The 72,089-nt window shown below is 39.8% G+C and overlaps 1 protein-coding gene across 1 annotated transcript; it reads left to right on the top strand.

Moving 5' to 3' along the window:
- The first annotated feature begins 21,359 nt into the window (after positions 1-21,359).
- LOC117709556 (arylacetamide deacetylase-like 4) lies at positions 21,360-43,349 on the top strand. The gene is made up of 4 exons (XM_034503996.2): positions 21,360-21,649; positions 39,598-39,814; positions 40,457-40,520; positions 42,568-43,349. Exons 1-4 carry the CDS (start codon positions 21,482-21,484, stop codon positions 43,340-43,342), a joined length of 1,224 nt encoding a protein of 407 aa, XP_034359887.1. The 5' UTR covers positions 21,360-21,481; the 3' UTR covers positions 43,343-43,349.
- The last annotated feature ends 28,740 nt before the right edge of the window (positions 43,350-72,089 follow it).

Below are 72,089 nucleotides of genomic sequence, written 5' to 3' on the forward strand. Positions count from 1 at the left end.
AAGAAGTTTGCACTCCTCTTCACTTTCATATGTCATATGCTAGTCATTTAAACAGCTCATGGATGCTCATTGTTGAGGCCTGCCTCCCACCCTTGCATAGGTGTAGCCATTTTGTTCCATGCCTGCCAGCTATTTTACATTGCTGCTGAAATATGCCTGCCAGTCATTGACACAGAAAAATAACTTGGCTCAGAGCAGGGTCATGCTGAACACCTTGTTACGTTTTGTATGTTCTGAAGTTTGTTAATCTTAAGAAATTGAATAATCATAAGCTCTACTTAGGAGTAATCAAAATAAAGGTCAGTTAGAACTGTTCTGTCTAGCTAGCCAAAATATCTTGAGTCAGAGCCAACCACTGGGCAGCATTTTCTGCACCTGCACATGATCTCATTGTGACTTTTTTTTAAATAAGCTGGCCCTGAGAAATGTTCAAGGTCATAGCCTCAGCCCCCAAATTCTGAGCTACAGACCTGATCAATTAGTCTTAGGGTGTGTGTTCAGTAAGCCATCCATGTCTGACTGAGACTGGTGTTTATGTGGCTTGTGGGGTGACTCCTGAACTCCAACACTCGTATGTTTCTTAAGTGCATGAGTACTTTGTGGGCTTGGAATTTTCTTTTTTTTGTTTCTTATTTATTTATTTATTTTTTATTGGATATTTTATTTACATTCAGATGCCATCTCCTTTCCCCATTTCCCCTCCCTAGAAAACGCCTACCCCATGCCCCCTTCTCCTTTTTGCTTTTATATAATTTTTTAAAATGTTAATCAAAGGCTTTATAAGTTTGGTAATGCTCAATATCAAGATGCCCATACAATCAGAAGTGTAACCCAATACCCAACCTAGATATATCAACTATCTTTGACTTGTGGAGACACTTGAACATCCGCCCCCATGTTCCCCCCTCTCATCGTCCAGATCGTCCTTTCCTTCTTCTTCTTCTCCTTCTCCTTCTCCTTCTCCTTCTCCTTCTCCTTCTCCTTCTCCTTCTCCTTCTCCTTCTCCTTCTCCTTCTCCTCCTCCTCCTCCTCCTCCTCCTCCTCCTCCTCCTCCTCCTCCTCCTCCTCCTCCTCCTTCTCCTCTCCTTATTCCTCCTCTTCCTCTCTGTACTCCTCCCACCTTAGCTCCTCCTACATATCACCCTTCCTGTTAAAATAGAAGTTTTCTCTCAAAATACAATTAGAGCATAACTATACCAATTTGTGTCAGTAAGGTACAAGATAGACCTAATACCCATTTCATCATTTTGTTGACTAACCAGAACCTCTGTCATCTCTCCTAACTAAAAGACTTAGTTCTGAACCTGGCTTTTTTCTTGGCTTTAGAATGAATGTCAGCTGAAAACCATCCTCTCAAATCTTTTCTCTCAAAGCAAATATCCAGGATTGGCTATGAGACTATAAGTTTTCAACCCCATCAGAAATCCAGAATGACTAAGTTAACTGAAATTATGGGAAACACAAAGCATAGCTTCTGAAACTTAGCCAATTTATAGAGACTGCTGAACACATGGACAGTCCCTGTTGAGAGCCAACTTTTTGCAGAAAGTGGCTAGATCATCTTTGCAGCCATCTGGAACCATATACCCCGATAAGAGACTTGGTTTTCAAAAGCCTACAACAGCTGAGCACACTCTGACAAACATCTTGTTTATCCCACATAGCTTGTTTTGCTGTTTAGTGACCCCAGCTGCATGGTGCACGTGGTAAAATGTCTTTACCTGTGTTCTCCTGCTTGTGCTTATAAATACCCAGGATTTCCTTGTAATAGGGGAAGCAAGAGGAGGAGTCAATAGGAGGTCAATAGGTGGTGAATAGGAGGTGAATATAGTCTATGGGACACAATAAAGGAGACTTGACTACAGACCCTCTGGTTTGTCTCTATTCTTCACGTCTCTTGCCCCTCCATCCCCACTCTCTCTCTTGACCAGAGCACTTAGCCCCAAAGCATGGGGCAGTGTGGACAGCAACATAGTAGCCCCAAAGTGTGGGGCAGTGCTGTCCTCAACATTAGTGGTGCCCAGTGTGAGGCTCCAGTAAGCAGGATACAGTGAAGGACACCACAGGAATTGGAAGTGGCCTTCCTCGCTCATGCGCTGGAGAACCCAGTCGATTGATGGAGCTGGTTGAATTCAGAAGTGAAACAATGGTGATTGCAGGGAGACCAGTAGGTCATAGTAATGAAAATGGGGCAAGAAATAAGCAGAAACAGATGAAAAAGGTTTTAAAGATGCAAGGAGTAAATTGCAGGCTGCTCTGAGTCAAGAGAGCCAAACACATAAATAAAGGTTATAGTAACAAAAATGGGACAAGTAATAAGTGAGTAAAAACAGATGAAAAAGACTTTAAAGACGAAAGGAGTAAATTGCAGGCTGCTCTGAGTCAAGAGAGCCAAACAGATAAATAGATAAATAGAAGGTTGCTCTAGGCAGAGAGCTGAGCAGAATGATAATGTTAATTGATTTAACTTTTAAAACGGGTGTGATTCTGAGTTGTGTAGTTATATTTTTCCTCTGGATAAAAGGTCAATATAAAGGCTTTTCTGGTTACTGGCCAAAGGATAGACAGATTTGGGAAAAAAGGTTTTTCTATGAGTTTTCTGATGAGGTCATTAAGGGAGTAGTTATATCTTCCAGAATTATATGGATCAGACGTGACAGAGGTAGGCCTCCAGAACACTAGATTCCAGAGAAACAAAATAATTATCTTGATACTAAAACTTGTTTTGAGATTTGTATATTACAGAATACACAGCTTTGGTGAATGAATCTTATCACCTGCATGTTCTCTGATGCCCTGGACTTCCAGCTGGATGCAGTTAAGACAGACGTCAGAGGCTTATCAATTTACCCTTCCCCTCATCCCTCTTCTAATATTTCAATGCCCATGTTCAGCTTGAAGAAGTTAATGAAGAATCGGTGCCCCAATTCCCTGAACTTGGCGACTGAGGTGGTTAATATTAGGCTGACTTTCTAGGGAAAAGTAATGGTTTTATTGGAACAGGAAAGAAGAGCTAAAATTGATTACCCAGCCATAATCTATTGGTAGAAATCTGTATAATTGTTACTAAGCTGATGCAAATTCAAAGATTTCATTGGTATAATTTCTTCTATTGAAAATTTGTGGGTACAAGGCCTAGACCTTTAACTTTTCTAACAGGGGGCTTGTGTACTACCCTTAAGAGTGTTGCTTTTATACTATTTAGGCATTAAGTCTCTTGTCTCTAAGGTTGATGCTGTTCAACAAACTGATGGCTTTTATACAACAACAGATAGATGCTATTCAAATGAAACCCATACAGGTCCAATATTACAGGCTGGAAGTAGGGGACTCTGAAATCTCTGTCATCAAGACTGACGAGGATTAACCCCTAACTTATGCGCTAAGCCAGATAGTCAATGATGGGTAAGAGAACACTTCAAGACCCTTGCCCCTAACTCTGGGAGGCCTCACCATCTTAAGTGAGGCTGGGGTCTTTGTTCCGACCTAAGGCAGGCACAGTTTCTGTAAGTGTTCCCAGCCTTCCCTTTTGAAAAAAAATTTAAAAAGGGGGATTCTGTTGGGAGCTGACTCTAAGCAGAAAGCAGCTAGAAAGCAGCTATCAACTTTGCAGCCATCTGGAACAATATACCCTGATAAGAGACTTGCTTTTCAAAAGCCTACAACAGCTGAAGCACACTCTGATAAATATATTGTTTATCACACATAGCTTGTTTTGCAGTTTAGTGACCCCGGCTGCATGGTGCACGTGGTAAAATGTTTTCACCTGTGTTCCCCTGCTTGTGCTTATAAATACACAGGATTTCCTTGTAAGTAGTAGGAGTGGTGTGTGTGGTGGAGACAGTAAAGGAGACTTGACTACAGATTCTCTGGTTTGTTTCCATTCTTCGCGTCTCTCCCCCTTCTTCCTCCCCTCTCTTGCCAGACCCCGACTTGCAGAACAGAGCGGGTCGTTACAAGTCCCTATACTACAAAACATTGGAGCATCTGATCTTCAGCCTTCTGGCCCAGAGTCATCTGACAGACCTAGTGATGCAGAATTATTAAGGGCTGATTACTCTGTCTTGGCAGATATAATCAGTCGACTATTCTGCAAGTGTGTCCTTTTCTGGACAGTAATTTGTCTGTAGATGGAAAGAGGCAATTCTTGCCTAGTGGCTGTCTTACCACAGCTGGAGTAACTCCAAAGATGCTCAATTTCTTCTTAGAATCCAATACAGGAAGCTGTCAGGAGCAGACAGGTCTCTAATCAAAATGAACATTAATACAGAAATGTTTGTAACATCAATTGTGTGGACTTCTGACATTTTGAAAACCAACTATCCATGTAAGGTAATCTGGACTGTTGTCTTTTAACTCCTCTCAGCTATTTCTAAATAAAATATAGAAAACACCCTAACAATAAGCTCAAAGCCATGAATTTGCTATAGGCCCTTAACTCACAGGCTAACCATCTCAAATCAGTTGAAAAAGTTAAAGAAGGACTGGGTCTAAGCCTTGTATTCCTATATGTGTTATATAGGCACAATGCCTATGGCTTAGAATTTTCAAAACCTACTTTATTTAGAATTTCTATATGCTTCAACGTCCCTTCTAGCCCACCAACCAGAGGTCGGGGAGCAAGAAAGTTAATAGAAAAAGGGGATTGTGGGCCTCTTTAGAAGTAGTTTTTTGGGGTGATTCTACTCTTCATTGTCAGGAAACTAGCCATCTGGTCCAATAACAAACACCAAACAAATCAGTAGCTGTGACACAATTCATCAGAAATAGCAAGGCTCCACAGAATCAGCATAAGTCAGACGAAGTGGCCAGAGTCAACTGGGATACCAGAAGAAATTCTCTGGTGAATTTCTCTTTACAACATGAAGACCAGAGAAGATCAGCAAAAACCATTAAAGACTAGTGAAGAACAGCAAAGCATTGCGTGGCATAACAATGCAACAGTGTTCTCTCACTGTTTGTGGGGTTCTGCTTCTATCCTATCTAAACATCACATTCTCCCTCTTACGTCTGTTTTCAGCAAAACATCAATGACAGCAAAACATCACGTGCCTTTTCACAAGATAGCATACAGAAAAACATCAGGTGACATATTTAAGTTGTTAAAGAAATCAGACTATTGCACCTTCACCTGAGGCAAATTGGCATACCTGCCACTCCCCTACCATCCACAGCCTGCCTGTTTCCAAGGAGGTCTGACATAACCAGGGACACAGGTGAAATATCCTCCCCAATACCCATGCCAGTTGGGATCCCCACAGAGCCCAGTAGACATGGGATCTATCCCCTCTGCCTGAACACCACCTTCCTTCTAGTTTGCACCTCCACCTAGGGCAGATTGTCATGCCTGCATGCCCTCCCATACCCTAAAGCCAGTTTGTCTCCCAGGAGGTCTGTTGTAAATGGAGACACAGGTGAGACACCTGCCCCAACACCCACACTACCTGGGATCTAACCTGCTCTGCCTGAGCCCTGTAGTCCTCTGATCTGTAACTCCATCTGCAAATAGGATAGATCCTGTTCCCAGACCTCAAATCCTGCCTGTCTCACAGGAGGTTTACAGTAACCCGAGATACAAGGAGGCATGCTCTAACCAGGGACATAGGAGGCCCCCTAACCAGAGACAGGACTGCCTGCTTTCCAGGAGGCTTGCATTAACTTAGGTCACAGAGCTCTACCTGCCTCCAAGGAGGTCTGCTCCAGTCAGATACACCCAGGCCAGTTAGCACTGGAAATAACCAGACTGAGAGGCAAGAACAAGAACATAAGCAACAGAAGCCAATGTAAATTGGCACCACCAGAACCAAGTTCTCCAATCACAGCAAACCCCGGGTACCCCAAAACACTTGAAAAATAAGACTCTGACCTAAAATCTCATCTCATGAAGATGATAGAGGCCTTTAAGGAGGATATAAATAACCCCCCTTAAAGAGATACAGAAAAATACAATTAAGCAGGTGAAAGAATTGAACAAAACAGATCAAAACCTAAAAATGGAAATAGAAACAACAAAGAAAACACAAAGAGAGGCAATGGTGGAGATAGAAAACCAAGAAAAGAGATCAGGAGCTACAGATGCAAGCATCAACAACAGGATATAATAGCTAGAAGAGAGAATTTCAGGCATAGAAGATACCATACAAGTTATTGGCACAATAGTCAAAGAAAATGTAAAGGGCAAAAAGCTTCTAACCCAAAATATTTAAGAAAGTTAGCAAACAATGAAAAAGTCAAACCTAAGAATAATAGGAATAGAAGAGAATGAAGATTCCCAGTTCAAAAAACCAGAAAACATCTTCAACAAAATCATAAAAGAACACTTCCCTAACCTTAATAAAGAGATGACTATAAATGTATAAGAAGCCCACAGAACACCAAATAGATTGGACCAAAAAGAAAATCCTCCCATCATATAATAATCAAAACACTAAGTACACAGAACAATGAGAGTATTAAAAGCAGTAAGGGAAAAAGGCCAAGTAACATGTAAAGTCAGACCTATTAGAATTACACCAACCTTCTTGACAGAGACTCTAAAAGCCACAAGATTCTGGATAGATGTCATCTGGACCCTAAGAGACCACAAATGCCAGCCCAGGCTACCACACCCAGCAAAACTCTCAATTACCATAGATGGAGAAACCAAGATATTCCATGACAAAAACAAATTTTAAAAATATCTTTCAAAACAGAAATATCTTTCTACTAATCCATCTCTACAGAGGATACTAGAAGCAAAACTTTAACACAAGGAGGGTGACTACAACCAAGAAAACACGAGAAATTAATCATCTCACAATAAATCCTAAAGAAGAGAATCACACACACCTAATACACCCCCAACAACAGAAATAACAGGAACTAACAATCATTGGTCTTTGATATCTCTCAACATCAACGAACTCAAATTCTCCAATGAAAAACACAGACTAACCGACTAAATATATAAACAGGATCCAGCATTTTGGTGCATTCAAGAAACACATTTCAGTGATAAAGACAGACACTAACTCAGAGTAAAGAGCTGGAAAAATATTCCAAGAAAATGGTCCCAAGAAACAAGCTGGAGTAACCATTCTAATATCCAATAAAACAGATTTCAATCAAAAGTAATCAAAAGAGATGAGGAAGGTCACTTCATACACATCAAAGGAAAAATCCACCAAGATGAAATCTCAATTCTGAACATCTATGCTACAAAGGCAAAGGTACTCACATTTATAAAAGAAACTTTACTAAAGCTCAAAATACACATTGAACCTCATACAATAATAGTGGGAGAGTTCAATACCTCGCTCTTACCAATGGACAGATAATTGAAACAGAAACTAAACAGAGACACATTAAAACTAACAGAAGTATTGATACTCTCATAGGCATTGTGCCTGTATAACACATTTAGGAATACAAGGCTTAGACCCAGTCCTTCTTCAACTTTTTCAACTGATTTGAGATGGTTAGCCTGTGAGTTAAGAGCCTATAGCAAATTCATGCCTTTGAGTTTATTGTTAGGGTGTTTTCTATATTTTATTTAGAAATAGCTGAGTGGAGTTAACAGACAACAGTCCAGATTACCTTACATGGATAGTTGGTTTTCAAAATGTCAGAAGTTCACACAATTGATGTTACAAACATTTCTGTATTAATGTTCATTTTGATTAGAGACCTGTCTGCTCCTGACAGCTTCCTGTATTGGATTCTAAGAAGAAATTGAGCATCTTTGGAGTTACTCCAGCTGTGGTAAGACAGCCACTAGGCAAGAATTGCCTCTTTCCATCTACAGACAAATTACTGTTCAGAAAAGGACACACTTGCAGAATAGTCGACTGATTATATCTGCCAAGATAGAGTAATCAGCCCTTAATAATTCTGTAGCACTAAGGTCTGTCAGATGATTCTGGGCCAGAAGGCTGAAGATCAGATGCTCCAAAGTTCTGTAGTATAGGGAGTGTCCAGTTGTTCAGCGATCTCTATAAATTGGCTAAGTTTTAGAAGCTATGCTTTGTGTTTCCCATAATTTTACTTAACTCAGTCATTCTGGATTTCTGACGGGGTTGAAAACTTATAGTCTCATAGCCAATCCTGGCTATTTACCTTGAAAGAAAAGATTTGAGTGTATGTTTTTCAGCTGACATTCATTCTAAAGGCAAGAAAAAAGCCAGGTTCAGAACTAAGTGTTTTAGTTAGGAGAGATGACAGAGGTTCTGGTTAGTCAACAAAATGATGGACTGGGTATTAGGACTATCTTGTACCTCACTGGTACAAATTGTAAAAGATTTGCTATCAGTATATCTTCTCTTAACCTATTTGAACTTATGAAAAAATATCTTTGGAAAGTTTTGCCTCAAGGAATAGCAAATATTCCAATGTTGTATAAACAGTGTGTTGCTACCATGTTAGATGGATTTTGCTAGAGAGCTATAGAGCTGTTTCTCCTTGCTTTTATTATACATTATATGGACAATATTCTAGTTTCTGATGAAAAATAATAGAATACTCAAAGAAGATCTGTTTGCAGAAATAATTGGATTAACCCATTATGGGTAGGTTATAGCTCTTGAAAAATTTCAACATACTACTCCAATCTTATATATAAGAATATTGATAGTTTTCATCACTTGTTTTTCAAAGGGCTATAATTAGAGAGGATAATTTAGAGATGTTAAATGATTTTCAGAAACTGGTAGAAAATTTTACTTGGAGTTGACCTATGTTAAAAAATTTCACACCAGAACAGCAACCATTATTTGATGTTCTTAAGGGAAATCTTGATCCTTCATCTCCTAGAGAGTGGACTTAGCCTGCAAGTATAGCATAACAACAGGTAGAAAATGTGTTTAGAAACTTTCAGCTTCAACATATCTTAAATCTGTATGCCTTTCCTGCAGTGTTAGTTATCCCTTCTCCCAGAATTCCCAACAGGATAGTTCTGGGATGAAGGTCCAATAGAGTGGATACCTGTCTATCAGTCCAAAGAAGGTCATCACTTGTTGAGAGTGACCTTGCTTATACATTAATGGTCTACATCATCCAAAGGCAACCGTAAGTGCCTACTGACACAAAGTCTTGGTTTGTGAGGGAAAGTACTAACCCTAGAACAGATATCTATAGATCTTGTAGACAGGTAACCCTGGTGGGAAAGTACCAGCCTAGATAAGATCAAATAATAATAGATCCTATGGACAGGTAGCTTTGGTGGGAAAGTTACTAACTTAGATAAGAACAAATGACCAATAGATCTTATAAACAGGTACATAGTGACCTGTTCTGCCCTGCTTCTTCTGTGAACTTTTCACCCAGCCAATATTCTGTTCTGAAAGACATCTGTACTCACCCTGAGAACACCTGCACTCCCCAGAAACAAAGAAGACCCTACATCATCCCCTCCCCATATCCTGCTTTTATGTGTATATAACCCCCATGTGGAAAAATTAAAATTTGACAGCTTGATCAGACTTCCAGACAGGCTGTCTATTCTTGTATACTTTCACCACCCAGTTCTCTCTTCCAGTTCTTCTGATCCCAGTTCAACTGCCTGTGGGACTGGGGCAATCACTCTGTAATGATTTATGGTTGCTGAATTGGTAATTATAGACAGATCTGACACAAACAAATGTTTAGCAGCCAATAAAATTTTATGCTTTTTATGGCAAAAGAAAAAAACAAGGTGTAATTTTTGTGGAATACTTTGTAGATTTTGCTATCTATCATTTTCAGGTTAATAATCATTTTCCTTCTAGTAAATGAATTGATTTTTACATCTAAACATTCTATTTTATTTCCCAAAATAATATTTAGTCAATACCTTCTGCACAAGTAGTACTTGTAGATGCCAGAAAAGATGGAAAGCGTGGCCTGATTCCTGTTGCTTTCTATGCTGGTGCACTAATATTTATTCACCCAGTCACTTCTATACAACAAATGGGGTTATGGATGATTTACATAGCCTTATGGTGTTATCTATAATATTTAAATTTATATTCTGGCTCATAACTCTGACTGTATCCGCAGAGGCATCAACAACAACCAGGTATAATTTCCCCCCAAGCCTTTGCCTGCTAGGTCCTCTTGGGACACACCCAAAAGCATTAAACTGTACCATGTTTCCTGTTCTCCACTTTCTGGCTCACAGCTCTGCCTGTATTCTCTGAAGAGTGCACGAGAAACAACCAGGTGAGAACACTTTACCCCATCCCCTGACTGCTGGGTTCCTTTAGGACACACCAGTAGTGACAAACTTAGGCCTGACCCTTGAACTCCATTTTCCTATAAATAACTCTTTCAGTGCATTCCCTGAGGCCTATCAGCATCAGGGAAAAACAGATAAGACCCCAATCCCATGCCTGCCAAGTTCCTCTAAAGTACACCCAACAGTGGTAGACAGCACCCTGTCTTCTGTACTCCATTTTATGACCCACAACTTTGCCTGTATTTTTGGAGGCCAGTGGGCATTAGGGACAACCAGGTAAGGATCCTTACCCCCAACAAGCACTTGCCTGCTAAGTACCCTTAAGATACACTCAACAGTGGTAAACTGCACCTGGTCTTGTGGGTTTCATTTTGTAGTCCACAGCTCTGCCTGTATTCCTGGAGGTCTTCCAGTGTCAGGGACAACCATGTGATTAAAGGACAGGGTAAGAACAAAATAAACATCACTCAGGGCAACTTGGTACCACCACAGCCCAGATATCCTAAAACAGCAAGTCCTGGATAGCCTAACACATATGAAGTACAAGAAAATGATTTTAAATCCAACCTTATGGAGATAATAGAGGCTTTTAAAGAGGAAATGAATAAATTTCTTAAGGAAATACAGGAAATATGACAAAACAGGTGAAGGAATGAATAAAACTGTTTAAGACCTGACATGAAAATGGAAATAGAAGAGATAAAGAAAACACAAGCTGAGGAAATCTTAGATATGGAAGAATTGGGTAAGACAATACAAACTTCAGATGCAAGTATCACCCACAGAATATAAGAGATGGGAGAAAGAATCTCAAGCATATAAGATATAATAAAAGAAATTGATACATCAGTCAAAGAAAATGTTAAATCTAAAAGGTTTTGACACAAAACATTTAGGAAATTTGGGACACTATGAAAAGACTAAACCTAAGAATAATTGGACTTGAAGAAGAAGAAGATTCCCAGCTCAAAGGCCCAGAAAACATTTTCAACAAAATCACAGAAGAAAATTACCCTAACCCAAAAAGTGGTGCCTATACATGTACAAGAATCTTATCGAACACCAAATAGATTAGATAAAAAACTATTATCTTCCTGCCACATACTAATTAAAACACTAAAACTAAGAAAAAATTTTAGAAGCTATAAGGGAAAAAGGCCATGTAACATATAAAAGTAGACCTATTATAATTACACCAGACTTCTCAACAGAGATTTTAAAAGTCAGAAGGGCCTGGGCAGTTGTCTTACAGTCTCTGAGAGACCACAGATAACAGCTCAGATTACTATACTCTGAAAAAGTTTTAATCAGCATAAATGGAGAAAACAATATATTCCATGAAAAAAGCCCCAACTGTAAAAATTATCCATCCACCAATCCCATCTTACACAAGATACTAGATGAAAAATTCCAATCCAAGTTGGTTAACTTTACAAAAGAAAACACAGGAAATAAAAAATGTCACCAGCAAAACTAAAAGAATGGAAACACACACACACACACACACACACACACACACACACACTACTATCACCAACATCAAAATAATAGGAATATAACAATCATTGGTATTTAATATCCCTCAATATCAATGGACTCAATTCCACAATAAAAAGACACATACTATCAGAATGAATGTGAAAACAGGATCCATCATTCTGCTGCATACAAGAATCACACCTCAACATCAAAGATAGACATTACCTCAGTGGAAAGGACTGGAATAAGATATTCCAAACTTATATTGAGATTCACAATGCTCTCAGTGCCGGATCTAGAAACAACATAGATCATCTCACCAAGTACTCGTATTCATGATTTGTTCCAATTAGTTCAACAGGAGTTGGGGGCACAATAGAATCCAGTTTATTTTGGTCATATTTTGTCGCATTCTAATCTTCCAAGACCTTTATCTGAGGGTAATTCAAAGGCAGGTTCTCCTTTAACACTATTTCCCTATAAACTAACAATCTAAAGGAAGCATGAGACTCTCATGTGTGGTTTCATCAAAATGCCTCAACATTGAAAAATGATTGTCAATAACTGAGCAGTCTCAGTTGATAGATAAGGAATGCCATTTGTGTATAAAAACCAATATCATGCCTCTTTCATCTTATACTCTAACTCCTCGAGGAATCATATTTGGCACATGGGTGTCCCCAATTTTGGAAAGTTAAAATGTGTTTATATCATTGTGGACAACAATTCATTGCTCATCTTTACTGCCACACTCTCAGGAGAAGTGGTTAAGCATGTTATCCCCATTTTACGCAAAGCTTTTTGGCATTTTGTGCCTCTTTAAAATACTAAAAACTAACAATGCTCCTGTGAATACCACCGAGCCTTTTCAAGAATTTTGTCAACAGGATTATGTGACTCATATTACAGGCATTCCATTAACCCTCAAGACCAATCTTTTGTAGAATGAGCTAATGAAGAACTAAAATATTATTTAGAATTAAAGGAGGGGTAGAAGGGTAGGATAGCGACACCTCATAATATTTTGTCTTCTATTTTATATTCTTTAAATTTTAAAAAAATGGATAAGGATGGTTTTACAACTGTGGAACCTTTTTGGGCCCCTCTGAAACAATTCAGGGTTACAGTTCTGTGGAGGGATGTTATGTCTAAGAGCATTGAAAAGTGAATGTGACTGGGATGCGTTAAATGAAATTCACAAATAAGCAATAAAAATATTTTGGAAAAGTTATTTATTATATGTGTCCATGTTTCATGTACATTAGTGTGAACATGCATGTAACACAACACACGTATGGAAAACGGAAGGCAATGCTCCATAGCTGGTTTTCACCTTCATTCTTGAGGCAGGGTCTGTCTTGTTTCTGCCATTTCTGAGTACTTTTGGCAAGCAGCTCATGAAATTCCTGGTAGTCTCTTGTTTCTGCCTTGTGCTTCATGGTAGAAGTATTGGGATTACATATTGCAAATACTGCATCTGACTTTTGAATGTGGATCCTGGAGGCTGATCTCTGTTTGCCAGGTTGTGTGACAAGGGCTTCTGACTCCTGAGTCATAATGCCAGCATGGGTGCTGGATGTTATTGTTTTACTTAAACAAGCATACTTATTAATGTATGTGTGCATATACATGTGTGTGCCTATATGCTTGTGTGTGTGTGTGCGTGTGTATTTGCTTACCACAGTACATATGTGCAGCTCAGAGGACAACATGTGGTAGTCAGTTCACTTCGACTATATGAGTCTTGGATATCAAACTCAGTTGTTCATGTTTGGTGGCAAGTGCCTTATTTAACTGTTGAGCATCTTGTTGACCATCAATCAATGATTTCAATCAGAAGATTCACTGCAAATCTCTCTCCTGATTTGGAACACTAAACAGTGGAAAATCAGTGAACCAAGGAGTTGAGATGGAAAGTGCATTGCTTACCCTAGCTCTTTTGTGGAATCAAGTACATGCATACAATATGCAGTTGAAATGTCAAGATATTAGTACTATATAATCCTGGACAGACCTATTCCTGGTAGCCACAGTTGTTGGAGTGCTGCGAGAATGTAATCCTAGTATGTGTGAAAATTCTATTCTCAGGTTCTTACTAGGTTAGGTAAGATTTCACAGGCCTTTTGTTTTTCTAGACCAGAATTAGCCTCTCACTGGCACTCTATTGTGTGGAGTTCTGACAGACAGGTTAGATGACCGTGTCAGACAAACTCTGGGAGGAAAATGTGGAGGCATAGCTGTTAATAAAACTAGATCTGTGCTCTTCACAGAAGGTCTGAAGTTACTTGCTCATAAAAGCAGCTCCTAGGGGCTCTGGAGCATCTGGGTAGTGGCTGTTTGAGGGCTGGTACTGATAGCAGAGCTGCCCACATTCTTCCTGGGAGTCTGTATGGGTTGTCATCCAGCACCTTCTCATGGTTGAAATTCCACCTATCCTGAGGCATCCAGCCAAGTTAAGGCGTTTTTGCATTGCATGTTGCAGTACTTGGTAGCTTTGGTCAGTCTTCTGTTGCGGGAGATATTTAAAACGGCAGCGGTCAACCTGGCTTTTCTTAATCAGCCACCATGTTCCTGACTAGCCTAGACCTGCGGCCAGGAGCGGAGGTGGTCTACTGCCTCTGCTCAGCTCAGGCCATCTGCGCAGGCAGTCAGAGACACTGGCCCTGCTATCCATGAGATGCCAGCATGGGAGATGGCTCTGCCAATCTCCCACGCTGTCTCCACAAGGCTGGGCTGAGCCCAGACCATCCCGCCATCCACATAGCCTTGATACAAATGAGACTCTAATGATTAGATTATCCCAAGGCTTTATATATTTGGTAATGCTCAATAACAAGATGCCCACACACTCAGAGGTGTAACCCAATACCTGACTTAGATATATCAACTACCTTTGACTGCTAGAGACAGGCACACATCCCTTGCCATATTCCCCTCTCTTTGGTGCTCTCTCCCCTAGCTCCTCCTCTTTCTTTTTGTCTTCTTCTCCTTACTCGTCCCACCGTAGCTCCTCCCAACTTGCCGAAAAATATCCTGCTACAGTCTTGCCTTGGCCACTCCATGGCTTAGGGGTGCTTTTTTTTTTTTTTTTTTTTTTTTTTTTTTGTAGCTTACTCTTCTCATCGAGTTTCCTCTCTTCTTTCTCTAGATTCTTATGAGATTCAGTTGGGGAAGTCTCTTGTATCCTACCTCTTACCTTCCCTATCTCTTCCCCCCTATTTAGTTTCCTATGCATTTTCCTCTTTTGTTTTCTTCCTCCCCTGTTCTTCTTTTTGTCTCTCTTCCACTTTCTTTTTTTTCTTTTTCATCAAGGTAGCATTTCACAATGTAGTCTAGCCTGGCCTTGTTCTGACTACCCCTCCCCACTTCTGTGGAATGGGGCTTACATGCTCTTAAATTTCCCACAACAGTCATGTTGCAATTTCACAAGCAGGCACAGTGTATCTGGTTTTATGTTGAAGTTGGTGATTCACTTGAACTTGAGTTTTGTGCAGGGTGATAAAAATGGGTCTCTCTTAATCCTTCTACATGTAGACATCCAGGTAGACCAGCGCTATTTGTTAAAGAGGCTTTCATTTTTACACTGTGTGGTTTGGAATCTTTATCAATAATAAAGTGGCCATAGGTGCATGGATTTATTTCTGGGTCTTCGGTTAGATTCCATTGATCAGCGTGTCTGTTTCTATAACAATATCATGTAGTTTTAATCACTATTGCTCCATATTGTAGCTTGAGAGGAGGGATGGTGACTTCTCCTGAAGTTCTTTTATTGTTCAGGATTGTTTTGGTTATCTTGGGTTTTTTGATTTTCCATATGAAGTTGAGAATTGCTCTTTCAAGGTCTACAAAAAATTGTGTAGAAACTTTGATGGGAATTGCATTAAATCTGTAGATTGCTTTTGGTAAGATGGTCCTTTTCACTATATTAACCCTGCCTATCTATCAACATGGGAGATCTTTTTATCTTTTGATATCTTCTAAAATTTCTTCCTCCAGGAACTTGAAGTTCTTTTCTTAACAGATCTTTTACTTGCTTGGTTAGAGTCACATCAAGATATTTTATATTATTTTTGGCTATTGAAAAGGGTGTTGTTTCCCTAGTTTCCTTCTTGGCCAGTTTACAATTTGTATAAAGAAGGCCTTCTGATTTCTTCGAGTTAATTTTGTATTCAGCCACTTTGCTGAAGCCATTTATCACCTGTAGGAGTTCCCTGGTAGAATTTTTGGGGTCACTTATGTATACTATCATATCATCAGCAAATACTTATATTTTGACTTCTTTTCTGATTTGTATCCCCTTGATTTCCTTTAGTTGTCTTATTTCTCTGGCAATAAGTAGTAGCAGCAGCAGCAGCAGTAGTAGTATATTGATTAGATATGGAGAGAGTGGGCAGCCTTGTCTTGTTCCCGATCTTAGTGGGATTGCTTTAAGTTTCTCTCCATTTAGCTTGATGTTGGCTATTTGCTTGCTGTATATTGCTTTAATCATGCTTATGTATATGCCTTGTACCACTGATCTCTCTAATACTTTTAACATGAAGGGGTGTTGAATTTTCTCAAAGGCCTTTTCAGCATCTAATGAGATAATGGTGTAATTATTTTCTTTCAGTTTGTTTATATGGTGGATTACTTTGATGGATTTTCATATATTGAACAATACCTGCATCTCTGGGATGAAGCCTACTCGACCATGAGGGATGATCTTTTTGATGTGTTTCTGGATTCAGTTTGTGAGTATTTTTTGCATTAGAGGTCATTAAAAAATCAGTGTGAATTTCTCTTTCTTTGTTGAGTCTTTCTGTGGTTTAGGTATTAGGGTTACTGTGGCTTCATAAAATGATCTTTGTAGTGATATTTCTATCTTGTGGAATAGTTTGAGGAGTATTGGTATTAGCTCTTCTTTGAAAGTCTGCTAAAATTCTGTACTAAAACCATGTGGCCCTGGGCATTTTTCTTTGGTTGTAAGCCTGTTAATGACTGCTTTTATTTCTTTAGGGGTTATAGAACTGTTTAAATAGTTTACCTGATCTTGATTGAACTTTGGTAAATGGTATTTGTCTAGAAAATTGTCATTTCATTAAGATTTTCCAATTTTATGGAGTACAGCCTCTTAAAGTAAGCCTAATGATTCTTTGAATTTCCTCACTATCAGTTGCTATGTGTCCATTTTTATTACTGGCTTTGTTTATTTGGATACTGTCTCTCTGTCTTTTGGTTAGTTTGGCTAAGGATTTATCTATCTTATTGATTCTCTCAAAGGACCAGCTCGTGGTTTTGTTGAGTCTATGAATTGTTTTCTTTGTTTCTAACTCATTTCAGCCCCGATTTAGATTATTTTCTGCCTTTTACTCCTCTTTGGTATGCTTGCTTCTTTTTTTCTAGAGCTTTCAGGTATACTTTTAAATTGCTGGCATGAGAACTTTATAACTCCTTTATGGAGTCACCTAGTGCTATGAACTTTCCTCTTAGCACTGCTTTCATTGTGTCCCATAAATTTGAGTATGTTGTGCCTTCATTTTCATTGAATTCTAGAAAATATTTAATTTCTTTCTTTATTTCTCCCTGACCCAGAATCATTGAGTATAGACTTGCTCAATTTTTCTGAATGTATTGGCTTCCTGGTGCTTTTGTTCTTGCTGAAGTCCAGGTTCTTCTGGCTTTTAGGGTCTCTGTTGAGAAGTCTGGTGTAATTCTGATATTTTTGCCTTTATGTATTTCTTGGCTTTTCCCCCTCACAGCTTTTAAAATTCTTTCTTTGTTCTGCGCATTTAGTGTTTTGATTACTATGTGACAAAAGAATTTTTTTTGGTCCAATCTATTTGGTGTTCTATAGGCTTCTTGTACATTTTTGGGCATTTCTTTTTTTAGGTTAGGGAAGTTCTCTTCTATAATTTTGTTGAAGATGTTTTCTGGTCCTTTGAGCTGGGAATCTTCACACTCTTATTTCTATCGTTCTTAGATTTGGTCTTTTCATTATGTCCTGGATTTCCTGGATGTTTTGGGTTAGCAGTTTTTTATGTTTTAAGTTTTCTTTGACTATTGTATTAGTAGATGAGATTTTTCTCTTCTGTCTCTTATTTCTGTTGTTGATGTTTACATCTGTAGTTCCTGACCTCTTTCTTAGGATTTCCATTTCCAGTGTTGCATTCATTGTGTTTTCTTTATGTTTCTACTTCCATTTCTAGGTCTCAGACCACTTTGTTTAATTTGTATTTCTTTAAGATATTTATTTGTTTCCTCTTTAAGGGATCCTACCTGTTTTCCTGTATTTCTTTCAGTGAGTTATTTATATCCTCCTTAAAGTACTCTATTATCTTCATGAGATAGGATTTTAGGTCAGCTTCCTGATGTTCAGGTGTGATGGGGTATCCAGGGCTTGTTGCTTTGAGACAACAGGGTTCTGATGGTGTCAAAATTACTTATAGTCTTGCACTTGTCTCTCACCATCTGCTTATCTCTAGCATTAACTGGCCTGGGTGTCTCTGTCTGGGGTCTGTCTCCTGTGTCCCTGGGTTGTTGCAGGTCTCCTGGGAAGCCTGTGGCCTGGCTATAGCAGATCTCCTGTGAGGCCTTCAGACTGTAGGGTCTTCATAGGCCTCACACGCTAAAGATCTGTTGCCCTAGCTGCAGCGAATCTCTTGGGAGGCCTTCAGACTGTCAGGTCTGTTGCCCTGGGTGTAGCTGATCTCCTGGGAAGGCTTCAGACTGTGAGGTCTTCGGAGGAACAGACAAGCTGATGTTCTTCCCAGGTGGAAGGCTGCTTTTTTCCTTTTACTAGTAACATTTACCTATCTTGTTTTTTTATATACTTTAAAGCCAGAAGCTGCAGGCTTCTGATCAAATTAACACTTGTTGCTTAATAGCAGGAAGTTAAGTCAAGATGTCCTTTGTTCTTTTTTCCACAGGTCCAGGTCTTCTTCTTGCCAAGTCCTCAGGCTGAGAGATTATTTACCTCATTATGTACTAGGGAAAGTCACATGCAGAAAGAGAAAAAAAAGGAGACACTTTAAGAAAGGATTCTAATCTTTATTTCTAAGGGAAAGTGTATGGGGAAAAACCTATTATAGTCTGTGCTCTAAATTTCTAAGTTGCTCTGCTAATTTCTAAATTACTCTACTCTGATGTTTTCCTTCCTTTCCCTAATTGTGGTCTCTCCTTCTGCTGTAATATAATGCAATGTAATGTAATCATTTCCAGTTTTTTTGTACCTTTTCTAGGGAATAGGTTTTATGTTATTTTCAAAGCATTTTTGTTTTTTACAAAAGTTCACTAAAAGTTCAAACTTAAATTCAAATCATAAATTGAATAAAAAGTTTACAATAGAGGTGTTTACATGTGTTTCTAATAATGTCTGTTATCTAACTAGATATTCATTATCTGTCACTGGCTCCATAAGTTTATTGAGAGTCTAAAACTATATTTTTTGTGACTAAGTTAACATTGAAGTTTTGTATAGATAAACCTAAATCAATATTTTATGTTCTGTCTTTCATCTACAATAAATAGATAGTTTGCTTTTATGACCTTTGGTTAATTGTAATACAACATCTCGGAATGTGTTCTAAGTTGTAAATGCCTGCTTTATATCTCAGAAGCAATTAACTTGTGACATGTGAAGACTGGTAGAGTTCTAGTTGAAGTTTCCATATCAGAGAAGGCATTAATAGCAGTCCTATTAGAAAGGGCTTAATAATTACTAGTATAGTTTTAGGAATTCTTATATGATCATCATTAAGAATTAGTAAGCCATCTATTTGTGTATATAGCATCACTATATAACAGTACATCTTTGTCAGTCTACAGATCTACAGAGATCTGCCCCAAAGGGTGGGCCAATATCTAGTGATATATATATATATATATATATATATATATATATTCCTTTGTTCTTTTTTTCTACGGGTCCAGGTCATCTGCTTGCTAAGTCCATATATATATATATATATATATATATATATATATATATATATATAAAATCTCACATTAATAGCATGAATCTTTCCTAAAATTGAGTCCTTTTTGGCCTTGCCTAAAAAGGGATTATTTATTGTAGTTCACAGACTGTGATAAAACCATCTCAGGAATACCACCTGCTAGTTTTTAACCTCTCTTAGATGGCTTATGGCAACGATCATTAAAAATGTCATACTGGTACTTGCCCATTGGATGAAGGCTAGTTATTGGTTGGCCAGTCATTCAGACTGTTTGATTTTTGTTCCTGCATTTCTTTTAAACAGGACAAATTTTGAGTCAAAAGTTTTGTGGATGGGTTGGTGTCTTTGTCCCTCCATTGGGGGTCCTGCTTGGTGATAGGAGGTGGCCTCTTCAGGTTCAATGTCCCTGCTGTTAGGCATCTTGGTTAAAGTCACCTGCATTGACTCCTGGAAGCCTCCCTCATCCCAGGTCTCTGTGAGACTTCCTAGCGATTCCCTCCACCTCCCACCTCCAGCAGCTACAAATTTCCATTCATTCTCCTGGCCCTCTGGATCTCTCTCATGTTTCTTCCCACACCTGATCCTGCCCTCCCATTCCTCTTTCTTTCCTCTCTCCCATCCAGTTCCCTCCCTCCTTCTGCCTCCCATGACTATTTTGTTCCCCTTTCTAAGTGAGATTCAAGGATCCTCAATTGGGTCTTACTTCATATTTAGCTTCTTTTGGTCTGTGGGGTGTATCTTGTGTATTCTGTACTTTATGGCTAATATTCACTATAAGTGAGAATATAGCATGAATGTCCTTTTGGGATTAGGTTATCTCACTCATGGTATTTTCTAGTTTCATCCATTTGTCTGCAAAATTCATGTTGTTTTTGTTTTTAATAGCTAAATAGTATTCCATTGTGTAAATGAACCACATTTTCTGTATCCATTCTTCAGTTGAGGGATATCTGAGCTGTTTCTAGTTTCTGGCTATTATGAATAAAGTTTCTATGAACATAGTGGGGCATGTATCTTTGTGGTATTGTAGAACATCTTTTGAATAGATACCTGGGTTTTCAGGTAGAACTATTTACAATTTTCTGGGAAACCTCTAGATTGAGTTTGAGAGTTGTTGTACAAGTTTTGAATTCCATTAGCACTAGAGGAGTGTTTGTCTTTCTCCATATCCTCACTATCGTGTGTTGCTGCTTGAGTTTTTTTTTTTTTTTAAGAAAGTATATTTGTTTTTAGATCACAAAGGATGGTCACTTTGAATTTCAGCCTGCCTTTAGAATGTGTCTTTTAAATGTAAATCACTGATTCTTATGTGCCTGCGTCTGCCTCTCAAATGTTAGGATGAAAGACATGTGCCTACCAAGTGCTGAATTAAAGGTGTAAACCACCACCTGGCTATGGATTTCTTATAATAGCTATTTTTTAGTGTTAGGGGTAAACTTTCAAGTTTTTTGAATGTGTGATCTATCATTCTTGCTGATGTATTCTGAATTTGTTCCCTGGCAAAATGTAATATTCTAGTATTAATTAAACCAAGTGATGTCAATTTGTTCACTATTTCACTGTTTTTAGACATTTTCCCCATCTTATCTGTATGGACTATATACAATCTGAGTCTTTGCTGATGCTGTGACGGTGTAATTTTAGTGTTCAATGGAAGTCTTATTCTCAGATTCTCCTCAGAGGTTTAAGGGAGGGGTTTTTTCTTGGACCTGATTTATATGTCTCTCATTGGCTGGCTTGTGTGCATTTCTGAGAGACAAGTCAGAGGACCGTGCCAGAGGTGAAGGCAGCAGTAAAACTGGATTAGGTGCTCTGCTTACAAGTTCTGAAGTAAGTTCCCCAGGACAACAACTCCTCGGGGCTCTGGAGCACCTGGATCATGGCTGTTCTGTGGCTGGTGCTTCTAGCAGGGCTATCCATGTTCTTACTGGGGTTATTTGTATGGGTCATCATACAGCACCTTCTCACTGTTGAAATTCCATCTACCCTGAAGCATCCAATCAAGTTAAGGTTTTTGCATTGCATGTTCCTGTACCTGTTAAATCTGGTGAGTCTTTCCTTGAGCCACATGATGGGTTGGGGTTACTTTTTGTACTCTATTCTTCAACTATCACCTCCCTGTCTTCTCTTTCTAGATTTTCCTAAGACTCAGTTAGAGAAGTCTCTTATATCCTACTTTTCACCTTCCCTATCTCATTCCCTTCTCATTTTTATTTTCTATTCATTTTCTTCTCTCTTCTTTACTTCCTTCCCCCACTTTCTTTTTTTTTCTTCTTCTATTTCCCACTCTCTGTTTTTCCACAACAACATAGCATCTCACAATGTAGTTTAGCCTGGCCTTAGCCTTATACTCACTACATCCTATTTCATCTCCTGTGGGCTGAAATTACAAAGTACATCACTAGTCTTGTCCATGACACTCTTTTCTGAAGACTAAGAAAATAGCCTCAGCTCCAGTTGCTGCACATTAAAAGTCCGATAGATCTAAAGCACCTTCAGCAGCAGTCTCTTCTTTTCCCATTTTCCCACGACTTTGTCTCCAGACGATTTCCTTCCATCTATGTGACTCCTTGAGTACAAAAATGAATTTACTCAGTTTTGTCCTGAGCACAGAGAAGGCTGTGTTTGATAAAATACATGTTATGAATTTACCCAGTTCTTTAGCTGTGTTGTACTGGACAGTAGTTCCCTGAGATGGCTTTCTGGGATGGAAATTGGGGAAGGCATTGGCATATGTTCATAGATACAGCAGGGGAAACATAGTGTGGCCTTATATTGAGTAAGTAATTGGAATGAGACCTCATGTCTCAAATCAGAGTAGAAATTAGGTAGTAGCTTGAAATTTCACAGTGATTACCTCAGAGGACAGCTGAGGTGAAGGTGCCAAGGTGATAAATTTTCAGTCAGGCTATCTCATCAGCATTGCTGCTGTGTTCTCACTCAAGAGCCACTTTGTTAACTTTTTTGTGCCTTAGGATCCTTATCTGAAATGAAGTAATGATATATGCATCACTAGGTTGGTGAAAGCATTAGATGACAGTTGATGAGACTTTTTAGCTTTTGATAAGTGGTAGAAACATATTCCTGCCCTGTGAAGAACTTTCACTGTGAACAATGAACTAACATTAGATAAAGAAGCAAGGTTTAGGGTCACTGGTTAATTTAAGCTCCTGGCATGGCAGTACATATGAGGGCCTTGGGTTTTCCAAGGTACAAAAACATATGAATCTTTCTAATCTTATAGTTTCACTTAAAAAATAGTGCAAAAAGGGGATGACATCTGAAATGTAAATAAAATGTCCAATAAAAATAATAATAAAAAAGAAAAGCATAAAAAATAGTCCTTAATCTAAGCACCTGATGATGTTGGCTTGCTACATGTGGTCCTACATGATGTTCACTTGAGTCTGGGGTTTGCTTTGCAGAGTGTTTTCTGTATGGAAGACCCTGACTGAACTTTGTAGCCCAGAGACACAAGGAACCCTGCATATTAGGGTGTTGAAAACAAGGATATCCATGTGGTTACTGATCACATGCTCCAAAACAGAGAAAGGATAGTTACAGAGGAGAAAGAATAGCCTGTAAATAGTCTGTTTTCCCAACATAAGTAGCTAAGATTTTCTTTATGACCTTAACAGAAAAAAAAAAAACATGGAATACTTATTTATCCTTTGAAAGTTTCACATACAATATTGCATTGTCCAAAATTCTTGAATAATCATATGTTATTTATTCTATAGGTAGAGTCCAAAACATGAACGACATGCAGAGGTCTCACAAGAGACCTCTGGTTCAGTGGAAGGGAGACATTTGAGTGATTCTATATTTGCAATAGCATCTTCAAAACTCTCTAATTGAATCTGGGTAGTAAAGTGATGGCTTCCAAGGAAGAAGCAGCCAATATTATGACGAGGAAGTTCTTTTTCTCAAGAATATGTCCTTAAAGCTTGAATATTCAAGTTTCTTGGAGCCTTCTGCAGTTTGTCCAGCCTCAGAACCTCAATTCCATACTTGGGTTTAGATCCCCCTCCTTCAACAGTTGGTTACTGTGTCTGAAAATCCTTCAAATCTCACAGATTTCAGAAATGCAATGTTTCATTTTGTTCTTTTACTTATTAAGTCTCATGAGTTTCTTGCTCCCTCTTGCATGGAATGTTTCCATACAGAAGAGACAGCTCTACAACACTCTGTTTTTTTCTCTATTTTTCTTTTCCCCCCCAATACTTTATTTATCAGTATTTGTATATACATACATACTTATACATGTATACATATATACATACATATATACATACATATATGAACAATAATTAAATAAGATATATTTGAAAAGTATTGGGGGTTGGGAAGAGTGGGAGGAAGGAGAGAAAGAAAAAATTATGTAAATACAGTGCTCATATATGAAATTCTCAAAAAGGAATTCATTTAAAAAATGTTCAACAGATTAACTTGCATTTTACAATATGAAAATAAATATGACCTATAATTATGTTGAAGGACATTTTAACTCACTACAAACTTTGAAATTTAATATGAAATCAATAGAAATTATTTTACCCAGCATACTGACAAAAACCACAATAACATTTTGTAATTCAAAGTATTTCTGAGAACAAGAAAATGGATTGTCAGAAGCTAAGTCAGCAGAGCCAGAGGGACACTGTGTGTTATTTCTTTTCTTTTCATTTCTTTTTTTATTATTATCAAATCATAATTTTTACTTTTTAACACAGGGGTTATAAACACAAAAATGCAGGATGTGGGGAAGGGGATGACACAGGAGCATAGATGTTCAGGGGGAGTACAGATATCTTTCAGAACAGGGTATCAGCTGGGTGAAGGTTCAGGGGTCAGGTCACTATGACTCTGCCTATGCTTCACTTGTCCTTATCAAAGTTGGTACTATCCGCCAAGGCTGCCTATTTACAAGGTCTATAACTACTCAAGCTGGTAGATTTCCACAAAAGCTGCCTGTTTACAATAGTTTATAGACATCTGTTTCAGTGTTTTTCCATAGAGACCCAAAACTTTGTGTTAGCAGGCATGTATGTCAGGCCTATTGCTGATTTTAGGCTTATGGCTGATTTTAGGCCTTCAGTGTATAAGCAGGGCTGCCCCTGACATCTCCTCCCTTCTCCAAATATAGAAGGGTTGTGGCGATTCTAATCTTGCCAAGGCGGGGATAGAGGCCTGACCTCCAGTAATTAAAGGGGACCTTGTAATGGCTCCAGTCCTCCTGTCGTTGTCCAGTGAGGCATGAGGGCCATACCCATCCCAATGTCTTTTTCCTGGAAAGGGGATACTTTTGACATCAACCCCTATGCAGTCAGGCTTGTCCCTCAGGGAACCCAGAAACATATTTTTTACTTTTATTTATATTCCCTTGCAGTGCTTAGCCTTGCAGCCTAAGCAAGAATTCAGGTGGCCAGACAGAGGGGGTTCTGGGTGGCCCCTCACTGCTTGGTCTAGGGGCAGAAGTCCCCTCTTTTAGGTTGGGTGTAGATGAGACTTGGGAGCACCCTGGATAAAGTAACATCCTCATCTAGAGTCTTGTGGTTCTCCATAGCTAACTTATGATAATGTATCTGAATAGATTTTGCTATCAGATTATCTATCTGTTGTTTCACAAAGTTAGTCAGCCTATTTAAGGCCCAGGGACCAAAGGAAATAAGCAAAAATAACCTAATTAATGTCCCAAGATGGAAGGAAGTAGGGTTAACAATCATGGAGAGGTTGAAGACCAATTCTTCTACAAGCTCTCATTTTTCTCTTTCTCTCTCTGTCTTTTCTCAAGACCTTCTCTGGCCTTTTTCATGCTCTCTTTAATCATCCCTGTCCTGTCTATGTAAAAGCAGCATTCTTCTTTAAGGGCTGTACACAGTCTAGAGCTGTACACAATCTTTTCTATTGTAAAAGAGAAAATCAAGTCCAATAAAGTCCTTTGCAATTTGGGGGGATTGCATCAGACAGCGAAACTAGGGATTTCTTCAGATTAGTGATGTCAGTCTATAGCTGTTTGACATCCTTGTCAAAGGCCCATTGGAGGTCTGAGTAGTATAAGTCCAGAAGCCAGCATCAGGATTAGATCTTCCAACAGCAGACATCACAGTGATTAATTTTTTATCTGGAAAGGAAAAAAGAAGGGAATTCTCAGGGAAATTTCTCTTCCCTGGATGTCAATTGTTAATCATCTTATTTATAATTGGGCCTCATTTTGTGGGGGCATCTATTTAGTTCATTAATCTTTTTGGTGGCCATTTAGCTGTGCCTTCTGTGGTATCAAACATGCAAATCAATCCTCGGCCCCATGTAGGAAGTGGGTCCTGGCCATTCCATTTAAGAGTAAAAGGGTCCTTCCACATAGTTGTGGCTTAGTTTTTATTGGTCTCAGTGATGCCAGAGACAATCAACAGCAGATTTGCCATGAGCTTTCAGTTTTAGAAAGTTAAGAGTAAACAAGACATGCCCCTTCCACCCTCAGAGAGTCATGAAGACACTATTCAAAGAAATATAATTTTTATTAATAATTTCTTTTATCAAAGGACTATTATAAAACAGCCAACAATTAATCAATCTATATCAATCTATATAATATATAAATTAATGAGAGCTTCTTCTACTTTTTGTAAAATTACTCCTCTTTTGTCAATTAATTGTTGAGGGAAATTAGGATTTGCATCTCTCTTGAGAATATTAAACAGAGACATAAATTCTTTTGTGAAGAGCTTAAAATAAGATCTTAGCCAATAAGCATCTCCTGGAAACCTTTGAAAATCATTTGAAATAAGTAAACTATCTTTTTTTCCCAGACACATTATCTGGGTTGTTTTTTTTGGATATTTTACTTATTTACCTTTCACTGTTATCCCCACTTCCTTTCTCCTCCCAAACCCCTAATCCTATACCCCCTCTTCCAATTTTTATGAGGGTGTGCTCCCACCATTCTCCCAATCCCACCTCTCTGCTCTCCAATTCCCCAATACTATGAATTCAATCTTTCGGCGAACATGGCCCTCCACTTCCACTGTTGCCTAACGAGGCCACCCTCAGTTACCTATACAAGTGTAGCCATGAGTCCCTCCCTTTCTGTTCTCAGTCTGGAGGTTTAGATCCTGGGAGCTCTGGTTGAGTATTTTGCTACTCCTTCTAAAAAAAAAAAAAAAAACAAAAAAAAAACACTCGCACTTCCTTCCTCCTCTTGAGTTTCATGTGGTTTATGCATTGTGTCTTAGGTATTGTGAGCTTTTGGGCTAATATCCACTTATCAGTGATTGTATGCCATGTATGTTCTTTTATGATTGGGTTACCCCACTCAGGATGATATTCTCAAGCTCCATCCATTTGCCTAAGAATTTCATGAACTCATTGTTTTTAATAGCTGAGTAGTACCCCATTGTGTAAATATATCATATTTTCTGTATCCATTCCTCTGTTGAAGGACATCAGGGTCCTTTCCAACTTCTGGCTGTTATAAATAAGGCTGCTATGAACATAGTGAAGCATGTGTCCCTGTTGTATTTTGAATCATCTTTTGGGTATATGCCAAGGAGTGGTATAGCTGCGTTCTCAGATAATACTATGTTCAATTTTCTAAGGTACCACCAGACTTATTTCCATAGTGGTTGTACCAGCTAACAATCCCACCAACAATGGAGGAGTGTTCCTCTTTGTCCACATCCTCGCCAGCATCTGCTGTCACCTGTGTTTTGGATCTTAGCCATTCTGACTGGTGTGAGGTGGAATCTCATTATTTGTTTTCATTTGCATTTTTCTGATGACTAGGAATGTTGAACACTTCTTTTGGTGCTTCTCAACCATTCGAGATTGCTCAATTGAGATTTTGTTTATATAGTGAATTACTTTGATGGACTTCCGTATATTGAACCAACCCTGCATTCCTGGGATAAAGCCTACTTGATCATGATGGATGATTGTTTTGATGTGTTCTTAGATTCGGTTTTTGAGAATTTTATTGAGTATTTTTGCATCAATATTCATTAGGAAAATTGGTCTGAAGTTTTCTTTCTTTGTTGGGTCTTTGTGTGGTTTAGGTATGAGCATGATTGTGGCTTCATAGAATGAATTGGGCAGTGTTCCTTCTATTTCTACTTTGTGGAACAGTTTAAAAAGAATTGGTATTAGATCTTCCTTGAAGGTCTGGTAGAATTCTGCACTGAAACCACCTGGTCCCAGACTTTTTTTTTGGTGACTAGATTTTTAATGACTACTTCTATTTCTTTCAGGATTATGGGACTGTTTAGATGGTTTATCTGCTCCTAATTTAACATTGGTAACTGGTATTTGCCTAGAAAATTGTCCATTTCATCCAGAATTTCCAGTTCTGTTGAGTATAGGCTTTTGTAGTAGGATCTCATGATTTTTTGGATTTGCTGTTTCTGTTACTATGTCCCCCATTTCAGTTCTGATTTTATTAATTTGAATACTGTCTCTCTGCCCTCTGATTAGTCTGACTAAGGGTTTATCTATCTTGTTGATTTTCTCAAAGAACCAACTCCTAGTTTTATTGATTTTTTTGTATAGTTTTTGTTACTATTTAATTGATTTCAGTCCTGACTTTAATTATTTCCTCCTGTCTACTCCTCTTGGGTGTATTTGCTTCATTTTGTTCTAGAGCTTTCAGGTGTGTTGTCAAACTGATAGTGTATACCCTCCCCAGTTTTTTTTTTTGTAAGCACTTAGAGCTATGAGTTTTCCTCTTAGCACCGCTTTCATTGTGTCCCATAGGTTTTGGTATGATGTGTCTTCATTATCATTAAATTCTAAAAAGTTTTTAATTTCTTTCCTTATTTCTTCCCTGACCACATTATCATTGAGTAGAGTATTGTTCAATTTCCATGTGAGTGTGGGCTTTCCCTTGTCTTCCTGTTTGTGTATCCAGCCTGTTAGCCCATGTCTTTTTATTGGGGAATTGAGTCCATTAATGTTAAGAGATATTAAGGAGAGGAGATTATTGCTTCCTGTTATTTTTGTTAACAGCAGAGGCATTGTTTGTGTGTTTATCTTCTTTTGAGTTTGTTGGAAGAGGCTTACTTTTGTGTTCTTTCTGGGGTATAATTGCCCTCCTTATATTGGTGCTTTCCTGCTATTATTCTTTGTGGTGCTGGGTTTGTGGAAAGATATTGTGTAAATTTGGTTTTGTCATGGAATATCTTGGTTTCTCCATCTATGGTAATTGAGAGTTTTGCTGGGTATAATATCCTGGGCTGGCATTTATGTTCTCTTAGGGTCTGTATGACATCCGTCCAGGATCTTCTAGCTTTTATAGTCTCTGGTGAGAAGTCTGGTGTAATTCTGATAGGTCTGCCTTTATATGTTACTTGGCCTTTTTCCCTTACTGCTTTTAAAATTCTTTCTTTGTTTTGTGCATTTTGTGTTTTGATTATTATGTGATGGGAGGTATTTCTTTTCTGGTCTAGTCTATTTGGTGTTCTGTAGGCTTCTTGGATGATTATGGGCATCTCATTCTTTAGGTTAGGGAAGTTTTCTTCTATAATTTTGTTGAAGATATTTATTGGCCCTTTAAGATGGGAATCCTCACTTTCTTCTATACCTATTATCCTTAAGTTCTGTCTTCTCATTGTGTCCTGAATTTCCTGGATGTTTTGTGTTAAGAACTTTTTGCATTTTGTGTTTTCTTTGACAGTTGTGTTAATATTTTCTATGGTATCTTCTGCACCTGATATTCTCTCCTCTATCTCTTGTATTCTGTTGGTGATGCTTGCATCTATGACTCCTGATTTCTTTCCCAGCTTTTCTATATCCCTGGTAGTCTCCCTTTGTGATTTCTTAATTGTCTCTACTTCCATTTTTATGTCCTGGATGTTTTTGTTTAATTCCTTCACCTGTTTATTTGTGTTCTCTTGTAATTCTTTAAGGGATTTTTGTGTTTCCTCTTTAAGGGCTTTCACCTGTTTATCTGTGTTCTCCTCAATTTCTTTGAGGGTGTTTTTTATGTCCTTCTTAAAGTTCTCTATCATCATCATTAGAAGTGATTTTAGATCTGACTCTTGCTTTCCTGGTGATATGGGTAATTCAGGACTTTCTAATGTGGGAGAACTAGGTTCTGATGAAGCCGAGTACTCTGGGTTGCTGGTGCTTGTATTCTTGTGCTTGCCTTTCCCCATCTGGATCTCTTTGGTGCTACCTGAGCTGTCTCTGACTGGAGCCTTGTCTTTCCTATTATCTTGGTTGTGTCAGAACTATTTGGGATGAGTGTTGCTGCTGGAGTTAGAGCTGAGGTCCAAGTTCTGCTCAGTATTCAGACAGGAACAGGACAGAACCAGTGCTCTGGGACAGGAGTGAATTCCTGGGTCCCTGTGGGTCTTGGTTACTCCCTGTTTGTGTAGAGTATTGCTATCTCCTGACCTGAACTCCAGAGAGCCCTGCCACTCTGGGTTTTGTGAGGTTGGATACAGAGCTGCCTCCTGGGATCTGCTCTATGCTCGGGCCCAGACAGGAAGGAACTGGTATGCCCACCCAGGAGTGAATTCCTGGGTCCCAGTGGTCCCAGTTACTTTCTATTTGGTGTGAGTGTTGCTGCCTCCTTACCTAAGATACTGCCCGGCTTAGAGCTCTTGAGAGCCGGCTTCCTCTGGGTTCTGTGAGATTGGGTGCAGAGCTATCTCTCGGATCCGCTGAGTGCTCAGGCCCAGACCGGAAGGTACCAGTGCTCCTGGCCAGGAGTGAATTCCTGGGTCCCTGTGTGCCCCGGTTACTCCCTGTTTTGGGTGAGTGTTGCTGATTCCTTACCTGAGATACTGTCCTGGTTAGAGCTCCTGGTAGCCCTGCTTCATCTGGGTTTGGTGAGGTTGGGTGCAGAGCTTCTGCTGGTGGTCCGCTCAGTGCTCGGGCCCCTTCTCTATTTTTCTTACATTCTCCCTGAGGTTTTTTTATAAAAATTCCATGAGCCTCAGAGTGGGCAATTATTGATGTCTTTCAAGACTAATCATTGAGCCACTGTCCTATATCAACTGCATCTTATTCTCAGGAGTTTCATTGGTAGTTGTTAGTCTGTTGCAAACATTCATTGCAAAAGGAAGTTCTTGCTGGGGGCCAGCTCTAGCAAATCTTCTTTCTTGTTCAATTCTCCTTGAGGCAGCAATAGGAAAAGAGCATAGGTGGGGGTAAGTCTTAGTCTTGTGAGTATGGTAAGACTTGGTCTTACGAGATATTTATGGTTGATATACAATGATAAAAGTATTTACTTATCTATGTCTAAGTCACTTTGCTCCTGTAGCTGACCTCCCTTTGAGGCCAAAACTGCAGTCTCTGGGATTTAGCATCTCATCATAAAACTGCAGGGTATTAAGTAAAGGATTAATTTCTAGGGCCTTTAACCTTTTGTCCTCTCACTTGTTAGGAGAAGATAATCACACTTGCAGAAGGAAAAAGGAAATATGCATAAACTCACATAAATTCATATACAGATTCACGCATGCACATTTATATATTTCCATTCAAAGAAGTTGTGCTCAGCTTGCATACATTCTCATAATTATATTCTTATGCACACACACACACACACACACACACACACACACACACACCCATACTTACATATGCATTTGGAGGAAAAGACCAAGCACTAATGCCAAAAGAACTCACTCATTCTGGATGAAAATTGAGCTTCAATCTTTATTGCATAATGGAAGAAAAAGCTTCTACCCTTTCCTTTCTAAATGAATTAAATCCAAGTCTGTAAGAAGAAAGCTTTGTTCTTTGTAGTAAGACTAAGACTGCCTTGTTATTAAGAAAATACCTGTTCTGTCCCATGGTAAGGAGAAGTCTGCCTGATCCTTCTGCTTTCTCTGTAGCTTTTTCTTTTTTCCTCTTTCCCTCTGCATTCTGTATACTGCTCTTTTAAGTTTTTGCTACTTTATAGTTTCTAAGTTATTCTACTGTGCATTCTTCTAATTTTGCCCTTTCTTCTGTTCATATGTCACAATAATGCTCTTAACTCTCAATGCCTTTTCTACCAATGTTATGCCTTTACTTACTTTTAAGTTCTTGAGTTTGGTTTTGTCTAAAAAGTTCTTTTGTGTCCAGACTAAAAATTATTCTCAGTTCTGTTCTGAAACTTTTTTGTTCAAATCTGTCTCAAAAGTGTTCTACCTAAAAAGTTCTCCTCAGCTCAGTTCTATCTCTTCTCTCAGAAGAGTCCTCAGCACTTATACATACTTTCAGAATATGTGATCACATGGTAAGAAGTTCATCACAAGTTTACACATAAATTCAAATCATAAATCAAAATAGAAGTTTACAACAAAGAATGTTTCCATGCATATCTCTTAGGAGTAATTATCTGGCTAAACATTCATCACCTGTCACAGTTCCACAGGTTCATGGTGAGTCAAAAACCATAACTAAGTTATTAGTGAAGGTCTGTATAGATAAACCCAGCCAATATTTTATCTTTTTCCCTAGCACCTATAATAAATTATAGTTCCCATTTTATCACCTTTGGTTAATGGTTTTAAAACTTGATGAATTATTCTTTGAGTAGTAGAATGCCTGCTGACTATCTCAGAAGCAATTAACTGATGACACTTGGAGACTAGCAGAGTTCTAATTGCAGTTTTTATTATCAGAGAGAATTTAATAGTAGTTCCACTACAAAAGAGCTTGATAAATATTGATATAATTTTAGGAATTTTTATAGGATCATCACTATTAAGAAGTCATCTATTTGTCTATATAGCATCACTATATACATACATCTTCTATATATAAGATGTACTATATACAGTACATCTTCTTTGTTCTGCAGAGATCTGCTCAAAAGGGTGGCCTAATACCTGATACAGGAAAAGGATATTAATAGCAAGAATCTTTCCTAAACTGATTTTTCTCCTGGGCCTCGCTCATCAGAGCTCCATTTTAGATTTTTAATCCAAGGCAAAGTCATCTCAAGAAGATCACCTGCTAGTTAGTAACTTGTTATATAATGGCTCCTGACAATTTCTGAAGTTGACAGAGAAACAGTGTTCAGAAGCAATTTGATAAACACATCATATCTATCTAGTCAATCATAATCAGGGCCATCCCCTCTGGGAACTATCGTTTCTACAGCCAGTGGTTTACAATACCAGACATAAATGCCTATGGAGTGGGGTTTGCATGATCTTGATTTTCTCACAATATTCATGTCACTATTTCACAAACCATGACCGGGATTTAGTACTGTAACATGCAGGGACTATACCTGAGTAAAGTTTTGGTGATAGTTCTTTTTTCAAGCCCACAAATAAATCCTTCTGTCTTTATGGAAGATAGACAGTAATGAGGGAACTTCCAGCTTTGGCCCAGTTTTATTTCTCCATGTATTGCACCTAGACCACATGGAGTCTTTAACAACAGTTTCACTGTCTAGGCCTGGCATGAATCCAACAGCAGTGGCAAGAGCCTCTGTGTTTGGGCAGGGCGGGGGCTCATGTACCTCTTTTGCTAACAATTTATAGGCAGGCCGCCCATCTCTAAAACCTGGGGTTTTTAATTTAACAAACTTATTGTCTTTAATAGTATATTTAAAAAATATACCCAGGCCCAGTTGGATTGTATGGTAGGTAGAAAGTATTGAACCTTCATTCACCCCAGATTACCACATCATTTTGTCAAACAACTACTCTTGTCATCATCAATTCTCTATGTGTTCCTACTTACCACTTATTTGTATGAGATGCTTGATGGTAGCTTTCATAGTTTGTTTGTTTTTTTTAAACATGCAAATGTTTGCAAGAACCTTCAGTAGTGTCCATGTAGGCATATATGCAAATACATAGGATTTATGTATTGTACTTGCCGATTCCCTGTGTGCATGCCTCAGCTACTTTTCCACTGGGCTAAAAGTGCCACAGCTGTTTAGCCTGTCCTATGATTGTCAAAACCTTCAGAAAAAAATGTTCTTAGCCTTATTAAAAGTCTCTTGTGCCTTTCTTTCTTAGTTGCATATGGACCCTCTCTTTACCAAATTAGTTGTAAAATAGACAGGTATTTTGGGCAAGGTGTCATGTCAGAACCTGCCAGTATACTAGGAGTACAAGAATACCTGCATAGTCTAAAAATATTCAGACACTGGGTGGTTTAGGGGAAACTAAAACAGTAAAAAAAATTCATAAGACAGAAAAATCCCACTGTCTTCACTCCTCAGGAGCCTTTTATGAAGATCCATGTTAAGAGCCACACTAGCCCACGTTTGGGGGCAAAATGTCATGGACTGCTCTATCAGTGTTAGAACCTGCACTGCCAAAAGCCTTGGGGGATAAATTGTTAGAGCCCGCACTGCCCCAAGCTGCTCTGGTACTCGGGTTGGGGTTCAGCAAGAGAGAGAGTGAGGACGGACACAAGGAATGGAGACCAGAGTGTGATTCAATCCTGTTTATTCTTCAGCCTCTCTTCCTAGTCCAAGTCCCAATTCTTGAGTTCCTAGTCCCTAGTTCCTAGTCCCTAGTGCCTCCAAGTTCCAAGTTCCAAGTTCCAAGTTCTAGTCTCATGTCTCATCCAAGTACAAGTGTCTAATCCTAGTTGCCTGTCTTGAGTCTCAAGTGCCTACTACAAGTGTCTAAGGTCTAATAATAATTTCTTCTGTCTGCCTCTTGCCCTTTATATGTCTCACTTCTAAGTCACACCCTTAAGTCTCGGCTCTAAATCACACCTTCAAGTCTCACACACCCAAGGGAAAATCCTGGGTATCTAAAACAAGATGTTATCAGAGTGTGCTCAGCTGTTGTAGGCTATTGTAATCAAGTCATTTGTCAGGGTATATGGCTCAAGATGGCTGCAAGGAAGATAGCCACCTTCTGTTGGCTCCCCACAGATTCCCCCTTTTAAATTTTTTTCAAAAGGGAAGGCTGGGAAAACTTACAGAAACCATGCCTGCCTTAGGTTGGAACAAAGGACCCCGGCCTTTCTTTCTCATCTTTGGATACTCAACAGCCATTGGGTGAGCTCCTGTCTTAGGATGGTGAAGCCTCCCTCTTTAGGGTCAAGGGTCTTGAAATACTCTTTTACTCATCATTGACTATCTGGCTTAGTGTGTAAGTTAGGGGTTAATCCTCATTAGTCTTGATGACAGAGGTTTTACAATCCCCTACTTCCAGCTTGTAATGATGGACCTGTATGGGTTTCATTTGAATAGCATCTATCTGTTGTCGTACAAAAGCCATCAGTTTGTTGAACAGCATAGACCCGAAAGACAATAGATTTAACAATGCCTGAATAGTAAGTATAACAGCAATACTCTTTTTAAAGGGCAACACGTAACTCCCTCTATCAGAGGAGTAAAAGTATAAGCCTCTTCTATTCTGTTTATAAATGTGTTATAGCAGAATCTAAATCTATAGAAATACAGAACTGATCATAGTTTTGATGTTTACAAAACAAATAAGGAAATCCCCATACCTGCTTTAGTCAATCTCGAACCCAAAAAACAACTATAGTGACTGTGGTAGTGGGTTTTCTCCTGGGTCTAAATAATGTTCTCCACTAAATCATAAGTTGGGGAACCAAGAGTCCAATAGAGCCACCCTGGAGGTATGGGTGGTGATGTCTCCTTCCACATTGAGGATTTTCCAAGTCATGTTTGCTGGTTGATCTGTTTTAGTTTGAAGGCAATTGAGAAGCATCTTCATGTTTCCTGCAAAGAAAAAATAAGCTTCTCAGGGGGTTTCTCCTCCCTGGATTTGTTATTGTTGTCTATTTGTTTAATCAGTCTCCCTGGAAGCCAGCGTGTGGCATCTGCAGTTTGGGAATATATGCAGACAGAACCTCTTTCCCAGATAATCACTGGATCTGGCCCATTCCAGGTTCCAGTTAATGAATCTTCCCAGAGGACTGTTGCAAAATTCTTTTTGGTATCAGGATGCCCGAATCTATCTGCAGCGGATTTTCCTTCAGAATCCAAAGTTATAAAATTTAAAATAAAGAGAGTATGATGAAGGATATTTCTGGAGGATCCCTTGGTAGGGTATCATTCCCCCTTTTTAATTTTTTCAAATTGACATTTAATGGGTCAGTGAGCCCTTTCCACCATACTTTGGCCCTGTGGATTATATGGAATTCCCACTTTATGTAGAATTGGTGGAAACTAGAGCTTGTGTAACCTGGGCCATTGTCAGTATTTATCTGTTTAGGCACACCCAATACAGCAATTGTAGCAAGCATATGAGTGATCACATGCTTGCTTTTTTCTCCAGATTGTAATGTCACATAAATGAAACCATTGTATGTACCTGTACATACATGTTTATATTTTGGATTGCCAAATTCATTATAATGAGTAACATCCATTACCATAGACCTCAACAGGATGAGTAATCCTTTCTTCACCTTTTTCTAATCCTTTCCCTGGGGAAAATCCAGAGTTTACCATTTGAGCCATGATTACTTCATTAGGGCTGCACATAATCAATCCCAACTGTGATAACAGATCTCTGCCCCAGTGATTAATGGGGAGGCCTGGGATGACATAGGGTTGTATATTCCCTGTATTACCTTCTTTATCTTTCCATGTCAGCACCTTAGAGCTTTGTTGTAGATTTTGACTTTGGCCAGTACCACTTAAATAGGTTAAGGTTGGGATCAGAGGCCAGGTGGCAGGCCAATCACTTTGTTTTAGGATAGTCACATCAGCTCCTGTATCAACCAAACATTGGAATGCCTTTCCATCCAGCCATATTGTCATCATAGGTTTTTGTTTATTGGCTGTAGCCAATATGCATCAGAGGAACCAAAGCCTTGATCCCCTCTTTTAGGATTCTTATATTTGTGATTACTAGGGTACAATGGAAGTAACAATAGTTGAGCTATCCTCTTTCCTGTAGAAATGGTGACTATATTCTGAATTGCCTGTGCCATTACCTTAATCTCACCTTGATAATCATTGTCTATAACTCCAGGAAAAATCTGTAGTCCCTGCATAGTAGTACTGCTTCTTCCCACTATCAGGCCAAACACATTTGGATAAAGTGGTCCAAACACTCCAGTGGGTAAGGCCTGATGTCCCATTTCTGGAGTTAATACTGCGTGGGTGGCAGAACTGAGGTCTAGTCCTGCGCTTCCTGGTGTTGCTTGACTGAGTTCAGAAAGGGATTGTTGTTTGCTGGTAAGAAACTGACTGCTCCATAAGCCTGTTTTGGCTTGTGTTGGTTTGGGGCCTGGAGCTGGCCCCTGTTCCCATTTCCCTGATTATGGGAAAGAGTGTTTCCTCATGTGTCTCTTTATGACCTACAATCACTAGCCCAATGCCTTCCATGTTTGCAAAGTGGGCAGAGCCCAGGCTGTTTTTTGGGCTGTCTCTGGGTTAACTCATTTTCTGCCTTGCAATCTCTTGCAAAGTGTCTAGCCTTGCCACATTTAAAACAGGCCTTTTGGTTTCTACTTGCCAAAAAATCTCTTACTGATTGTCCTTGCATGGCAGCCACCATAGCTAAGCCCTGTTGGTAGGAGGGACCTATGTCAGAACAGAGTCTGATATACCCCATAAGGTTTGTCTTTTTCCTATAGGGTCTAATGGCTGCTTGGCAGGCAGGATTGAAATTTTCATATGCAAGTTGTTTCACATAATCTACTCCTGCCTCTGCATTACCAAAAATCCTCCATGCTGTTGTTATTAATCGATGAACAAAATCAGAAAATTGTTCATCAGGTCTTTGTCTGACTGCTGTTAAGGACGCACTAGGGTCCCCGTTTGCTGGGAGTTTATGACAAGCCTTCATGGCTGCATTTTGAATTTGAGCAAATAAGCCTGGGTCATATTGCATCTGGTTATCACTAGAAGCAAATTGCCCTTCTCCTACTAAGGCATCAAAGGACCAACCATTACCTGCCTGAATGATTCTCCTGTTTCTTTACAATTCTCATGATACTCTGATTTCCAAATAAGATAGTAACCACTGCTAAGAACTGCTCTCACTAATGTATTCCAATCGCTTGGAATCAGCCACTCCTCTGCAGCAGACTCTAAAATTGCAAGAGTAAAGGGAGCAGTGGCACCATATTGTGATACTGAATTTTTAAATTCCTTAATAATTTGAAAATTAAACCCTGTGTGATGTCTCCAAGCAACCCCTTGATTGCTTCTGGTCTCTGATGTAGGGAAAGCCTCAGCATCTTTCTTCTCTGGATGATCTGTGGCTAATCTTAAGCTAGGGGACAGGGACTGCCTTTGGTCTCCTGGTTGAAGAACCCAAGGAGCCGGGGGATTTTCACAGTTTACCTCTTGAGACATCTTCCCTGTCCTTAATTTTTGTAGCTGATTAATTAAGTCTTGATACTCTTTTTCTAACTCTATTTGTTGTTTAAGAACAGATATTTTTCCGCTGTAACTCCCTTACAGAATCTACAACCACCATCTCCATTCGGGAGCATCTGGAGGCGGAGGCGTATTGTGAGAGGGGCTTTGGGAAGAGGACCATTCAGGGTCGTAATAGTTGACTACCTCTTCCTCTAGGTTGGCACAATCTGGCTCTAACAAAATCTCATCAACCTTTGGTTGTATTTTAGATTCTAATTTCGGATAAGTAAGTTTCTTTTTATTTTGAACATGAAAGACAGCATTCAAACAATGAACAAAAGCCGAGAATTAACACATGTGAGCAGCGAACAACAAAACAAAAACAGAGAGTTGAGTTCAGGCTGACTTATTTCTTGCCCCATTTTCATTAATGTGACTTACCTTTCTTGACTCAGCAGATTCTTGTGGTGATCACCTTTGTTTCACTTCTGAATTTTTGGCAGATCCTTCTTCCAGTAATGTCTCTCACTAGGTCTCTCGTTCTTGCTGCTCCATGTTAGGCACCAAAAATGTTGCGGCCGGAGCTGCCCCATGTTTGCGGGGCCAAAGTGTTGGGAACTGCAATATCGGTGTTGGAACCTACACTGCCAAAAGCCTTGGGGGATAAATTGTTAGAGCACGCACTGCCCCAAGCTGCTCTGGTACTTGGGTCGGGGTTCAGCAAGAGAGAGAGAGAGGACGGACACAAGGAATGGAGACCAGAGTGTAATTCAATCCTGTTTATTCTTCAGCCTCTCTTCCTAGTCCAAGTCCCAATTCTTGAGTTCCTAGTCCCTAGTTCCTAGTCCCTAGTGCCTCCAAGTTCCAAGTTCCAAGTTCCAAGTTCTAGTCTCATGTCTCATCCAAGTACAAGTGTCTAATCCTAGTTGCCTGTCTTGAGTCTCAAGTGCCTACTACAAGTGTCTAAGGTCTAATAATAATTTCTTCTGTCTGCCTCTTGCCTTGTATATGTCTCACTTCTAAGTCACACCCTTAAGTCATGCTCTTAGGTCTTATGTCTAAATCACACCTTTAAGTCTCATACACCCAAGGGAAAATCCTGGGTATCTAAAACAAGATGTTATCAGAGTGTGCTCAGCTGTTGTAGGCTATTTTAATCAAGTCTCTTGTCAGGGTATATGGCTCAAGATGGCTGCAAGGGTGATAGCCACCTTCTGTTGGCTCCCCACAGATCCTTATTCCTGTCACCCCATAAAGAACTTAACTGGCACATGAGTATACCACATCATCACCACTAGAATTGCTTGTTTCTTTTTTTCTATTTTTTTGAGACAGGGTTTCTCTGTGTAGCCCTGGCTGTCCTGGAACTCACTCTGTAGACCAGGCTGGCCTTGAACTCGGAAATCCACCTGCCTCTCCCTCCCACGAGATGGGGTTAAAGGTGTGTGCCACCACTGCCTGGTGAATTGCTTGTTTCTTAACACTGATGCTGGCAATGGAATTTGAGTACAAGTTTTCATGGAGACTAGCAATTCAATCACAGCAAAATCAATACTCAATCAGGACATTAAGGGAAAAAAGTTTGAACACTGTCTTCTTTCTGAAAAGAATTCACAGTCATTTATATCCTCATGATCTCTTTGCATATGTATGAGGCAGGTAAGAAATGGGGAACATACCTGAGTAAGCTAAGTAGTTTCAGCATCCTGTGCCTCACTTTTTTTTTTTTTTTTTGCTTTCTACAGGGAAATATACTAGAGAAACTGAGAATTTGTGCGTTGCCCAGGTTTTTTCAATTTGTCCAATATCTAATGCCGATAAAGAAGGATCCTAATGTGTTGGCGACTGACACTCATTTTGGGACAGTCCCTGTGAGGCTGTTAAAGCCCAAAGAAGTGTCTTCCAAACTCCGGCGAGGCATCATCTTCTACCATGGAGGAGGTGCAATGGTTGGAAGCCTGGGTAAGGAGCTTCATGCATGGTGAGAAGGAAAGTCCTTGGGAAAGGGAGGACCTGCAGATATTCTCATGAGGACTTGTCAGGAAGAAGTTAATGCAGTAGACATCGGAGTTCCCAAAGAGAATTGGAGTCCAGAGCTTGGTCAGTCAGTGGTTCGTAGCTTATGTAGCAGTGTTGTCTAAGTTGTCTAAATCCAGAGTGGGGCTGTCTTGGCACTGGACTCATTTCTTCTTTTCCTTCCCTCTCACAGCCCTGGGAACTTCTGTCTTTTCTGTCTCTATATAAAATTTATGCACTTTCCTTAGTGTGGCTTGCAAAAAGGTTAGAGAAAATCTGTTGATTTTATCCTCTTCATTGCTGAACCCCAAATGTAGTGTGCTGACTTTGCTTGTCCTATTTTGCCTTAGTGTTTTCTTTCCACCAGAAGGGTCCTTACAAATATGCTTCAGAGCTTGTCACTACTACATTGCACCTTCTCCCATACATCTGCATGTCTTTTCTAATCTTGTCACCTATGTGTCTTCTATGAACTTCAGAAATAAGATGTCATATCTGGGTCCACAAAGGTAGCTGCTGTTCCTTGAATAGTGGTTGAATATGCTTGGCTCTTGTCACAACTGCTTAATAGTGGGTCTTCTCTTACAGACACTTACCATGGCCTGGGCAGCTTTCTGGCCCACGAGACAGACTCATTGGTGCTGTTGGTTGGGTGAGTGGACTGAAACATGGTGACCTATCTATTCCAGGGTATTTTTTGGAATGGGCTGAGTGACTTTAGACAACAAAAAGTTGCCCCAGCTTTGGTAGTAGTGGGGTGTATGTACAATTCCTCTGTAGATCTAGGGGTTCAGAAATCCTTATTTACCATTCTTGACACGGAGTGTCTAACATTCTTGGCCCTTTAAAGCTACAGTTTCTACTTCTCCTACTTTTGTTTCTCCTGTTGTGGTTACTGCTGTCTCTATCCCCCCTTACTCTCTCTCTGCTATTGTATTCTATTGCTGTTGTTAGCACTGCTTTTATGTTATTCAATACTGCTATTTTTGAGGATTACTGTGGGAACTGGTGGGCGGGTCACAGGGAGGTCACCACGCTGGCCGCAAGATGATGGGCTCCAATAACACGAGAAGTCAGGGGTTTCAAAATAGCTTTATTGGCATGATGGATGATTGTTGAATCTGGGTGCACACCCCCTAGTTTAAGCCAGGGGGAGCTGGCTTAAATAGGGAGGAGGAGAAGGAAGGATCTGGGAGGGAATAACTTAATTAGCTATGCCCTCTGGCCTTTAGGTAACTCATTAATATGGAAATCTCTCTAGGGCTGAAGCCTGTAGTCACACCCTCTACCTATATTAGGTGACACCCCTTTGGGAGGGCCTGCATAGTCCCTATGTGACTGCAAGGTACAGATTAGACAGAGGTCTTAGACCACGAGTCAGGAGTCTGGAATCCGTGGGAGAGATATGTGTAGTTCCTACCCAGGCAATGGACACCTGTTGGGTCTCCAGCTATCTTAAAGCCAGTGCTCTACCAGAGACTAAATCATCCTATCACAGTCTTACAGATTACCATCTGTTTCTGTCATGGACACTGGACAGTCACCTTGGTTCTGTTACAATTGGTTTCAAGGCTTCAGTTTCTTCCATGGCCCAGTCATCATCATTGTCTAACTGTCAGTGGTCCTTGTAGCTCTACCACTCTCATGGCTCAGCCCTATTGTGCTTCTGCAGCCTCTGCTGACTCTGCCACCAACACTTTTTTTCTGGTAATCTATTTAGTCTTTTCTGCAAAGGTAGGCACAAAACAACCAATAGTGAAAGGCTATTTGTTGGGGCTAATATTACAAACCTAGGGGACAGCCAACATTGGAATATGCTTCTCTGCTGGCTAACCAAATGAACACAATAGCTTTTTTCTCTTATCAGAAGGAGGGTGTTCTCCCATGTCAGCAGACATGTGCTTATGAGAAGCATTATACTGTCCTTTCTAGACCAGGCTGGGGTCCTTCTGTTAGGTAGGTCACCAGGACAGTCTTTTTCCTCTAGCCTTATATTGCAAGGACAGCTTGTTTCAAACTGTTAGAAAGACATTTGGGTAGGACTGCAAATTCAAGTGCTAGAGGTGTTCCAGAAGCAAGTGGCCTCAATTATTATGTAGCTTCCTCAATGTTTCATGTTGCTTAAAATGGCCAGTGTTGATATAAACTTAAGTGACTTCTAGACTAACAGCAATTTTCTTAAATCAGCCCCACAAAGGACTCTAAGAGCTCCCAGTTATGAAGTCTAATCATCTCTTCCCCTAACACTTTTGCTTAATCACAGGAAAATAGACATTAGGGGAAAATGTCTTATTAATAATACTAGAATCAATGTAAAATGTGTTTAGTGATGGTTTTAAGAATCCTCACTCTGTGCCCAGTACATCAGAGAGAGGTGTGTGGAGAGCTGGGAACAGAAGAGTGCTAGTAGCCCTTCCTAGATCATTGCTGGTTGCTCAGTTTTTTAAGGCCACATCTTTGTACTTGATTGTTTCCGTACTGGTTGTGCGATCTTTAGAAAACATAGCAGGTGAGAATGGAGGATCCTGTCTTCCCTGACTCTCAAGGTTCCTCACATCTGTGCAGGAAAAGTGCAGGTTGTTCTGTTTACTTGTTAGGATCACTCTGAGGATTGAGTCAGGTTTGGGATCTTTGGAGAGTAGAGGATAATGATTGAAATCACCTCCAGTGACCCAGCTTTAAAGAGAATTTTTCCTCAGATACCGCAAGCTTCCTGATTACCATCATCCTGTCCTTTTCAATGATTGCCTGAATGCTACTATCTACTTTCTGAAGAACCTGGAAATTTTTGGAGTAGACTCGTCCCAGGTGGTGCTCTGTGGTGACAGTATTGGCGGTTGGGCTGTGGGCAGTATTGCCCAGGTCTTAACTAGCATCCCAAATCTACCTCGAATCCAGACTCAAGTCTTGATTTGCCCAGTTCTGCACTTGATCAATTTTCAGTTACCATCCTATCACCAAAGCAAAAATGTGCCATTTCTTACCAGAGACATATTGTTTCTGTGTATGTGTAAATACCTGGCTATTGACATCTCTTGGAAAGATGCCATGTTGACAGGTGCAATTATACCTCTGGTCAAATGGAAGAAGTACAGAAAATGGCTCAGCTATGAGAACATCCCCAGAAGGTTCTGGAGCCGAGATACACAACCTGAGGTTCTTGGACCTTTCAATGAGACTGCTTACCTAGAAACCAAACAAATTTGGAGTGCAGAAGTTTCACCTCTCCTAGCAGATGACAGGATAATTGCTCAGCTTCCTAAGACATTTCTGGTGACCTTTGAGCATGATATCCTTCGGGATGATGCCTTGCTCTACAAGAAGCGCTTGGAAGACCAGGGGGTCCCTGTGAGCTGGTACCATGTTGAAGATGGCTTTCATGGTTGCATCAATTTGTTTGATAATCAGCTTTTCTCTTTCCCCTGCTCCATGAAAACTGTAAATGCTCTTGTCAGTTACATTAAAGACATGTGACAGTAAATTTTGGGTTTCAGTGGAGTGTGTTAAGAATGACCTCTATGCATGTTCTCGGGCCTTTGCTCAGGTATGTATTTTAGTGAGAGGATATACTGAAGACATCCATGATTCAGGTTGGAATTAGATGTGGAAGCAAAGAACTTTAGGTTTCCTGCTTAAGAAGTCAAATTTGTGTTCTCTCTTATGCCACAAATACAGTGTGTTACATCCAGTCACACTCTATACTACTTTTAATGTGTAAAATTTATGTTGTATTTATAAAAAGTGCTCTTGATATTTCTGATGATTTACCCAGGTCTGTACTGAATAAGTGCAGTCCAGTCATACTGTCATTCACAATGACAAACACTGTCTGGGCCTCATCCCTTCTAAAGAAACCATTATGTTTTTGCTTCTGAGGGCAAGGCCACTGGTCACAGTGGTCACAAGGTCACAGCTCTACTCACATTGCTTCCATACATCCTGAAAAATGATTTTCAATTAAACTCTTCAAAGTTGCTATTTGTAGTCTGACTTCTGTTATGATTTCAGTGTGAATTTTCAAGAAACATAGGTAGGGCAAGAGGCAATATGTGGGGAGCTACAGGGGTGGGTAAGCTCAGGATGCCAAGACTTTCCCATGGAATTACATTCCATTAGAATTCCTTTCTCAGATCCCTGTCTTCCCTGAGATGGATTTTCATGAGCACAGGTATGTTGGGAGCACAGGAAGTCACCTGAAATAAGAAAATGTGTTTCTAGGTGTGTGAGGTGATGATTCCACAGACTATTTTCAGTGTTATAAAGTTTCTCATCCCACCGTTGTCCAGACCACAAAAGTGATGAGTTGCCAACATTCTTGTATATAACTATACATTCTCCAGGATCAGGTGTTGTGGGAGATTTTGGCTGCATGACTTTGACTTCCTAGGTGGGTCATGCTTCCAGGCACCTACCCAGGGGATTTTTGGATCTGCGGATGAAACACACACACGCACACGCACACGCACATGCACACACACGTGCACCTGCATGCCAGTTAATTTTAAAATGCCTTGGTTACCTCAAATGCTGGGCACTCCTAAACATTCCCCTGCTACCCCAGGTCCAATCAGGGAAGTGGCCAGTGGCCACTTCCTGGAAGTCTTACATGGTTGGGTGACTTTAACTCCTGTCACTACTGCATCCCCTTCTTCTTCTTGATTCCCTATGATCCCCTCTGCCTCCTACTTGTGCAAATCTAAGTGTTCTTCCCTGTGCCTAGCCATTGGCTGCTGGCATCTTTATTGATAAACCAAACCCCAATTGGAGACAAAGACTTCAGCATATGGACATGCAGATTCAAGGCATTAGCACCAATCTCCAACAATTAGGTTTCTCACCTCTGAGGATAGTATAATGAATTTGTATTGGCTGATTTTGTGTGTCAACTTGACACAAGCTGGAGTTATTATAGAGAAAGGAGGCTTCCTTGGGGAAATGTCTCCATGAGATCCAGTTGTTTGGCATTTTCTCAATTAGTGATTAAGGGTGGGAGGGCCCATTGTGGGTGGTGCCATCCCTGGGTTGGTAGACTGGGGTTCTATAAGAAAGCAAGCTGAGCAAGCCAGGGGAAGCATGCCAGTAACTAACATCTCTCCATAGCCTGTGCATCAGCTCCTTCTTCCTTACTTGCTTGATTCCCAGTCCTGACTTCCTTTGGTAATGAACAGCAACGTGAAAGTGTAAGCTGAATAAATCCTTTCATCTCCAACTTGCTTCTTGGTCATGATGTTTGTGCAGGAATAGAGACCCCGATGAAGCCAGGGTTTTTGTTAGTGCTTTGGATCTTTGGATGATGGCCAGATTTGCCACAGGCAACTGAATGGGATCGTAAGAAGACAAGCAGACATGTAAGTGATATGTCAGTCATTTTGATGAATGGTGGCGCCACATTTCTCTTCTGTGAAACAGAAGCAATGTCAATGGAGTAGCTAACACAGAACATGTTCAATATGCCATAAGATGCATAGGTCAGGGAATTTAACATATTTGAGTTCTTGGCTTATGGAACCACAGGGATGCCATGAAGCCTTTGGGATATTATCTTTTCTTCTCTTTGCCTGAGAAGAATCTCTAACCATGCTCTCTGGATGCAAGGGAGGATTAGGGTTTTTTGTACTATACTTACATCAAATTTTTTGTTTGTTATTGATGAGATGCTACCTACCCTCCCCTTCCATATTAAAACTCAATGACTTTCCATGTGAGCCTTCCCAAATCTCTGTGTTCTTTCTAGTGACTTACTTCTCACAAGCTTGCATTTTCTAAAGACTCTACATCCTCAAGATTGGGCCAAAGGCTGGGCAAGAAGCATTCAAATCATGAATTTGTGTTGGATGTTCTACATGTAAACCACAGCATTCTCCTCCTGACCTCTAAATCACTGGTCATCACACAAAGCAAAAATATTTATTAATGTAACTTTGAGAGTCCTCAAAATTCTTGAGTCCCCAAAGTATTCAAAAGTCTCTAACTTCAGCCTTTTACTGAGATTCAAGGCAATCTCTTAGATATGAGCCACTATAAAATAAAAAAATGTTTTATTTTTCTAATAGATCATGGTGTGTAGTGATCAATCATATTCAAATATCTTATAATACTGATAGGGTATAGTGGACCAAAGTAAAGCTGAAACTCTTAAGGTTTCAGTAACAAACTCTACACTTCCTGTCTGTTGTTGGAGCACACTATGTTGTAATGTGAGCCTCAATTGGCTTAGACAGCCCCGATTCCACAATACTGACATTCATAGCACATTTGTAATCTGTCTCTTGAGACGCCCAGTCTTAGCCTTCATCTCTCTTTGGCAGATGTTTAAAGTTTCTGTCATTGCTAATATTCTGTGCTTTCCATTACAGCTTAGTCTTTACTCTAAATATCCATTGAAAGACTGTGTAGATACCGTCATTCTGCCACATGGTGTCTGGGCTCAGAGGTTTTTCTACAGACACTTAGTGTAAGCCTCCAATGTCATATAAATCCTGCATTTTTCCTGACTCTTATAAACAGCACCATGTGGATGGTGCTGAGTTCTGCTGCCAGCTCAAGAAGTAGTTGTGCCTCCTGAAACCATAACTGAAGCATCTTGGATGTGACTGGGAAGTTGAGCCAAGAATACTACTTCTTTAATAGTTTCAAGCCATTCACACATTTGTTCATCTGTTGTAAATGATAGGCTTTACAATATGCTTATTGTATAGCCTGGATCTTTTAGTGGGAGCATTCTTGCTGTCAGCACATCTTTTTCTATTGTGCCAGGGTGGAACATACAGATTCTCTTTCATAGTACTCATCCTCTTAATAATGAGAGATTCTTTGTCAATATTTGGGTTGTTTGTAATAAACAGTCTTTTCTTTGTCAAAATGTATGCTTTTCGAGTCATTTTACTTTCAACCTTCACTGCAAACCTGGCTAAAAGCTAAGAGCAATATCTATGTTGATTAACAACCTGAATACTATGCTGCCCTGCATTAGCTTGGGCTTTGCTTGCTGCACATGCTGACATTCACAAGATTGGGTTGGTGAGGAAATGAAGACACACAGACACAGCAAGCTGCAGGTGAGTGGTCTAAGCTTTCTGACGGAGAAGCTACATCACTCCAGAAGCTAGCATGTTTATTATATACAGTTGGTCTGGGAGATAGGCAATTGCATGTAATCAGACAAGGATTCAGGTTTAGCTAATGTAGATAGAAGCGATCTGTGCACTGGAGCAGTCTTTAGGCCATGAACATCCAAAGAGGAAAGCTATGGTAGATATTTTCTGCACTTATAATCAACATTTACATTTGTATTAGAGGAAGGCTTTGCTATCCCAATGAGACTCATCAAGGAGGAAAAGCTTTGCCACTTCCATGGTTCGAGGCATTGGTCCTTGACATTACCAGGCACTTTCACTCAGGGCTTCACTCACTCCATATAGTTTACCAAAGTAAACAAGTCATTGCTTTTAAACTCTGTCTCACTCAGATTTATTTTTTAGGACCTTGTCAGAATGTAGCCATTTTTTTTTGCAAGATTCTAATGTAAATGGCCTCTGGTCCAGTTCCCAATAGTACCCTGTTCTCACTTGAATCCTCATGGTTACACTTCTGTTAGTATTTGGGGTAGTATATCATCCATAGCTTTGTATATGTGAACAATTATTTGGCAGTTAGTGGTGCTATTTAAGGAGTTTAGAAGGAGGTGTTGCAGCCTTGCAGGAATAAAGTACATCACTAGGGGTGGACTTTGAGAATTCATAGCTTCACCCTACTTCTAGTTTATTCTTTCTGGTTCATGCTTGCAATTGAAGATATGATGTCTCAGCTTCCTGTTCTAGCTAACTGCTGCCATGCCACCTCCACCAGTATGGAGTCTCCCTGTGTAAGCATTTGCCCAAAGAAACTCTTCAATCTTTAAGTTGTTTTGGTCATGGCATTTCATCATAGTAACAAGAAGTAAGTATACAGTATTTACACCTCAACTTACAGCAGAATTAAATTATCCACTAAGTTTATGCTTGCATTATTCTGCAGTTTCTCTGGACTGTGTGACCAAACTCTTCCAAAATAGTCCTACAAAACAGTTTCAAAGTTCTAACAGCCCCATCTCAGCTTCTATTACAACAATGACTTTCCTCCTTTGGTATCAGTCTCCCTTATTATTCCCATTTTTGTCACATTGACAGAATACTTGGCAGAACAGGGTGATAAAGTAAAGCCTTGTTTTGGTTCTTGGCTCTAGTGGGATTTTATCTCATCATGGAGAGTAAAGCATGCTGGAGTGTCCAGCAGGTACTCCTTATACTATAAAGATAAGGAACCAGAGAATGAAGGCTGGAACCAGAATCAGGCAAAAGTTTCAAAGGGTTATTTTTGCCTTTCTACACTTGCCATTCAGATCACACATCCTGAAGGCTCCATAAATCTGTGAATGAGTTTTAGGTATTTCACATTCATACCATAGTAATTGGCCAGCTACCATTAGGGTTATAAAGAACTTTAAGAATATAGGGATCAAAGCACTTGCTATTCTTTGAGGAGTAGTAAGTTTAGTTTCCAGTGCCAGTGGACTCCATAGGTGTCCACACACATGTGACAAACACCCACACCCAACCAGTCACTCACATACATTCACAGACTCAGAAAATATTCTCAAGTATATATGGCTTAAAAAGTAGGTGCCATTATAATATACATGGATAAGTGAGAGCAACCAGAGACTATGACCTTTGGACAGGGCTCTGGAAGGGTGGCAGCTTGTTTGGGAGAATAAAGCTGTTGTTTAACAAATAGTCATGAAAGTTTGTGTGGTCCACTTGTCAAAGCTGGTCCATACCCAGTTCTCTACTTTCAAGAAGAAACTCTACAGCCAGCATCTTAGAGATGGTGTGATTCTATTTTCAAAATTTACTCTCTGGATCCAAGAAGATGAGGTCATCTAAGAGCCCCTGTTTCAGGCATACGCTGTGAGTAGCAAGAGCAAGAAATTGTAATCAGTTGAAATTGTAATCTCACAGCTATTACTAAATTTGTTTTTTGGTAAACCATTTCATTTCTAAAACTACCTCAGCCACTTTTTGGAATAGGCTGGTAGTAAGACTAGTTATCATAGGAAAAGTCCATTGCTAGCCTTATAGTCTGAGAAATAAAAACTCTATGGTTTAAATTTCCAGGGGGAGACCAGGAAAGGGGATAGATAACATTTAAAATGTAAATAAAGAAAATATCCAATAAAAATGTAATCACATCATTTCTACTCTCCCTTCAGCCCTTCCCATATCCTCTCCATTCAGCTCCTTTCATGCCCCCCCTCCTAATATGTTTTGAAATTTTGGCCTCATTTTCTATGAGTATCCTTGTTACATTTCATGTGTCTATACCTGCTGACTCAATTTAGTGTTGCTTGTATATACATGATTTCAGGACTGACCGCTGATAGAGCACAAATATTAGGGCCTTATTCCTGGGCTAGACTATTTCTTGCTCTCTAACTAGTCCTTACTTTTTGATAGTTCTTTGTCTAGGGATGTCCCCATAAAATTTCTTCCTTTTTTTCCCCCAGCTTCTTAGTGCTGTCATTATATAGGTGTTGCTCAGGAAAAGATTTGTCTTATTTGTAATTATGTACATGAATGAGTGTCTAAGTAGGGATGTAGGGGAATTTCCCTGAATTAATTGATTGGGTAATAAAGACAACAAGAGCCAATCTCTGGGTGAAGAAGAGGAGGCAGGCTTTCCCGGTCTGAGAGAGGATGTCGAGGTGGCGATCAAGAGGGTGCAGGATGTAGACCAGGAACTGTTAGACCTGGTGGCGACCTCCAGCACTGGGAGATTTCCATCATAGAATAGTTGATGAGTTTAGGACAGTAGATTCCAAACCCAGCGGTTGTGTCATCTGTTGATTTTAAATTAAGATTGTCTGGTGCTTTCCATTCGTGGTGACTCACGTGGGCAGGAGGGAAAGAACATAGCTAGGGCAGAATTTGTCCAAAATTTGGAACTGGAAAATTGGGCAAATGACCGACTTCCAGGGAAGAGGTAACCACAGCGGAGTGCGGGATGATCAGAGTGCATCTGCTCCCCTCTCCGGCCCTCTCCCGGATCTGAGGCCTGGACCAGACTCTCTGCCAGGTCTGCTGTTGTGTGGACCCCTGATTCCGCCTGAGACATTCTGGAGGCTCCACGGATCCCACAGCCAGCATTAGGTAGGAAGACTCACATACTTCCCTAAGCCCAAAGCTGGGTGCTGTGAGCTCTCAGATTTCAGCAGATACCCCCCCACTCCCTGCCCCTTTGGAGTAGCACCCCCCTTCCGGCCCTCTCACGAATCTGAGGCCTGGACCAGACCTCTGCAGCAGACCCCGGATTCCGCCTGAGACATACTGGAAGGTCCACTCAACCCAGAGCCACAGAGGAACAACTGAACTCAGAGCGTCAGACAACATATCATGAGATATCCTAGAGGAGACACTGCACCCAGAACAGCAGACACCTAGCTGGACTGCTTCCTTGGGGGCACCAAATCCTGAGGCATCCTAGAGGTACCACTGTAATCAGTACAGCTGGAAAAAAAAATCACAGAGACATCTGGACCCCTAGGAGATCAGACACAAGCGAGATAACTGGAAAGGCAGGCTTCAGTCAAAGACAGCAAGTACCAGCAGCAATAGAGTTAACCAGATGGCAAAAGACTAGCGCAGGAACGCAAGCAACAGAAACCAAAGTTACATGACATCATCAGAACCTAGTTCCCCCATCATAGCAAGCCCTGAACACCCCATCACACCAGAAAAGCAGGATTCAGAATTAAAATCACTTTTCATGACGATGATAGAGGACTTTAAGAAAGACATAAATAACACTCTCAAAGAACATATAGAAACCCTTAAAGAGGAAACACAAAAATCCCTTAAGGAATTGCAAGAAAATGCGACCAAACGGGAAAAGGAATTAAACAAAACCATGCAGGATCTAAAAATGGAAGTAGAAATAATAAAGAAATCACAAAGGGAGACTACCCTGGAGATAGAAAACCTAAAAAAAAAATCAGGAGTCATAGACACAAGTATCCCCAACAGAATACAAGAGATGGAAGAGAGAATCTCATGTGCAGAAGATACCATGGAAAACATTGACACAACTGTCAAAGAAAATGCAAAATACAAAAAGCTACTAACCCAAAATATACAAGAAATCCAAGACACAATGAGAAGGCCAAACCTAAGGATAATAGGTATAGATGAGGGGGAAGACACCCAACATAAAGGACCAGTAAATATCCTCAACAAAATTATAGAGGAAAACTTCCCTAACCTAAAGAAAGAGATGTCCATAAATATACAAAAAGCCTACAGAGCTCCAAATAGTTTAGACCAGAAAAGAAATACTTCCCGCCACATAGTAGTCAAAACATCAAATGTACAAAACAAAGAAAAAATACTAAAAGCAGTAAGGGAAAAAGGCAAAGTAACATATAAAGGCAGACCTATAAGAATTACATCAGACTTCTCACCAGAGACCATAAAAGCCAGAAGATCCTGGACCGACATCATACAGACCCTAAGAGAACACAAATGCCAGCCCAGACTACTATACCCAGCAAAACTGTCAATAATTATTGATGGAGAAACCAAAATATTCCATGACAAATCCAAATTTACACAGTATCTCAACACAAATCCAGCACTTCAAAGAATAATTGACAGAAAACTCCAACACAAGGAGGGAAACTACAACCTAGAAAAAGCAAGAAAGTAATCTTCCAAAAGCCGTAAAAGAAGGTAGCTACATGAACATATCTCCACTGCCAATAAGAAAAATAACAGGAAACAACATTCAATTCTCCTTAATATCTCTTAATATCAATAGACTCAATTCTCCAATAAAAAGACATAGACTATCAGACTGGATACGTAAGCAGGACCCAACATTTTGCTGCATTCAGGAAACTCACCTTTGTGAAAAAGACAGACACTACCTCAGAGTAAAAGGTTGGAAAACAATCTTCCAAGCATATGGTCCCAAGAAACAAGCTGGAGTATCAATTCTAATATCAAATAAAATCATTTTTCAACCAGAAGTAATCAAAAAAGATAAAGAAGGACACTTCATATTCATCAAAGGAAAAATGTACCAAGAGGAACTCGCATGTTCTGAACATGTATGTCCCAAATGCAAGGGCACTCACATACATAAAAGAAACTTTACTAAAGCTTAAAGCATACATTGCACCCAACACAATAATAGTGGGAGATTTCAACACCCTACTCTCAGCTATGGACAGATCATGGAAACAGAAACTAAACCGAGACACAATGAAACTAACAGAAGTTATGAACCAATTGGACTTAACTGACATCTATAGAACATTTCATCCTAAAACAAAAGAATATACCTTCTTCTCAGCACCTCATCATACCTTCTTTAAAATAGACCATATAATTGGTCACAAAAAAGGCCTTGACAGATACAAAAAGATTGAAATAATCCCTAGTACCTTATTAGACCACCATGGACTAAGACTCGTCTTTGACTTGGACAAAAACAACAGAAAGCCCACATACACTTGGAAACTGAACAATGCTCTACTCAATGATAACTTGGTCAAGGAAGAAATAAAGAAAGAAATTAAAGACTTCTTAGATTTAAATGAAAATGAGGACACATCATATTAAAACTTGTGGGACTCACTGAAATCAGTACTAAGAAGAAAAATCATAGCTCTAAGTGCTCACAAAAAGAAATTGGAAAGAGCATACATTAACAACTTGACAGCAAACCTGAAAGTGTTAGAACAAAAAGAAGCTAATATACCCAAGAGGAGTAGACGGCAGGAAATAATCAAACTCAGGGCTGAAATCAACCAAGCTGAAACAAAAAGAACTATACAAAATATCAATAAAACCAGGTGCTGGTTCTTTGAGAAAATCAACAAGATAGACAAACCCTTAGCCAGACTAACCAAAGGGCACAGAGACAGTATTCAAATTAATAAAATCAGGACTGAAAAGGGAGATATAACAACAGAAACAGAGGAAATTAAAAAAATCATCAGATCCTACTACAAAGGCCTATACTCAACAAAATTGGAAAATCTGGATGAAGTGGACAATTTTCTAGATAGATACCAGGTACCAAAGTTAAAGGAGGAGCAGATAAACCATCACATAACAGTCACATAACTCCTAAAGTAATAGAAACAGTCGTTAAAGATCTTCCCACCAAAAAATGTCCAGGGCCAGATGGTTTCAGCGCAGAATTCTTTCAGACCTTCAAGGAAGACCTAATACCAATCCTCTTCAAGCTATTCCATCGAATAGAAACTGAAGGAACACTACCCAATTCATTCTATGAAGCTACCATTCCACTCATACCTAAACCACAGAAAGACCCAACAAAGAAAGAAAACTACAGACCAATCTCACTTATGAATATTGATGCAAAAATACTCAATGAAATTCTCGCAAACCGAATCCAACAACACATCAAAACAATTATCCATCAAGATCAAGTAGGTTTATCCCAGGAATGCAGGGATGGTTCAATATTTGGAAATCCATCAATGTAATCCACTACATAAATAAACTTAAAGAAAAAAAAACACATGGTCATCTCACTAGGTGCTGAGAAAGCATTTGACAAAATTCAACATCACTTCATGTTAAAAGTCTTGGAAAGATCAGGAATTCAAAGCCCATACCTAAATATAGTAAAAGCTATATATAGCATGCCAGTAGCCAACATCAAACTAAATGGAGAGAAATTTGAAGCAATCCCACTAAGATCAGGGACTAGGCAAGGCTGCCCGCTCTCACCTTACCTATTCAATATAGTACTGAAAGTCCTAGCTAGAGCAATTAGACAACAAAAGAAAGTCAAAGGGATACAAATAGGAAAGGAAGAAGTCAAAATTTCACTATTTGCAGATGATATGATAGTATACTTAAGTGAACCTAAAACATCCACCAGAGAACTCCTAAACCTGATAAACAAGTTTAGCAAAGTGGCTGGATATAAAATCAACTCAAACAAATCAGCAGCCTTCCTCTATTCAAAGGATAAACAGGCTGAGAAAGAAATTAGGGAAATGACACCCTTCACAATAGCCACAAATAAAATTAAATATCTTGAAATGAATCTAACCAAGCAAGTGAAAGATCTATATGACAAGAACTTCAAGTCTCTGAAGAAAGAAATTGAAGAAGATCTCAGAAGATGGAAAGATCTCTCATGCTCTGGATTGGCAGGGTTAATTTGGTAAAAATGGCCATCCTGCCACAAGCAATCTACAGATTCAATGCAATACCCATCAAAATTCCAAATTAATTCTTCATAGAGATAGAAAGAGCAATCTACAAATTCATTTGGAATAACAAAAAACCTAGGATAGCGAGAACTATTCTCAACAATAAAAGAACTTCTGGGGGCATCACCACCCGTGACCTCAAACTGTACTATGGAGCAGTAGTGATAAAAACTGCCTGGTATTGGTACAGAGACAGACAGGAAGATTAATGGAATAGAATTGAAGACCCAGAAATGAACCTGCACACCTATGGTCACTTGATCTTTGACAAGGGTGCTAAAACCATCCAGTGGAAAAAGGACAGCATTTTCAACAAGTGGTGCTGGCTCAACTGGAGGTCAACATGTAGAAGGATTCAAATTAATCCATTCTTATTCCCTTGTACAAAGCTCAACTCCAAGTGGATAAAGGACCTTCACATAAAGCCAGATACACTGAAACTAATAGAAGAGACGTTGGGGAAGACCCTCGAATACCTAGGCACAAGGGAAAAGTTCCTGAACAGAACACCAATGGCTTATGCTCTAAGATCAAGAATCGACAAATGGGACCTCATCAAATTGCAAAGCTTCTGTAAGGCAAAGGACACTATCAACAAGACAAAATGGCAACCAACAGATTTGGAAAAGATCATTACCAATCATACATCTGATAGAGGGCTAATATCCAATATATACAAAGAACTCAAGAAATTAGACACCAAACAACAAAATAACCCCATTAAAAATGGGGTACAGAGCTAAACAAAGAATTCTCAACTGAGAAAACACGAATGGCCGAGAAGCACCTTAAGAAATGTTCAACATCCTTAGTCATCAGGGAAATGCAAATCAAAACAACACTGAGATACCACCTCACACCAGTCAGAATAGCTAAGATCAAAAATTCAGGTGATAGTAGATGCTCAAGAGGATGTGAGGAAAGAGGAACACTCCTTCATTGTTGGTGGGGTTGCAAGCTGGTACAACTACTCTGGAAGTCAGTCTGGCGGTTCCTCAGAAAAGTGGACATAGCACTACCTGAGAACCCAGCTATACCACTCCTGGGCATATACCCAGAAAATGCCCCAACATATAACAAAGACATATGCTCCACTATGTGGAGCCTTATTTATAATAGCCAAAAGCTGGAAAGATCCCAGATGCCCTTCAACAGAGGAATGGATACAAAAAATGTGGTACATTTACACAATGGAATATTATGCAGCTATTAAAAATAATGAATTTGAGAAATTCTTAGGTAAATGGATGGAACTAGAAAATATCATCCTGAGTGAGGTAACCCAATCACAAAAGAACACACATGGTTATTTACTCACTGATAAATGGAGATTAGCCCAAATTTTGAAACAACCAAGATTCAACTACCAGATGACATGAAGCTCATGAAGAAGTAAGAACAAGTGAGGATGCCTAGGTCTTTCTTAGAAGGAGTAACTAAATACTCAAGGGAGCAAATATGCAGACAAAGTGTGGGACAGAATCTTAAGGAGAGGAGATTAAGATATAATCTTAAGGTTATATGGAGACCATTCCACCTGGGTATTCATTCCATGTGCAGTCACCAAAAATAGACGCTGATATGGATGTCAGGAAGGGAAAGCTGACAGCAGCCTGATAAGGCTGTCTCATTAGGGGTTCCCCAGAGTCTGACATACCCAGAGGCAGATACAGCTAACCATTAATCTGATCAAAGGTTCTCAATGGAGAAGTTAGAGAGTAAACTGAAGGAGCCTAAAAAGTTGGTGGCTTCATGAGAAGAGCAACAATACCAACCAGCCAGAGCTCTCCAGGGTCTAAACCACCAGCCTAGGAGCACATATGGAGAGCCACATGACTCCAGCTGTACATGTAGGGGAGGATGGCCTTGTTGGGCATAGGTGGGAGATGAGGTCAATGGTACCTTGAAGGCTGAGCACTGAGTTGGGGGGGGTAATCTGAGGGTGGGGAGGAGGATTGGGGGTAGGTGGGTAAACACCCTCATAGAAGCAGGAGGAGGGGGGATGCGATAAGGGGTTCTTGGGAGGTGGGGAGATGCGGTAAGGGGATAAAATTTGAAATGTAAATATAATATCCAATAAAAGAGGGGAAAAAAAGAAAAGTGGTTAGAACCAACATCCTTAATACAATGTCAGCCCTCTTAAAAAAAAAAAAAACTATCTTGATACTAAAATTTGTCTTGAGAATTGTATATTGCAGATTGATCAGCCTTGGTGTATCCACTCAAGAAGCAAGCTGGGCAGACCTGCTCAAACCTCTGAGGTCCGGGAATTCCATCTGGAGGCAGTGAAGGCACAGCATCAGAGGCTTATCAATTTGCTCTTTCCCCCCACTCCTCTTCTAATATCTCAACGCCCATAGTCAGCTTGAAGAAGCTAATGAAGAGTCAGCGCCCCTATTCTCTGGGCTTGGGGACTAAGGTGGTAAATGTTGGGCTGTCTTTCTAGGGAAAAGTAGTGGTTTTGTCGGAATAGAGAGGATTAGCTATGGTTTATTGCATAGCCATAACCTATTAGTAGAAATCTGTATAGTTAGTATCAAGATGAAGATATAAATTCTTAAATGGCACCAATTTACTTTGATTACAAATTTTGAGGTTTTCATTGGTATGAGCTTCTTATTGATATAAGAGTGAGATGAATATTGTTACCCTCATAGGCATTGTACCAGTATAACACACTTAGGAATACAAGGCTTAGACCCAGTCCTTCTTTAACTTTTTTTTTACTGATTTGAGATGGTCAGCCTGTGAGTTAAGGGACTATAGAAAATTCATGACTTGGAGTTTATTATAAGGGTATTCTCTATGTTTTATGTAGAAATATCTGAGTGGAGTTAACAGGCAACAGTCCAGATTATCTTACATGGATAGTTGGTTTTCAAAACATCAGAAATCCACAGAATTGACATTTCTATATTAATGTTCATTTTGATTAGAGACCTGTCTGCTCCTGACAGCTTCCTATATTGAATTCTAAGAAGAAATTGAGTATCTTTGGAGTTACTCCAGTTGTGGTGAGACAGCCACTAGACAAGAAGTGCCTCTGTCCTTCTACAGACAAATTACTGTCCAGAAAAGGACACACTCGCAGAATAGTCGACTGATTATATCTGCCTAGACAGAGTAATCAGCCCTTAATAATTCTGCAGCACTAAGGTCTGTCAGATGATCTTGGGCCAGAAGGCAGAAGAACAGATGCTCCAACGTTTTGAAGTAGAGCGAGTGTCCAGGAGTTCAGAGGTCTCTATAAATTGGCTAAGTTTTAGAAGCTATGCTTTGTGCTTCCCACAATTATAGTTAACTCAGTCATTCTGGATTTCTGACAGGGTTGAAAACTTATAGCCTCATAGCCAATTTTGGCTATTTACCTTGAGAGAAAAGATTTGAGTGGATGGTCGTCAGCTGACATTCATCCTAAAGCCAAGGAAAAAGCCAGGTTTAGAACTAAGTGTTTTAGTTAGGAGAGACGACAGAGGTTCTGGTTAGTCAACAAAATGTTGGACTGGGTATGAGGACTATCTTGTATCTCATGGGTACAAATTGGCATAATTATGCTCTAATTGTATTTTGAGAGAAAAGTTTCATTTTAACAGGAAGGGTGATATGTAGGAGGAGCTAAGGTGGGAGGAGTACTGAGAGGAAGAGAAGGAGTAAGAAGAGGAGGAGAAGAAGGAGAGGAGAAGCTAGGTGATGAAAGAGAGAAAGAGGGGGGAGACAGGGAGGCAGATGTTCATATATCTCCACCAGTCAAAGATAGTTGATATAGCTATGTTGGGTAGTAGGTTATACTTCTGATTGAGCAACACCAAACTTATAAAGCCTATGATTAACATTTAAAAAAATGTATATGTGCAAAAAGAAAAAGGGGGCATGGGATAGGGGCTTTCTAAGGGGGGAATGTGGGAAGGGTATGGCATCTGAAGTGTAAATAAAATATCTAATAAAAAAGGAAAAAAATAAATAAATAAAAAAGAAAGTCACTTGCTATAAGTGTTTTATAATATCAATGGCAAATGTCGTCAGACTTTATAGTGCCGTTGGCCTATAGAGCAACGGACTAAAGTCAAATCTGCCTGTGAACTTAAAGCAATTTTTAAAAATAGCTAGAGCATTTTATTTTATCTAAAATCACTCATCTGTTTCATGAAAAATAATACCTTAAAATATATGTTACTAGTGATTTTAATTTTTTATTAAACATACATTTTTCTCTCATAAAATATATCCCAATTAGTTTCCCCTCCCTCCACTCCTAGTCCTGCTCCCCATTTCCTGTCTCCCACAGATCTACCCCTCCTCCTTCATTTACTCTTCAGAAAATAGCAGGCTTTCAAGAGACAACAGCCAAACATGACCAAAGAAGATACAAGAAAAAGACAACATGATAAGCCCTCATATCAAGAATCCACACATGATCTTCTGGGCTCACACAAAGGAATTGGGTCATTTCTCCAGCTCTGCCTTCTGTAGCACTTCAGGCTCTGGTTGATACCCACCACTGACAGTGCTGTTCTTCGTGTTCACCCATGGTATTGGCATCTCCAATATGCTGAGTTGTTCTGCTGCAACTAGACTTTACCATACACTCTCTTCACGTCACTGAGCCTCAACTTCTTCTCATGGCCCCATCAGCCCTGGTCCATCAACTGAAACTGAGGCTGCACCTTTACCAATGTCCTTTCCTGTCCTCTCATAGAGGCAAGTCTTCGGACACTGTCTATGGTGTTACTTCATACCTTCAACACTAATACTATCTGGGTGATTCTTATATACTATCAAGTCTGGCTCCCAAGAACAGTATCTATCTCTGGAGCAGAGCTTCTTTGTGCTCTCAGAAAACATTTCCCAGAAGATTTCACCTCACAAATGTTGGTCTCTTCTTAATCACTGCTAATTTCTTAGCTCCAGCTAATCAGCATCAATTGTCTCAGTAATTCCTTTTGTTCTTGACTCTAAAGCCAGAAGCATGTGGCCAAAGCTTCAAAATTCCATTGCTTGCTGGGGCTGGAAAATCTGCCCCTCCCACACACCTGTTCTATTACACCTTTAACTGCCTAAGTTTGGCTGTCCTGGAATTTGCTCAGTAAAATGATCTTGAATTAAAAAAAAAATAGAATGAATCTGCTGCGGGGGACTGACAAGAGAGCAATCTCGGAGCTCTGGAGAGGTAGAGCCTGTGTTTGTGGGAGAGGCGTTGGCTAGGAGAAACACAGGGTCACAGTCTTGGGCTATGCATCGGGCTAGGAACAGACAGAGACTGCCAATGCTAGCCTGAATTAGCGTGTGTTTTTTAAAAAATTACACACTACATAGGAATCTGTGCCTACGAGTGCAGGTGCCTGTAAAGGTCACAAGAGGGTATAGGATCTCCGAGAGCTGGGTTTATAGGCATTGTGAGCCACTTGACATGGGTACTAAGAACTGAACATAAGTTTCTTCCAAGAGAAACATTTGTTCTTTACCACCATGTCTTCTTTTCAAGCCCTGAGAAGTAAAAATACCCAATTTGTAGTGGCACTTCATAAAAGACCTGATACTGAATCACACTTGAATGTGTGTGTTGCTAATGTTTTCAGTAGAACCCAGAACGTGGCAAGAAAATTCATTGCTAAAACATGCATCTATTGCTCTGAAGACAGGCTTCAGTGTTCCGGTCATATCTTTCCTACCCTCTCTCTGTGGCCTTCTGGTCCTCTGTAGAATGATGCTACCTTGAGGCTTGTGTCTCTTGTGCTAACAGCATCACTGTAAGACTTCTTCAGTAGAACAGTTCAGCTTCTGTTGGGGTTTTGTTAGATTTCTCTGGCTGCTGAAATACATTTTCACAAACATACTGGGTTATAATTTTCTAGGAGGGAAGACATTCTGACCCTGAGTAAGGTGCCCTACCCAGAGTGAGGCTTATCTATTGCACTCTGGGTATCCCTACCTCTAGTATTTCCCTGAAAGTGGGAAACTATACTGTATAATTTTGTTAATGGAGAAATGAATTCCCATTTTCTCCTTAATAAAACTAAAACAAATGTATTGGCTTAAAACAACACATGATTTCCCTTGCGTTCAGGATTTGAAGATGGAGTTAAATGACTGGTTTTCTTCTAAAGACTCATGTGGAGAATGTGATGTCTTGTGTATAGTTAATTCTTTTGTGTAGATAAAAGCAACAGAGATGAGAGCCTGACAGAACCACTGTCTAATCCCATTTATCCTTGGTGACTTACAGCAATTTTCTGGTTTTTAAAAAGAGATTTGTGCAGTGAAGGGACCATGTCTATAGTGTTTGTTCTTGACAGGATTGACTGAGGAAGTACTGCAAAGTTGGTCAGCCAATTAATTCATGAACATGGGATGTCTTTCCTTCTTGTAGTACCTTCCTATACTTCCGCCTGTCTTTTTCTTTGCTCTATCACTATTAGAGATAGTCAGACATCAGGCATGAGCTTACTGGCAGTAGAATCACCTATATTCTTTCATGGACTTTAGGATGCCCAGCAGCTTGGAGAGAGGCAGCTTGTCCCAAGTACATTTACACAATATATTTAAACATTATTATTATGTTTCTATTGTATATTATTTTTCTATTGTATATTACATTCCAACCACAATTTACCCTCCCTCCTCTCCTCCACATCTCTTCTCTACCCTCCTCTCTCTACCAGATCTACTTCTCCTCTGTTTCCCTTCAGAAAAAAAAACCAGGACTCCCAGGGCTATCATCCAAACATGGCATATTAAGTTACAATAAAACAAGGCATATCTCTTCATAGTTAGACTGGATGAGGCAATCCAGTAGGAAGAAAATGGTCCCAGAAACAGGTAAAAGAGTGCATGGGACCATCCCTGGCTGAAGGCAAGGCTTGAAACTGGTGGATGCAAGAGCAGCTAGGGAAGAAGAATCAGACATGAGACATCATTCAGCTTTGTTTCATGTGAGACAGGACAGAGAGGAAGTGTATCTATGTGTGGCTTGACTTACTCTGACAACCTGTGTCTCTCACAGTCTTTATTTATACATAAAATAATTTCCTCAGAAACTTCATTCATTGATTACACAGCTTTTCAAAATACACTTTAAAAATGTTTTCCTTGGTTACATAGGAATACTGAAAGAGGCACAAAGTAAGCAAACAGCGATTTTTATAAGACCTACAAATTAATATTATGATAAAATCAATTTTTTAACTCATTATCTTCTTCCTTAAGATTGGTGTCATAAAACCCTTGTGGTTACAGAAATGCCAACAGGGTGACTCTATTTGAATTTGATCTGTTTCAGTTAGGCACAGAATTAATAGATCAAAAGTTATTTCCTACTACATGTTGTATCAAGGTTGGCTTTCTACCAAAGTTCTATTTCTCTGATCCTTGTTTAAATTTTTCTTTCATTCCTTTATATTTCTTTTATGTTTGGTATAAGATCACTATCCTTTTTTTTTTTTTCAAATTTTTGAAAATACTGTACAACTCCTTGCTTAAGCAAAGGCTGTCTGTTCTTTGTTTTTCTATAATAACAGAAAGTTCTGGTCTGACAAATCTGTTCACAAAGAGAAGCAGTTAACAGCCATTCTTTAGCTGGTGGTTTGGTCTCTGAGAGCCCCAAGGGTCTTGGTTAGTTGGCTCTGTTGATCTTCTTGTGGAGTTCCTATCCCCTTAGGGACCCCAATCTTATTCTTACAAAAGAGTCCCCAAGCTCCATGCACTGTTTGGCTGTGAGTGTCTGCATCTGTCTGAGTCAGCTGCTGAGTGGAACCTCTCAAAGGACAGCCATGCTAGACTCCTGTAACAAAGTAGTGTCAATAATAGTATCTTGGATTAATGCTTGCCCATTTCATGGGTCTCAAGTTGGGCCAGTTATTGGTTGGCCATTCCTTCAGTCTCTGCTCCATCTCCTGTTTCTACATTTCTTTTAGACAAGATAAATTTTGGGTTGACAGTTTTATGGGTGGGTTGGTGTTCTTATTGCTTCACTGGTATTCCTGATTGGTTACATGAGGTTGCCTTTTCAGGTTCCATATCCATAATGCTGTGAGTTACAGTTATGTGGGGAGCCGACAGAAGGTGGCTATCCTTGCAGCCATCTTGAGCCATATACCCTGACAAGAGACTTGATTACAATAGCCTACAACAGCTGAGCACACTCTGATAACATCTGGTTTAGATACTCAGGATCTTTCCTGGGGTGTGTGAGACTTAAAGGTGTGTGACTTAAGGGCGTGACTTAGAGATCAGATTTAGAGACAAGACCTAAGGGCATGACTTAAAGGCGTGACTTAAAGGTGTGGCTTAGAAGTGAGACATATAAAAAGTGAGAGGCAGACAGAAAAAATCAGTAGGAATTAGGCATTGAGGAAGAAGACACTTGGACTAGAGAACTTGGAAGAAATTACTATTAAGTATTAGGCACTTGGAGTAGGCACTTGAGACTCACGAGATAGGCAACTAGGGATTAGGCACTTAGCACTTGGAGAAAGAACTTGGAACTGGGAAAGAGACTAGCAACTGAGACTAGGATTAGGTGCTAGGAACTAGGGACTTGGAACTAGGGACTTGGAGAGAAGAAGAGAGACTGAAGAATAAATGGGATTGAATCACACTCCGTCTGGTCTCTATTTCTCATGTCCATCCTCACTCTTTCTCTTGCTGAACCCTGACCTGCAGACCAGAGCAGCTTGGGGCAGTGTGGGTTCTAACAGTTTAGGCCCCAAGGTTTTGGCAGTGCAGGTTCCAACATTGACAGAGCAGTCTACAACATTTTGGCCCCCAAACGTGGGGTAGAGCAGTCTGCAACATTTTTGGCACCTAACATGGGGCAGCTGGGGCCGCAACACAGTTAAGGATACCTCCATTGATTCTTGAGGGCCTCCCTTATCCAATGTCTCTGACTTGTTCTACCTCAATACTTCCATCGGTTGCACATTTCCTTTCATTTTCATGGTCATCTGATCATCCATCCTGTCCCTCTTTATGACTGAACCTGAACTTTGTCCTGCAGCCCTCCCCGTCTTCTTTCCCACCTAGTTCTTTTTCTCCATTTCCCTCTTATGATGATTTTATTCCCCTTTCTAAGTGAGATTCAAGCATCCTTGTTTGTGCCTTCCTTCTTGTTTAGCTTATCTGGGTCTGTGGAGTGTAGCATGGGTATTTTGTATATTAAGGCTAATAACCACTTATAAGTGAGTATATACCACTTTTGGGACTGGGTGGTTTTCAAGATTCATCCATTTGCCTACAACACTCATGATGCTTTTGTTTTTAATAGCTGAATGGCATTCTATTGTACAGATGTGACACATTTTTTTTTACCTATTCTTCAGGACATATAGTGGTTTCCAGTTTTTGGTTATTACAAATAAAGCTGCTATGAAAATAGTTGAGCAAATGTTAGATGGTCTTCATGTGGGTCCTTAACAACTGGAGTGTGGGTTATTCCAAAAGTTGTTGCCTATATGTGGGATATATTCTTCTACTTGGGTTGTGTTTTCTAGCCTCATTGGGAGAGGATGTGCCTAGCCATAGAGAGACACTTGATGTGCTGGTGGGGTCCTTACCTTCTAGAAGAGAAAGGGAGGGGGTATTCGGGAAGGCTGTGGGAGGGAGTATCCAGGATGGGGGCAGTGAGTAGGATGTAAAGTGACTAAGTAAAAATAAATAAATAAATAAATAAAGAAAGAAAGAAAGAAAGAAAGGGAAAAAGAAGAAAAATTACTAATAAACTAAATTGAAACATACAATAAAAACAACATCCAACATGATCAAGCAGGCTTCACTCCAAGGATGCAAGGGTGGTTCAATATACAAAAATCCACCAATGTAACTCACTACATAAACGAATTGAATGAAAAATCCACATGATTATCTTGACACTGAAAAAGCCTTTGACAAAATCCAACACTCCCTCATGTCTTGCAGAGATCAGGGATACAAGGCACATACAGCAACACAATAAAGGTAGTATACAGGAAACCAATAACCAACATCAAATTATATAGAAAGAAACTGAAATCAATTCCACTAAAATTGGGGGCAAGACAAGGCTGTTCGTTCCCTATCTCTTCCAAATAGTACTTGCAGTTCTAACAAAAATAATAATGCAATTAGAGACCAAGTGGATAAAAATGGAAAGAATTCAAAGTTTCTCTATTCCAACAGGATATGATAGTATACAGAAGTGAACCACAAAACTTTCCAAAGAACATGTACAGCTGTTAAAAACCTTCAGCAAAGTAGCTGGATACAAAATTAACTTGAAAAAATCACTACACCTTCCTTATACAACCAAAAATTAGGCTGAGAAATAAATTAGAGAAACAACACCTTCATAATAGCCATGAATAGTATAAAACAACTTGATAAAACATCTTTGACTTGCTCTAACCAAGCAAGTCAAAGACCTGTATGACCAAAGCTTCAAGTCTCTGAAGAAAGAAATCAAAGAAGATATCAGAATATGAAAAGATCCCCTATGCTCATGGATCAGCAGGATTAACATAGGGAAAATGGCTATCTTACCAAAAGCAATCTACTGATTCAATGCAATTCCCATTAAAATTCCAACACATTTTTTCACAGACCTTGAATGAACTATTGTCAGCTTGACATAGAAAAACAAAAACTCAAAAACTTTTATTGTACTGAAAATAACCCTGTACAATAAAAGAACTTCTGGAGGCATCACCATCCATGATTCCAAGCTGTAGTATAGAACAAGAGTAATAAAGACTGCATGGTATTGGTATAGAAACATAAATGGAATTGAACGGAAGACACAGAAATAAGCCTCTATACCTATGGACACTTGATGTTTGACAAAGAAACCACAACCATAAAATGGAAAAGGGAGAGCATCTTCAGTGCTGGTCTAACTGGATGTCTGCATGTAGAAGAATGCAAATAGATCCATATTTATCAACAACCTGCATGAAACCCAAGTCCAAGCAGATCAAGGACTTCAATATAAAACCAGATACACCAAATCTAATAGAAGAGAAACTGGAAAATAGCCTTGAATGCATTGCTATAGGAGACAACTTCCTGAACAGAACACCAATGGCTCAGGCTCTAAGATCAACATTTAATCAATGGGACTTCATGAAACTAAAAAGCTTTTCTGTAAAACAAAGGACACTGTGAACTGGACAAAATGGCAGCCTACAGACTGGAAAATATCTTTTCCAACTCTCCATCTGACAGAGGCCTAATATCCAAAATATACAATAACTCATTTAAATAATGAGAACAGAGGATTCTCTACAGACGAATTTGAATGGCCAAGAAATGCTTAAAGAAATGTTCAAAGTCCTTAGTCATCAGGGAAATGCAAATCAAAACAACTCTGAGATTCGACCTTAGGCATATCAGAATGGCTAAGATAAAAAAACTAAAGGGACAGCACATGCTGGTGAGGATGTGGGGCAAGAGGAACACTCCTACATTGCTGGTGGGAGTGTGAACTTTACCACTCTGGAAACCAAACATTCCGGGGAATATCCTCAAAAGATGCTCCATCATACCACAAGAACACTTTCTCCATTATGTTCACAGCAGCTTTACTCATAATAGTAAGAAACTGGAATCAACCTCGATGTCCCTTAACAAAAGAATGGATAAAGAAAATGTGGTTCATTTACACAATAGAATACTACTCAGCTATTAAAAACAAGGACATCATGAAATTTACAGGCAAATTGATGGATCCCAATATAAACCTGAATCAGGTAACCCAGACCCAGAAAGGCACACCTGGTATTTACTCACTTTTAAGTTGCTATTAGCCATAAAGTACAGGATAACCATGGTCCACAGAACCAAAGAACCTAAGTAACAGGGAAAGCCTAAGGGCAGATGCTTCAACATCACTCAGAAGGGGGAATAAAATTGACATCACGAATGGATGGAGCTTGTGCACTGGCTGAAAGAGGGGCTAGGAAGGGGAGAAGAAGGAACGGTGTCAAGAAAAAGGGAGAGAGAACTGGGAGATAACTGAAATTGGTGAGGGGGAAGCTCTGGGATGAGCCAGAAACCTAAAACAAGAGAACATTCCAAAAACATATGAGCAGAACCCTAGGTCTAAAACTTTTGGCAACAGGTAAAATGGAACTTGAAATTGCCACCTTCTAACAATGGAAGACTTCCCCTAAAGAGATGTGGACAACCACAAAACTTTCAACCTTAGATTTGTCTTACTTACAAGATGTGCAGGGATAAAGATGGAGCAGAAATTGAGAAAATGGCCAAACAATGATTGGCCCAACATGGGATCCATCCCATTAGAGAGACTCAACCCCTGACACTATTAATGATAACCTGCTGTACTTGCATACAGGATGCTAGTATAACTACACTTTGAGAGACTTCACATAGCAGCTGATGGAAAACATGCAGAGATCCACAGCCGAACATTAAGCAAGGTTTGTGGAAGATTGCAAAAGAGGTGAAGAAAAGGTTGAAGGAGCCAGAGAAGTCAACACCACCACTCAAACACCTACAGAAACAACCTGAGCTCATAGCAGCTCACAAAATTTGAATCACCAACCAAAGAGCAAGCATGGTATGGACCTAGACCACCTACATATATGTAGCTGATGTGCAGCTTAGTTTTTCTTCATGTGGGTCCCCTAATAACTGGAGCAGGGGCTGTCTCTGACTGTGTTGCCTGCCTTTGGAGTTCATTCCTCTAACTGGGCTGTCCTGGCTAGCTTTAATAGAAGAGTATGCACCTACTCCAACTGTAACTTGATATGACAAGGTGGGTTGATATCCACGAAAATTTCCCCTTCACTGAGGAGGAAGGGAGGAGTATGGGAGAGGAGAGGAGGGAGTGGAAACTTCAATAGTTATGTAAATAAATTCATGAAAAAAAGAATAGCCTGTAAGTATTCTATGGTCTCCAAATGAGAAGCTTGGCCTTTCTGTGTGGCCTCAATAGGAGCAAACCACAAAGAGTACTTATTTATTCTTTGAAAATTTCATACATGACATTATAGTTTTCAAAATTCATTAACAATCCCTTACTGTTTATTCTGCAGGTGGAGTACAAGATTTGAATGATATGCATGGGGCCATTATTACCATTATTTCACCACCTTTGGCTTGGTGGAAGGGAGATATCTCATAATTCTACACTTGCAAAAACATCTTCAGTGTTTTCTAATCAAGTCCATGTAGTACCATGATTGTTTCCAAGGAAGAAGCAGCAACAACTATAAGGAAAAGGAGGGTGTCTATCTCAGGAATATGACCTCTGAGATTGTATATTCAAGTCATTTGGGATTTCTGCAGCTTGAAAGGCTGGAGAACATCAATTCCATGCCTCTTCCCAGAATCTTCTCCTCCATCAGTCGGTTATTGCCTCTATAAATCCTTCAAGTTTCACAGTTTTCAGAAATATTTTGTTTTGCATCTTGATTCTCATAAGTCTTTTGCTCTGTCTTGTAGGGAATGTTTCTATACAAAAGAAACCTCTCTACAGCACTGCATTTCTTTCTCATTTTTCATTAAACCCTTCCAGAGTTCTTCACCAAAATTCCCTGAGCCTCAGAATGGGCAATAATTGATAGCCATCAAGGTTAACTATTGAGCCATTGCACTATATCAACTGTCTCTAGTTTTCAGGAGTGTCATTGATAGTTGTTGGACTTCTGTGGTATACTGTTCACTGGAAGTGAAGATTCTATAGTTGACAAAAAACCCAATGAATAATGGCTTCACAGACAAATGTTCAGAAGTCAGTTAGATAAGCACATAATATCTATCTTAGCAAACAGAATCAGGGTGTTCCCTCTGGAACTATTTTCTCCCCAGCAGGTGGTTTATAGTGCCAAAAATTCCTGTGGAGTGGGGCTTGCATGTTCTTGAGTTTTCCACAATACTCATGCCACAACTTCACAATCATGCATACTTTGGTTGGCATTTGGTACTGCAGTATTCAGGGACTGTACCTAATAATGGATTTTACTGACAGTTCTCTCCAGCAGCCTTCTGGCACTATGAAACATATCCATCAAGGAGGGAACTTCTACCTTTATGCCAGCTTTATTTCTCCATGTACTGCAATCAGACTACATGGTGTCTATAGCAATTGTCTTATTATCTAGGCCTGGCATGTATCCAGTGGCATGTATCTAGGCAGCGGCAAGCTCCTTGATGTTTTATGGGTCCCCATGTGCTGCTCAGGTTAACAAATTGAAGACAGGCAATCTATTTCTAGCACCTGGTGGTTTTAATTAATGAACTTATGGCCTTTGGGAGTGCCCTTTTCACCCCTGCAGGTTATTTCTTGTTCTTAAGCTCTATAACCGTTGCTCTAATAATATATTAAAAATTTCCCATCCCAGTTAAATGGTATGGTAGGTGGAAGTGTTGTAGAACAGGCTTGCATTCAACCTAGATTGGCACATCAGTTTGTGACGTGACTCTTCTTATCAACTGTCAATTCTCACCTGTGCCCACACTTACAACAGAGTTATGTGACATACTTTATAGCAACTTTCATATTTATTTTCTTGACATGGAATTTTCTTTTACATTTGTAGAAACTGGGTATTATATGATTTTTCTCAATTACTTTGTTAGGCATCATACTTGCCTTACTGTGGTCCTTGCACCCTGTGTGGATTGATCTCTCATCCTCCATCCCCATGTCCTTAGGTGTACATGTGTGCCATTTAGATGCCTTTGTAAATTTGTAGATCACTAAAGGATTATCTGTCTGTCATCTATACAATGGATTGTTTTAACAGACAATGGGGAGAATAATAAAGAATGGCCCTGTGTCATCATTTGATGAGAAAAAGTGAGAGTATTAAGGTTATTCTGGGGTATAATTCTCAAGGTCCATTGTTGATGGTTATGGGTGAATGGAATTTGGCCTTGAAATTCAGGAGCAAAGGGAACACTAAAACACTAAAGAATATACATGAACAAGGTCTAATTGCATGAAAAATGTTTGCTCATTTATCTTAATTATTTGACTCTCTCATTCTGAGGCACTTCCATGGGGTCTCTGTCCACTTTCTCATCTTTGTAGGCTTGGTGGGGCCACCTCAAACTGGTTGTTTTAGCCTGGGCCATGGAAGAATGGCTGTATCCATTCTTGCATTTTGGGAAGCCTTTGATCAATGATAGCAAAAATGGACCATCTGTGTCACATGTTAGTACAAAAGCAAGGGTGCCTGCATTCATAAGACAGGAAATCTAGCTGCTCCCACTTCTCAGGAGCCTATTATGAAGATCTTTATCCCAGTCACCCGATAAGAACTTGACACATGAAGATACTACATCATTTCTGCTAACATTTCCCATCTGTTAACACTGACAGTAGCAATGAAATTTGAATGTGAGCTTTGATGGAGGCCAGCATGTCAATCATAGTGGCACCATCATTCTCAATCAGGACTTTTAGGGAAGAAAAGTTTGGATGCTCTTTCTTATCTGAAAAGCATTCACAGACATTTATATCCTCATGACCTTTTTGCAAATGTATGAAGCAGGTGAGAAATTGGGAACACACCTGAGTCAGCTTAGTGTCTTCAGCATCTGCACACCCACCTCATACTCTCCCATGCCTCACTTTTTTTTTTTTGTTGCCTACTACAGGGAACCATATTAAAGAAACAGAACTTGCACCATGCCCAGGTTTTTACAGGTTTTCCAAGGCCTAATGCTGATAAAGAAGAATCCTAATGTGATGGTGACTGATATGCATTTCAGAACAGTCCCTGTGAGGCTGTTCAAGCCCAAAGAAGTATCTTCCAAACTTTTGAAAGGCATCATTTTCTACCACGGAGGAGGTGCAGTATGTGGAAGTCTGGGTAAGGAATTTCATGTATGGTGAGGAGGAAGGTCCTCAGCAAAGGTAGGACTTTGCACATGTTTTTATAATGACATCTGGTGGTAGATAAATCAGTGAAAGTTGGAGTGTCTTAAAGAAACTAGAGATTGATTCTTATCTTAGTCAATGGGCCGTAGCTTAATAGCAGTCTTTTCTATGTTGGTCTAAGTGAGAGACTCACAGTACTCAAAGAGAGGAACCTTATGAAAAGCCTTACAGTGAGGAAAAGGAACTTGTAGAGCCCACCTCCAGCAGAAAGACAGTGCATCAAGTGAGGGATGGAGTTGCCATCTCACAGTCAAAAACTCTGACCCATTATTGTTCCTGTCTGAAAGAACTGCAGGGACAAAAATGAAGAGCCCGAGAAAAAGGAGGTCTAATGACAGGCCAAAAGTAGGACCCAGCTCAAGGGGAGGCCCCAACGTCTGACACTATTACTGAGGCTATGGAGTGCTTACAAAAAGGGGCCTATCATGATTGCCCTCTGAAAGACTGAACAAACAGCTGAAAGAGTCAGATGGATATATTTACACCCAGCCAATGGACAGAAGCTGCTGACTCTTGTGGTTGAGTTAGAAAAAAGTTGGAAGAAGCTGAAGAGCAGGGCAACCTTGTAGGAGAACCAACAGTCTCAACTAACCTGGACTCCCGAGATCTCTTAGACACTGGACCACCAACCATGCAGCATACATCATCAGCTGGTATGAGGCTCCCAACACATATACAGCAGAGGACTGCTGGGTCTGGACTCAGTCAGCGAGGATGCAGCTAACCCTCAAGAGACTCAAAGCCTGAGGAGTGGGGAGGTCTGGTGGTGTGGAGGCTGGGGGCTGGGGGCTGGGGGCATCCTTGTGGAGATGGCATGGGGAGGGAGGAGGTATGAGATGTGGAACAGTCAGAGGGTGGACTGGGAGGGGGATAAAATCTGGACTGTAAAAATAGATTAAATAAAAAAAAAAAAAACCAAGATTTTCTTCTCATTTCTTTCTTCGCTAGATTCTCAAAAGGGAAGTCTCTTGTATCCTACCTCTTATCTTCCCCATCTCTTTTCCTCCCCCATTTTATTTTCTATGCATTTCCTTCTCCTCTTTTCCTTTTTTTCTTTATATCATTTTACAATGTAGCCTGGCTCTGGCCCTGAAGTGGTCATACCCTACTCCATGTCCTGAGGACTTAAATTACAGGTTATATCACTAATCTTGTCTATGAAGTATTTTTGAGGACCAAAGAATTTATTTCAGACTTAGATGTTGCCCACTAAAGCCTGTTAGATCTGAAACCACCTTCAGCCACAGCCTCCTCCTCCCTTGTTTCTGTGTCCTTGTCTCTGGCTTATTCCTTCCATCCACACAAGACTGTGAGGATAGAGATGATGTTACTAAGCTTTGTCCTGAACGCAGAGCAGGCAATCTGTGATGACACCCATGTGATGGATTTACCCAGTCCTTTAGCATATTTGCTGCACTGTATAGTGATGCTTTGAGTTGGCCATCTGGGCTGGACATTGGGGGCAAGGATCAGAATATGCTAATAGGTACAGCAGATGTTGGAGACATAATTTGGCCTCATAAGAGAAGTAGGCAATTGGAATGAAACCTGTTGTCCCAAATCATAGTAGAAATCTGGTAGTTGTCAGGAAGGTCATAGGGATTACCTCAGAGAACAGCTGAGGAGGAAGTACTGTGAGAACAAAATTTTTGAAACCAACATTAAAACAACTATAAAAACTCATGGTCAGCAAAGACCACCTACACTATGATCAAATAGTTATAATGAAAATATCTAGACCCACCAGGGACAGGATGACCAAAAATAAAGGGACATGCCCCAGACAAGTCCATACAAGCCCAAGTGAGTAATGGGCCATCTGGTGTTTTTCCTCTCTCTCCCTTCTGGGAGGTCTGAGGTTTCTTGGTCACAAAGACATGCAAGGACATGTCGGGGCATGTACAGGCACGTAGTTAAAAATAGCTAGTCATCCTGCCAACCCAACTTCCTGCCAGCTCAAATGATTGCTTATGTAAATTGCTGATGTTTGAAATATCCAATCATATGTAACCGTGCCAAAATTTCCAGCCTTCCCCAACCCCTGGCTATAAATATCC

This window comes from Arvicanthis niloticus, chromosome 5, assembly GCF_011762505.2.
Source record: "Arvicanthis niloticus isolate mArvNil1 chromosome 5, mArvNil1.pat.X, whole genome shotgun sequence".
NCBI lineage: Eukaryota > Metazoa > Chordata > Mammalia > Rodentia > Muridae > Arvicanthis > Arvicanthis niloticus.

Coding starts and splice junctions, on each gene's coding strand:
- LOC117709556 (XM_034503996.2), top strand. CDS start 21,482: ATGGCTGTTCTGTGGCTGGTGCTTCTAGCAGGGCTATCCATGTTCTTA. Junction 39,815..40,456: donor TGCAATGGTTGGAAGCCTGG/GTAAGGAGCTTC, acceptor CTTCTCTTACAG/ACACTTACCATGGCCTGGGC. Junction 40,521..42,567: donor TCATTGGTGCTGTTGGTTGG/GTGAGTGGACTG, acceptor ATTTTTCCTCAG/ATACCGCAAGCTTCCTGATT.